Below are 70586 nucleotides of genomic sequence, written 5' to 3' on the forward strand. Positions count from 1 at the left end.
AATTACTTTTATATTCACCGTTCGTAAATTACTTTTTATATTCACCGTACGTAAAATAATTTTACAAAATTTACTGTTTTGAAAATCATTGTTCACGCGCCGCCGCACGTGGCGGCGCGTGGGGTTCATGCGCCACCTCCGGCGACCGTGCCTCTCCACAGTGGCAGCGGATGGAGCTCACGCGTCGCTCGAACCGGCGCGCGTGGCTTGCCCACCGCCGCCCAAAACTCCTCATTTCCTTCCCCTCTTCCCCTCCACGGCCCAAGACCGCCTCCTATCCTCCTCACGCTCTTTCACGCGCCGCCTAAGGCGGCGGTACTCACTATCCTCCTCCTCCTACGATTCCTCCACAAATCCACTACACCACACGCAATCACACAATATAATAATCTAAATGCGTTTACATACCTATGCGAAGCCCTAGAACGGCCGGAGGAGCTCGAACAAGGCGGCGATTCGAGCTTGAGCAGAGGGTGGGACGGCGAAGCGATTTGGCTCTGATCGCCTCGGGTTATCGTGCGAGTGCTCACAGTAGCGAGGGGAGGTGTGTCGAGCTCGGGGTCGGATGCGGAGGGCCTTGCGAAGCTTTTGGGCGAGGCGGTGACGCCCACGGTGGTCTGGTCGGCGAGATCACCGGAAACTTTTTTGAGGGAGGGAGAGATCGGGAAGAGAGAGAGAGAGAGAAGAGAGCGAAGAGGGAGGCGGGTGAGAGGGGTTTCTGATAAAATGGAGACCCTAATCTCTAAAATTCTCGTTTTATACCCACTTCTAAAATCGGAAACTAACTTACGCCGTTAATAACTTCCACGTACGACGTCCGATTAGAACGCGTGACGTGTCGACGAACTCGTATCGACGAGCTCTACAACTCTCGTGAAGGAAGTTTTCGGAAACGAGCGACGGAGTAAAAGTCGATTCTCGCGTCGCGGAAACGTAACGTTTTTCCAATTTAGTTTTCCGAATACGGTTCCGTTTTCGATTTCGACACGTCGCGAAGCGAAACAAATGCGGTTTATGAATTTTACAAAATTTATTTATTCCTAAGAACTCATATAATTGATTCCGAAAAATCGGGTCATTACAAATATATTACACCAATGGGAAATAAACCTTGACTTAAATTTCAATAGGATAAAATGAATGAAACAAAGGGTATTTCATTATATACTCAATTTTGAAACCCTATTTTAAACTAAACCCACTTCAAAATTTTTGGCAATTAGGCTAAACTATTAAGTTTTGTTTTAAGAAAAACACACAAATTGCCACAATTTATATGTACTGAACATAAGTCAACTAGCAAAATTAACGTCATCATTCATACCTTAATTGTAGATTTTCTTATTGATCCATTTTTAATTGTAATTTTCATCAATTTTTTCATGATTGTCAAAATGATGAAATTTTCCTAATTAAAATATTTTATTTTTCGATAATCTAAACTTTATATTTTAAAGGTAAGTTTCATCTTATTTGCCTAATCAAAAGATGATTTAATTTATACTCTTACTTTACCTATATTTTATGATTATTTTTCATATGAACCTATTTCTTAGGTATATATATTCTATCATTCCGAGTTAACTATGCACATTAGCTTGAAAGTTTTTATACAATGATTATTCAGTAAGGCACCTGATCATTAGACTCTTTTCTTTATATGATACCTGAATAATAATAATAAAAATTGGAAAGATTTCTTTGTTCTCTAGGTTAGGTTACTTACTATACCATATCTATAATTGAAGAAAATAGCACCTTACATTTAGGTAAATTCGATCGTCACTTACATATTAGTTATTTTGTAGGTAAAGCTAGTATGTGGTAGTTAAGATGGTTTTATCATGAGATTACTATGAATCATATGACAATAGACTCAACAAGAGAAAAAAGAAATCAAAGCACAAAAAGACATACCTTTCAAGTAGAATTTTTTGGCATACATAGACAAACATCACATGTGAGTTTAGAAAGTGAAAATATAAACTAGGGTGTTACAGCAAGATGAAAGAAGAATGTTATTCTGATCGATCAAGATGAAGGCAGTGGTGTTCCATTAATGAAAGCTGAGAACAAGGTGAGTGATCGCTCTGGTTGGTAGCTTGGAACCTCATGGCCTGCTCCCCTTACTGTTGCAAATACCAACCCCTCGAACTCAATCACATATCCCCCAACCTCATCTGTGCTAGAGTACCATGCCCGAAATGGAGTCTCAGTCTTTAATTTCATCGTGTTTATGGCGTATCTCGTACTTGTCACTGATACTACTGAATCAACATCTCCACTGCACACAAAAACAAACACAATCCATACGCCAAAACAGCGCTATGTATGAGTATACTGTATCCATATGTAACCCCGAGTTTAAGCATTAACGAAGAGAACATCATAAATAAAAAGATGACTAATTGATTATTTATGCTGACCTATATACCCATAATCTGATTCCATTAGCTATGAGCTCTTGCATTATGGGGAGGACGGTCATTGGGCTGTCCGTCCAGCCAACAGCACTACACACCAATTAAGTTAATTAGTTAGATAATTAAACAAAGTTATTAACATTCTATCTCATATTTCTTCTCATGAATCAAGTTTTTATGATTTTTGTGAATGTATACCCGCAAGCTGACCATTGTGTGGGTCTAGCATGAAGAGCTGCTTGAACTGCGGGAAGATTTAGGTAGGTGTTCACATAGATGTCAGAGCATGGATCAAATTCATATACCTGATGATCATATATAACATCCATCAATCTTAAACTGAAAACACTTCGATCTGAACGTCATTAATTTGTTAGAATAAATCAGGTCAGTTAATTAGTTGGAGACTACTTACTGCACCAGTTTTGCCTGCAGGTTTCGATTCTGAATCGCAAAGTGGAGCGTAGATGTTGTAAGGATCAATATCTCCAGCCTCCTGATCTGATTGATTCTTAAACTTTTCACATGCATCTGAGTAATTATACGTAACAAAATCGCAATATTTGATGATTCCTGCATTGGTTTCGTCAGAGTTCAGAGCATGTGTCCACAAGTAATAAAAATTACCCTGATCACCGGTACTGTCATCAATCCAGGCATTCCCAATCTGCATATAGAGAAGCCATAGGTGAACAAAATCTCGTAGTGCGTATATATGCATGCTCGCACTTCCATTATTAATTAAATTACACGAACACGTTCGAGAAATCAACTCACTGCAATTCCTTTGAGGTTAATTTTTGTTTCATTGGTGATTTTGTTCTCAGATACGATTGTGTAAGCAAGCTGAGGTACGTAGTGACCGGCGTAACTCTCTCCGGTGATGTAGAAGTCTCTGGTTTTGTATTCAGGAAATTTTTCTAGCCAGTTTATAAGAAACTTGTATGAGTCTGAGGCAGTTTTGTTATCGCCCACGTTTTGGTAGTCAGATGTTGTGTTTGAGTATGAGAACCCAACTCCTGCTGGTGACTCCAAGAACAGGACATTTGCCTCTGCAATGATCATACATTCAGAGCTTCAAATTTGTTAAGATAGATTGAAGCATATATAAAACGAATAGGCCGATCGAATACGTTTGGAAGCATTCTCTTCTGTTGGTACAAAATTGATTAAACTGATTATAAACCATAGGGACCATACCATTGTTCCATGCATAATAATTCTTGTATAGTGAAACTCCATCACCATTGACTCTGAACGGTCCCAGTTCTTCCATGGCTCCATATCCAAGAGATGAGCATCCTGGTCCTGTAACGTACATTAACAAATACAACACTGTTAACTTTTTAATATGACTTACAATAACTAAATAAGCAAAAATAAATTACAAAAAAAATACAGTATAAATTCATATTTGATACACATACACATCAGTATAATACATGCGCACGCACATATACACACATATTGGCGATTCATGAAGACTTTCTTGTCATAAGTACCCCGTATTCAGTTCAAATTTTTTCTCATTGAATGCATATACACAGGGGTTCGTCTGGGGTACATCATTATATACCATACAACAGGGGCTGAACGGCTGGCAGGAACTGTCAGTTTATGCACGCAGTGGTGGTTGTGGGATTGTGCGGTCGGATGTGTCTATGATAGATTTTTCCTATACATAGTGCTATAATGAACAGTAGTTGTTTATGAAAACTTTGGTCATATTTACCTAGCTCTAAAATCCTCTAATGAAAAACAAATCGATTCAAACTAGCTAGCTAAAAACTATTCGAAATAGGCATTAGATTTATTAAATATCAAATGATTTTTTAACGTGCTCTATTCATGCATTAAAATAACTAATCTAACACTTGAGGACATGATGCAGGAATGTTGTCAATTGTAATAACCCTAAATTTTTCAAACAATATTTTGGTTGAGATAATTCTATAAAGCTGTGAAATTTAATTAGAGTGAATGTGATCGGTTGCGACGTTGTGAAACGAGAAACGGAAACGTTCTCGGAACGTTTAATTAGAAAAACGCTACGTTTCCGCAACGTATATATCGACTTTTATTCCGTTGCTCGGTTGCGAAAACTTCCTTCACAAAAGTTGTAGAGATCGTCGATACGAGTTCGTGGGTATGTGACGCGTTCTAATCGGACGACGTACGTAAAAGTTATTAACGTCGGAAGTTAGTTTCCGATTTAGAAACTAGTATAAATAGAGTATTTATGATTAGGGTTTCCCATAATTGGAAACTCTCTCTCTCTCTCCTTTCGGCCGCCTCCCTCCTTCTCTCTTTCCTCTCTTTCTTTTCTTCCCCGACACAGAGAGCAGAGCTCTTCCTTGTCTGCCTTCTCCTCACGTTGCACCACCGTCTGGCCGTTTCTCGACGGAGCGCCCCCACCAAAACCTCCCTCCCTTTCTAGTTCTTCAAACCCAGTTTGTGGATTCGACATGCAGTCACAGATAGGGTAGATCGGTGGGTGATTTGATGAAACCAAATCGTTCAAATCCGATCGGTTCTTCATTCTCCGACGACGCTACAACTAGCATATGGTACTTTCTTACTCCTCCATCGAGGATGCTTAAATTCCAGTCTTTGATCAGATTGTAACGATATTCTCAATTTCTGTGAATCCCTCTTTTCTGCGTGATTGCTCCACCGTGCCCTTCGTCGTCTCTATGTTATTCTTCGTCTTTTCCGATGTCGTGGAAGCTAATGAGAGGCTTAGGTGAGGTCGGGGAGCCCAGTTGAGCAGCTGTTGCAATTTGGGTGAAGTTCAGAACCTATATTTCTGGCGTTGGTAGCTACAGAGGAAAAAGAGGAGTTGTTGCTTTGGTTTTCAGCTTATGGAACCGAATTAGAGGTAAAAGCTTTACTGTTTGGTCTGAATTGTTAATTTGGACTGCTTCCAAATTGTGGTGGTTTGAATGGGAAACTCGTTGGTATTCTGTATTTTAGTTCAGTTCACAAGAGTGGAATACATTGTTGTTCTATGAATTTAGTTTCCCCATATTTGGACGATTACGAAATCAGTGATCAGTTTGGTTGTTGTTCTCGTTAAATTGCTTGAAATGGATTTGAACTAAAGTTATGATTATATAATGGCACATGATTACAAGCTTGGTGTTTGACATTTGAACGGGTGGATTTAACTTGAAGGAATTCCATATATAGCTGAAAGCAAGCTATGTACCGGGAAGTGATGAAAATTGTGTTCTCTTGATTGAAGTAATTGTGGGTGCCCATAGCAATTTATGGGTGCAAAACGAATTAGTTATTACCAAAGTATGTCATGAGAAGTGAGAAATGCTGGATTGTAATGTATGTTTTGGTTGGAGAAATTGCTGATGTTGGTGCTTGTATTGTTACTGGTTCAGTGAACAACCGCTTTAGATTTTGTTGAACTTATTTTGGAACAGGGCCATGCTTGAGTTTTTGGTCTTTTAAAAATGGATTGAAGCTATATTAAATCATGTTGTGATATCAAAGTATAGAATCAAGTATCATAGAACTATCATGTCCCAAATTAAGTTAAGATGGAAAGTTAATATTTGGGGAATGGTAGTGACATTTTGGATTATTTAGGAATGTGAGTACATGAACAGTACCGTGAATAGTACCGTGAATGGTAACAGTGAATAGTAACCGTGAACAGTAATTTTGTAAAACCGGAAATTGCTGAACAGTAACCGATTATTGCTGTTACGGCATTTAAAGGTTTACGAAACGTTTCTAAATTCTTTTCTTGTCTTTTCAAGGTGATCAATAAATCAAGAAAAGGAATTAGCTGCGGATTTTGGAGTTTCGCTCGAGTTGATAAGGTGAGTAAAATCTCACATATTTACGAATCTACCCTTGCGGTGATTCCAAGATTTTGCAAGAGTTTTAAATGTTGAAATACGACAAGTATACAATATAGTGGATTATATATATATATATATATATATTATATAAATGGTAATAAGTACATATATATATTTTTTGCTATATTATATACTGTTATGAATTCATTTGAAATAGGTCATTTCAATGACAAGCATGTGAGTTTAATATTGAGATTGTTAAACGTTTTGTCTTCGGACGTGTTTATAAATTATGACATGTATAAGATATAATGAATTATTTATATATATATCGTACAAATGGTAAATAAATACGTATATATATATAGTTTGTTATATAATATACTGTTATGATTTTATTGTGATTTTGATTTGTACAATATGATGTGAGATTATTGTACGTGATTTTTAACATTGAGATTGTTAAAATGTGAATTGTCTTCGGACCTGATGTTTGGTACAATATGATGTGAGATTATTGTACGTGTTTGGCAAGTCGAAACCTAGCCTTTGGCCGGGCGAAAGTTACGATACAGTTAGAGCTCTAGTATGTCCGCCATAGTACTACATGGGAGGTAACGGGTGGTTATCTGCTCATGAGTACTCAGATTGTTTTGGATGTTGGGTAGCGGGTGGTTACCCAATATCACCGTAGTACTGCATGTGAGGTAACGGGTGGTTATCTGCTCATGGGTACTCAGATTGTTTTGGATGTTGGGTAGCGGGTGGCTATCCAATATCGGCGGTGTATTACGAGAGGGGTAACAGATGTGTACCAGCGTTCTTGGTACCCGTATTATAAATGAATTTGGGTAACCAGAAGGGTTACTTAATTTCTCATGAGCGCTTCTTTTCATATTTCTTTGGGACAACCAGATGGGCCGTCCATTAACTCATGAGTGCATTTATATTTGTTTGATTTGTGGATTTTCGTATATATATTAATATGCGAGTTATATTTTCATTTTACTCATACGAGCTGTAAAGCTTACCGGGTTTGTGTTTATAATCCCGGTGCACCAATTCGATGGTGTAGTGGATAACTCCGCAGGTGTGGATTAGCGGGAATTGACGGACCGCTCAGAGGACTTGAAATTATTTATCTCTAGCTTGTGTGAGGATTTTTTTTGTGACTATCTTGTGAGTTTGTTGTGAGGATTACGTAATTCCATTTGTTATAATATTGAATTATAATTTGGGTTGTAATAATCGGTTTAACTGAGTTGTATTTTAAACTCAGAGATGATCCACTGTGGCATTTTAAATGATTTCGATTCGTTGAAATTGTTTGGTGTTTAACAACTTTGAAATTTTGAATTTTTAAACTTTAAATTTTGGGGTCGTCACATCAATCTAGATATTTACAACTTCCATGAAATATTTACCTCCATTCAACCATAGCACCAGAGGTTTGGTTGAAGAGTCCTGAGGCGACTCTACAAAATAGTAGAACAATGCTCTCCCAGCAGTAGCGTCAACCGTAACATATCCTGCATACTGATCAAAATTCACTCCTTCGGTTGGTTGTCCCGGCAGAGCGTCGATCTTATCAGCTTCCTTTGATCCAAAATCATGGCTCACAGGAGAACCGGAGTTATTTCCGACCTGATCTAAGCCATTCTGCAACTGAGACTGAAGAGGCTTTTGATGTTTTTTAGACTTGATCAACGTTTTGAGGTTGCTAACTTGGTTAGCGCTGTTGCATGATACCCAGAGAAGCAGCAAACATGAGAGGAACAAAAGCTTCATGTTCATGCTTGCTTCTTACAAGATATAAACTTTGATAGCTAGGCTATATATCAATGACGCTTTTGATAGAGAACTGAGAACCGGCCAGTGCTGAACAAATGTTCATTGGTTTACGACAGTACTTAGGCTTCTTTGTTGTGTTTAACGAACATGTCTCACAACAATGACAACATATGAGCAATTATGGATATATACAAAGTAACATGCATCTTAATTACAGCATCTGGTGTTTGTCATCGCATCACTGTCTAGATCAAGATCGACATCGAATTGTTTTTTATTCGTTGACCTGATGTCCTGATTAGACATGCACAAGAGCTAGCCTAGCTAGAATTGAAAAATTATCTCCAGCCTTTATCTTTGGAGAGGAGCTCGTTGATATTCTCGCAGAAATAAGAAGATCCCGACGTCTATGTACTGTATGTATATTAAAACCTATACACTGGAATTAGCTAAGAAACTCAAGTATATGGGTCGAGCTATAGTATCTTACTCGATCGGCCAACATCGTTTGACTTCCTATTGGAGCTTGTTCTTTTGTTTTGAGCGAGCATAATACTGTAGAAACTATATATATATATATATATATATAAGGCTTTTTACATAAGGAGGTTCTTATCTTAACTTAAGGTACGGATTTTCATTTTTAACCAATTTTTCGATCGAGTTTTCACATCTCCACCGTCTAATATCTAGGTTATAACGTATATATCATCTCCACAAAATTTCAGCCGATGTCATGACCGTTAAGGTATCGAACGAATCAAAACCAATGGACGTATTGAATTTGCCGAACCTGAACCGTTCATATTTTGAGTAGAAAATCAAAGTTATGAGTACCTTAACGGTTATGGAATCGGCTGCAATTTTGTGGAGATGATCTATACGTTATTACCTAGATATTTAACGGTGGAGATGTGAAAACTCGATCGAAAAGTTGGTCAAAAATAAAAATCCGTACCTTAAGCTAAGATAAGGACCTCCTTACCTGAAAAGCCCCGTATATATATATATATACAGACCGCTTCATGTGCGGACGTTCGCGTGTGGATTCGCCGATTCCTGCGGCGGCAGGCCGCAACGGCGCGCGGACCAGCACAGCTGCCCTGCCCACCTCCCGGCGATCCCATCTGTGCCGGCCAGAGCTCAATCGGTGACCCACGACGACCGAAATCTGCAAAAATCAAGTTTCTGGGCAGATTCCGGCGATTTCGCGATTCCGGCATTCGTAGATCGCCGATGGAGCTCCGACCGGCACAGACGGGACCGCCGAGAGGTGGGGAGTGCGGCTATCGTGGTCTGCCCCGCCGTTGCAGCCTGCCGTCGCCGGAATCGGCAAATCCGTACCTTACGTAAGGTACGGACGTCCGCACCTGAAAATTCTCATATATATATATATATATATATATTCGTTGTACGTACGTGTATTTGTTTGACGGTATAACCCATCTAATTTTTTACACATTTCAACTGTTAAAACTTGATGACCGATTATATGATGGTAGAGTCAAGGACTCGGTTCAAGCTCTCCCTAGACGTGATCGATTGCCCCTAGCTAGTCGTCAGTCATCACCAATGTATTCGAACTATTTCAACCTATGCTATGTTAGTCATATAAGGGTAGTATATGTATTTGCTTGTTATCCCTTTTGCCTTATATAGACTTGTACTGTTCTCCTTAATTGAATTGAATCACAATGTAGTCCTATAACTCGTTTCTGCGTTTCATCAACAGTTTCAGCATTTTAACTTTCAATAATCCATGAATCCTATCATGCTAGCTATTCGATTGCCAATTATCAGCTGTAACTGGTTACTTGTGATATGTTGGCTTAACAAATCTTGTTAATTGATTGATGTTACAATTCATGCATATTTCATTTCTATCACATTATACATATGTTGTATATAAAAATTTAAGGAGTTGTTGATGTCCTTTTTTATGTTTCTTTCACTTAGTCAATTATGCCTTCAGGCGACATATGTGTTGTGTCACTGGAGAAAATTCAAATATGTTGGCTAGTAGTCTGTCGCCATTATAGTTATCAGGCGACATATAAAATATCTGTATCAGCCGACATATAAGAAAAAAAGTCTTATGTCGCCAGATATACTTTCCAGCGACATATATTATATGTCACCTGATAGCTATAACAACAACATGCTACTAGGCGACATATTTGAATTTTCAATATGAAGCGACATAAGAGCATAAGTTGCTTGAAACCCTCTTTTGGCTGTTTAATTAGGTCTTCTAGTGACATAAAAGTCGTTGTAATTCTTTTGAAAAAACATATTAGTCATGAGATTTGATAAAGTGACATATAACCCTCCCATATAACACTTTTTTTTCCATATATGTCGGCTGAGTGTTAGTACATCATTTAACAACTTATTTGTTTTCATGTGTTGTTGCACTCTTCAAACGTTATATGCTATTATGTTTTGCTCTTCTATTGTTGTTTTAGCAATTATAGCACTCATTTGTGTTATCTTAGTATAAAAAAGCCAATAAATATCAAAAGGTTTATATTGCTTCTTTCTAATAGTTTACATTCCATGATATATATTATCCTTGCAACACAAAAGTGCCATAAAGTACTACAAGCAGCAGTTGTACACGGGCGCAAGCATGGGAGGACACCACATGGGAGGAGCAGACTTCAAGCATCCGCACAAATAGCACAAGGCACTATGTGAGTCACATTGCAGTGTCAAACACAATGGTTATTCAATGTTACTGAGCATTTGAATCCACATTACAGTTCGAGAGTAATTTGAATCATGACCTTTAACCATGATCTAGACAATGTAGCATAACTCGACTCTAATTGATAAGAGATGAAGAGATGTAATTTGTACCTTCAGTATCTTCATCTACATCTTCAATCATGTAATTTTTCATGTCTACAAGAAAAAACAGTAACGAGTACAGTTAATTTTAAGCAAAATAATTATGTACTAGCACACCCATACTAAATTAATTATATTACAATCTAAGTATGTCAAGTAACTTCTTTGAAAACAATCAGAGGCAAAAGTCATAGCCTGGCAATAATGAGACAAGTAAGGCATGTAGATAAACATTCATGTATCATGCCTTTCCATCTCATATAATCCATATATACAAGTTGAAATACCAAGCTGAGATGACCAAATATTAGTTTTCCAAGTAAAGCATAAAACAATCAGGAACTTGACTTCAATTGCAATAAGAAATCAACACAAATACACTCCTCTCATTTCTATTATTAGTCCTTTTTTTATGTCATATCTATTATTAATTAGTCTATCAACTTATTACCAGCAATATATCTACGTGAGACAGCTTGGCGTCTATTTCAAACCTAACAAGAAAGATGAGGAAAACAAAATATTAGAGTAGAAACAAAAGTTTAACCCATCATTTACATATTGTGCTTTCTTTACTTGCCCCCATGAATTTCACCCAAACAGAATAGATGAAAGCCATAAAGAGAGAGAGAGAGAGAGAGAGAGAGAGAGAGACCTACTGCAAATATAGAGGGTGCTAGGAGACCATTCTGCACATCGTTGGTGAACACCATCTCCCTCAAAGATTGCACTGAACTCTCTAAACCCTTCCACCATATTGCTTGCCAACTTTTTACCAAAAAAGAGAAATCAGGGACATAAAACGATCCATTAAAATTCCTCAAGACATTGTAATACACAAATGTGTGGTTGTGTGTGCATGTTTATCTTATTCATGTCCACAAAATTCAACTTTCCGCAATGGGTAGCTATTACTCATCAAAGAAATCTAGTATTCATCATGTGAATGCAGAGAGCCAAGCTTTAGCATTAATAAAGTTTAACTTAAATCTCTAACCAGAGGGGACATAGCTGATAGGGGTCAAATCAGCAATACAAGTAACTTCTTAGTTCTTACACAGCAGGGCTTCAAAAAGGCTTAGTAACTAGAATATAAAAAAAAGCAGAAAATCTAACAACTTTCTCTATTACAAATCACAATAGTTACTCAACTAGATTCATCCAATAAAATTTCGAAAACTTGAGTATAATGCATATACCATGAACAAGAGTTCAAATAAGACATGAGGAAAGCTAGAATTCAAAAACACATATAGGTTCATGGAGGTTCATGCAAGCCATATCTGAAGCTACAAATCTATATATTTTAGCAAACTAAACTGAGTTCTTGGCTAAGAAAGTATATATTTATCGGCAACCTAGCTAAAACCTCAAAATTCCAATCAATTTAGCTTAGCTAAAAAATCAATCTACACTAGAGAATAGAAAACTGAGCTAGGTTACCTCTTAAAGAGCAGCCAAAAGATGAAGATGTGAATCAATGAGTCTCTGATAAGAGTCAAGTCCTGCACGTCATTCATCTTCCAACAAAATATATACAACATCAATCATGTTCAAACCAAGTAGTCCATGTGTAATCTATTACCCTAAGGTGGTAAGGTTTCTCAGATATATATGAGGAAGAATAACCAACAAAGAAAGTAAGACTGAAAACACAAATGGAAGAGATAATTGTAGGAAATTAGGAACGCCACCATTAATTTTCTTTATAGAATATTTATATGTACCAATATCTTGACCAATTGGACAATGGTGAGAAGAACTTACTAGTAACAAATATACCAACAACAGAGCACAAACACGCCATATATGTACAGAGCAACAAATATATCCACAACACAGCACTGCATGCATATACCAACAAATATACCAACAAATTGATCTTATATACCAACAATTAGAACATTGCAGTTAGAACATGAAGACTCACCAGTGAACCAGCAAATCAGTGAATTTCCAATAGTAGCTCTCTGGCTTGGTTCTCGGGTTACCTTTCCACCCTTAGCTTTTACAAGTTCCACAGTCTTAGCAACCTAACAACACAAACATATATACTATGTCCTAGAAGGTCATTCACTAAGAAGAATCCAAAACAATGCAAAGACAGTAACAACAAGACTCTATATAAGAATCGGATATGGCTCACATCCTCAACAAAAATGCCAAAATGGCCAATTGCAGTTCCAATATCATACTTGTCCACCCCATAATCTGAAAGTTTTAAAAATTGAAAATCGACGTAAAAACACTGTATCAGGACAAGTGCTTGTCAAAGAAATTCACAAGCAGATCTTCTTAAGTTCTAATGCCCCAGAATTCAGAATTCCAGTAAAGTTAGTGGAAATGGTTAAAGATTGCTTACTGTAAGTGAGTTCAATGGCGAAATGGGAATTATCTGGCCCATATCCAAGAAAAGCATTCGTATATCCAAAATAAAAATCCGAATCAAATTCTCATGAAGTCTAAATGTGATCATTATAATCCAATCTCACTGACACCAATTAGGGAAAAACAATGCACAAATTTGAGAAATTGTATATAAGAAACTTGGCTAACTACCTTTGCAGAACCCATGTCATTTCTCTTGGCAGCATCTTTAATTGCTTTCTGAACACTTTTCTCTTCTCTTTGTATATCTGAAGCAACAAAAAACCCAATACAAACTAAACCAAAATTAATCAAGATTTTCATGATCGATGAATCCGGAACAACCTAGGAATCAACCAAAGTTTCGATTTTGGATGGAAAAAGAGTGGAACTTGAGATGGGGGAAATTGCGAATCATGTACCTCGAATTTGGCGTTCGATGATGCGGCAGTCTTTGCGAAGTTTACGCTGCCTATCTCGCAGTTGCTGACACACTCTTGGGTACCTAGAATCTCCTCCTTTCACAAACACACATACAAGCCGACGCACGAAACTCCATGCTGCATTGAAGATATCAGAAACACATACTTTATAGTCATGTCCAAATCCTCGACGCGGTATGCGACATGGAGAAGCCTTCATTTATCCTCTTTGACCCACTCTAGCACATTCTCCGACGATGCAGTTGTACTCGCTTGTGCTGCATTCCCACAAGCAACCACTCCCATGGCTTTACCTTCCAGCAAATTCTTCCTTGCAAAAGAAACTGGATCAAAATTTAGAAGATAACCCAATCGAAAATCCCCAAATTAATTTTAAGCAATGAAACTGCAAAACCCATTGAAATTTCAAACCGAATCCTCAAAATCCCCAAATTCCGATTTGAAATTGCTTACCCAGAGCCGACAGGCAGTGAGATTGAGAGCAAAGAGAACATAGAGATCGAGAGCCGAGAGAAGAGAGAGAGAGAGAGAGAGAGAGAGAGAGAATGAGAGAGAGCTGAGTTTTGTTTTTGCGAATTGAAAGCGGCAGATTTTAGGGGAAACTAAATTAACGCCGCGTAAGTTTTGTTCAAATTTTAAGTCAAATTTTAGGACATTAGGCGACATATTTATGTCTTCCTATTTAGGACAACTTTATTCACATACGTTATGAATTTTAGGAGAGATTCCACATCTAAGAAGTGACAAAAAAAAATAAAGCTTATAAGTGGGTGGATAATAACTAATTGAACCGAGACCTTTTGTGATTAAAACCCAATACCTGTGAGGTGGCTAAGTTGGGACAATATCAGTACAGTTGGTCCACGGGCCACAATGATTAAAACCCAATACCTGTGAGGTGGCTAAGTTGGGACAATATTAGTACAGTTGGTCCACGGGCCACGCTTGTCGCTGTTTAACATGAGTCATTAAAATTAGCCCTCCAAAACCTCGGCCAATTTTAACACAGACTAGGCGACATATAAATGTCGTCCCCTCTAGCAAAAAAATATGTATATATACTTGGTTCTAGGGCAATATATAAATGTCGTCAAACTAACAACATTCATTTAGTCAACTATGTGTCTTTGCCTCCAAATTAAGCTCCAAACTCAGAGGACATAAATCTATCGTTTTATTGTTGCTTCATTTTTTGGTCAACTTTAGAATCCTTCTAGAATTAAGACAAAATACACGACATATATAAGTCGCTTAAATATTACCATTTTTCAACCTAAATAATTTTGAATTTATGACTATTCAGACGACATATATAGATATATGTCACTCCAAACTTTCGAACAACACTTAACCTGACATATGTCGCCTGATATGTGTCGTATATAGACAATATTGGCATAGTGTTTCTTCCTTTATTTTTGGGTGAACCTTCACAATTTGAGGAAAATATATTGCACCAAGGTCCAAGGGGGAATAGACCTTGACTTTAAATTTCAATAGGATAACTTGAATGAAACAACCCAGCACAACAAAAAGAAAACTTGCAGTAGAGATGCATAATATGCACATCAGCACATATCTAATATATTAATATATGTAGTCTATCAGTCACGTTGTTCTTCTTGACCAGCTAGCTTCAATTATTTCAAGCAATCTCTTATTATTGTGCAGGAACTTTAACTAGCTAGGGTGTTACAGCAAGATGAAAGAGAATATTATCCTGATCGATCAAGATGAAGGAAGTGGTGTTCCATTAATGAAAGCTGAGAACAAGGTGAGTGATCGCTCTGGTTGGTAGCTTGGAACCTCATGGCCTGCTCCCCTTACTGTTGCAAATACCAACCCCTCGTACTCAATCACATATCCACCAACCTCATCGGTGCTAGAGTACCATGCTTGAAATGGAGTCTCAGTCTTTGATTTCAGCGTGTTTATGGCGTATCTCGTAGTTGTCACTGCTACTACCGAATCAACATCTCCACTGCACACAAAAACAAACACAATCCATACGCCAAAAAATAGCTAGTTATGAGTATACATATGTAATCCTGAGTTTAGGCCTTAACGATGAGAACATCATATAGAAAAAAAAATGACTGATCGATATATTTGCTGACCTATATATCCATAATCTGATTCCATTAGCTATGAGCTCTTGTATTATGGGGAGGACGGTTATTGGGCTGTCCGTCCAGACAACATCACTAGACGTACACCAATTAAGTTTAATTAGTTTAATAAAAAGTAATTAACATTTTATCCTATATCATCTTTTCTTCTCATGAATGAAGAGTTTTGTGGATGTATACCCGCAAGCTGACCATTGTGTGGGTCTAACATGAAGAGCTACTTGAACTGCCAGAAGATTTAGGTAGGTTTGCACATAGTTGTCAGAGCATGGATCAAATTCATATGCCTGCAGATGATCATGTACAATCAACATTCTTCAGCTCAAATTGACACACTTCGATCCGAACGTTTATAAATCAGGTCAATCAATTAGTTGGAGACTTACTGAACGTATTGCCTGCAGGTTTTGATTCTGAATTGCAAAAAGGAGCGTAGATATTGTAATCTCAATATTTCCAACCTCCTCATGTGATTTATTCAGATACTTTTCACATGCATCTGAGTAATTAAACGTAACGAAATCGCAATATTTGTTGATTCCTGCATTGGTTTCGTCAGAATTCAAAGCATGTGCCCACAGATAATCATATTTACCCATGTGACCGGTAGTGGCATCAATCCAGGCATTCCCAATCTGCATATATGTATAAGCCATAAGTAAGCAAAATTTTGTACGTCGTGTGTGTGTGTGTGTATGCATGCTTGCACTGCCATTAATAATTAATTATATGAACGCGAGATCAAAATCAACTCACGGCAATTCCTTTCAGATACGATTGTGTAAGCAGGCTGAGGTACGTAGTGACCGGCGTAACTCTCTCCGGTGATGTAGAAGTCTCTGGTTTTGTATTCAGGAAATTTTTCTAGCCAGTTTATAAGAAATTTGTACGAGTCTGAGGCAGTTTTGTTGTCACCCACGTTTTTGTAGTCAGATGTTGTGTTTGAGTATGAGAACCCAACTCCTGCTGGTGACTCCAAGAACAGGACATTTGCCTCTGCAATGATCATACATTCAGAGCTTCCAATTTGTCTAGATAGATTGAAGTATATATAATATGAACAGGCCGATCGAATACGTGTGGAAGCATGCTTTATTTCTGTTGGTACAAAATTGATTAAACTGATTATAAACCATAGGGACCATACCATTGTACCATGAATAATCATTCTTGTATAGTGAAACTCCATCACCATTGACTCTGAAAGGTCCCAGTTCTTCCATGACTCCATATCCAAGAGATGAGCATCCTGGTCCTGTAACGTACATTCAGAAATACAACAGTGTTAACTTTTTTATATGACGCACAATAAGCAAACATAATCCACAAAACAAACATAAATGAATTCATACATGATACACATACACACCAGTATAATACATGCGCGCGCACATATGAACGCATTATTTAAATCGCCCTTCATGAAGACCTTCTTGTCATAAGTAGTACCCCCTATTCGATTCGAATTTTTTCATCATAGAATGCACATACATAATTACATAGTGCAATTCTGATCAGTAGCTACTTAATTATGAAATTTTTGGTCACATATATTTAGCTAGATCTAATGGAAAACAATTCAATTACTAGTAATTTTAAGCTAAACACTATTTGAAATAGGCATTAGATTTATTAAATATCAAATGATATCTTAACGTGCTCTATTCGTGCATTAAAATAACTAATCTAACACATTTTGGCAATATAGATATTTACAACTTCCATGAAATATTTACGGAGTATTTAGTTTTATACCCAAATTTGGTACATGTTTTTAAAATAAACCCACATATCATTTACTTATATTTTTTACTCAAATATTGTTAAATAAAATACTAGATTGTCTTTCGTTTTAACAAAAATTACATAATGCCACTATTTAATTTAATTAGTAAAAAATGTCCGATTTTTCCTCCACGACGATAGGAGCTAGAATATCTACAACTTTAATTCATGTTTTTAGTATTAATAAACCTTAATTATAGATTGCATGTGATTTTACAAGTTTCCTTTTAACTCATCATATTGCTAATATATTATATTTGGATAATGAATATAAAACTTATATTGGTGATTTAAGATTTCCATCTTGAAGGTGAATTTTTGGGAAACATGAAAAATGTTAGTTGTTAACTTGTTATAATTATAGTCTTTTGCATTGATTTTTTTTTTTAAGTTTCATTCATATGTTTATATCATAAATTAAAGCGACGTAAGAGTTTAAGAATTTAACCTTGTAATACCCCGAAAATTCATATCTAATTTCCAATGAGTTCCCTGATATTATTAAGTTGGTCATTGTCCAATTTTATTTCACAAGGATGAAAATGAAAGAGTTTGAAAGATTAATTGTTCGAGAACGTTTAATTTAACGAGTCTAAGAATTGACTTTTGACTCATTGGATTTCTTATAAACTTTGTACATGAAAGTCGTAAAGCTCCTCGATACAAATTCGTGGCGCAGTACGCCTAAATCGGAGTTCGTATGAAGAAGTTACAAATCAAATGGTATTTGGACATTTTTGAAAAATAGTATAAATAGGGGAATTAAAGAGAAAAAAAGGGAGAAAAATCAGATATTCGGATCAGTTCTGTTCACGGGTACTGTTCACCCCGAAAAAAAAAAACCAGAAATTATCTCTCCGAGAGGCTGACTTTGGGCTGCCGGATCTCCGCCGTCCGGACACCATAGAGCGGTGCACCGGTTACATTTGAAAGGTTGTTGTGTCCCGTGTCAATTGGTGGTAGCGCCACTCGCCATCTCGCCGCCGTTTGGGAGCGGTGAAGCCCGGAAGTTCCCCTGAAAATGCATATTTCGCCGAACTTCAACTCATCGGATCTCCCTCCTCCGGCAACCAATCGGTAAGATTCTTATCCCATTTTCAAGGTCTGCTTCCATACTACAAACCCTCTAAAATATTTAACTCAAATCGTTGTGTGCTAGGAGAATTGAAGAAAAGAAATCCTATGTTTTAAATTGGGGCTTTTCGGTTTTTGTTAAATTGAAGTGTTTAGGCTCAGAATTAGACTTTGTAGTGAACTAGGTAGTTGTTAGGAATGTCATTTAAATTGTGGTGGTGAAATTTGGTGGTCATTGGTGGCAATCGGTGAACAGTGGCTCCGCATGAACAGTATTGTGAACATTGTTCATGAACAATGTTTAGTAAAAACAGTAAAACATGAACAGTGTTTTATGAACAACATTTAGCTGTACTAAAATCGTCACCTGATATTTTACGTATCTTTTTCTAAACATTTTATCAAGCTATTAGGTGATCGATGAAACGAGTGAGGAAATCGCTTTCGGAGTCGTGGAAGTTGCACGTGGAAATTAAGGTGAGTAAACCTCACAATAATCATCATGATCGAAGTAGTATTATAATTATTAAATTTAGTTTGAGTTGTCACCATAGTCGTTGCATCACTAGTTTATAAAAATATATTTTGGTTTAAATTACGTGAACTTGATCGTTTACGGTTCATGGGTAAATGAACCGCTATTTTAACAAATGATTTTAAAAAGGTTTTAGTGATTATTAACTATGGTGAATGTGAGTAAATCTCACTATGACGAGTTTACCTTTGACGGTGACTCATATTTACGTTTTCTTAAAAAGATCGAACTATGACATGTATATAATATAGTGGATTGTGTATGTGTATAAATGGTAAATAATATACATATATATGGGTTGCTATATTATATATTGTTATGTTCTTATTTTCAAATGAATTATATTGTGGCAACTATATTTATTTTATTTGAGCAAGAGTCGCTTGTTGTAGTATAATAATATGGGTGGAAATTGCACATGATTTTAACATTGAGTTTTGTTAAAACGTTTTCCGTCTTCGGACGTGTTTTTCTGTTTTCGGACGTGTTTTTCTGTTTTCGGACGTGTTGGCAGTATCAGAACCAAGCCTTGGCCGGGTGACAGTTACGATTCAGTTAGAGCTCTAGTCAGTCTGCTGGTGTACTGCATACGGGTAACAGATGGGTTACATGCTTATGAGTACCCATATTTTTGTGATATTAGATAACAGATGGGTTGTCTAGTGTCTGGCGGCGTATTGCATGAGGGGTAACAGATGAGTACCTGGGTCTCATGAGTACCCGTATTATAAATGTAATTTGGGTAAACAGATGGGTTGCCCAATGTCTCATGAGCATTTATATTTTCAGATATTTTTGGACATTCAGATGGGCCGTCCTATGACTTATGAGTGCATTTATAATTAAATGTTTTACGAGTACATTTATTTTTCTATGCGATGTGTGTTATACTATTGGTTTACTCATACGAGCTGCAAAGCTTACCGGGTTTGTGCTTACAATCCCAGTACACCTATTTGATGGTGTATGAGATAGTTTTACAAGTGCGGATTAGCAGAATTGGAGGGTTTCCTCTGAAGATTGTCAAAGTTTATTTATTCTATTTGTGGTAAGAATTGAGAGGATTTTACATTTTCAGTTGTTATAATACTTGAATTATAAATTTGTTTTGTAATAATCAAATCGAATGAGTCATACTTTGAACTCAGTTTCGATACACTGTGACTATAAGATGTATTCAATATATTTGAGATTGTTTTAGAGTTTTTCGTGACTTCGATTTCAAGTTTTATCACTCGAATTTCGGGGTTGTGACAAATTTAGCCTACTCTTGGTTCTTTGTTTATTTCGCTTGTAGATTATATTATTATTATTATTTTAATTTCTAGATACTCCCATATGCAGGGTGAAATTTCTTAGTCTTCATTTCATTTTTGATTGTATTGTGAGAATTAATGCAAGCAGTAGATTTCAACTCATGTAACATGGCGATGAAGGGTTAGAAAGATTTGGCCCAAAGGCTAAAGGAGAAATAGAAGCTGGTGATTTAAATTTCAAAGTTAGTGTAATTGTTTCTGCTAAATTATTTTCCAGGTTTTGAACTTAGTTGTACAAATGATGGGATGAGGTATTTGAAAAGCGTTATGATTGCTGACCAGTGTTGGAACTTTGTTTTCTTTCTCTGTAAGCCAAAGAAGAGAAAAGTGAGCAAATGGCATGTTTGCCTAGTTTATTTATCGAAACAAAGCAGTACAAAGGTACAAACCAACCTGCATAATGCAGATGAGGGAAAACAAAACATCAACAGGTCCTTGCTCAAGTATATGAAAAAGGAGCTAGAAATTTCCTGATTGAATTATAACCAATAGAGACAACAAAACCCTACTTAACCAAAATCACAGATCAAATTAAGCATAGTTCATAGAACATATTAAGTAATTTCTCTATGATTACCAATACTGACACTATTCGACCCTTTTTCATCAGGAAATTTTAATAGTTATCACTTCTTCCTTTTCCTCATTTTTCTTTGTATTGATTTGAGATTTTATGGCAAAAAAGATTATTTTTATTTGAATTTTGACAGAAGACAACCAGCTAACACTTCCATATATATATATATATAATAGTGATATGAATTTGCTTGAAGTCTTAAATAAACCCCAACAGAAAAAAAAAATCACCAAACTTTAGCTAGTTTTCTACATATTGCTTACTACTTAAAGCAGCATGCATGCTTTAACATTCTTGCCTTCTAGGATATCCAGAATTCAGACCCAAGACATGGGAAACCCTATAACATTTACACCAAGGATTTACCAGAAGCAACTAGAGAAAATCACAAGGAGTCCTTTCAAGTTGTTATGACATATTGGATTATACTGCAAGCATTCCAATTCCTTGTAATTATTATGTTCTAAGATTGTGACCTATGAAGCACGAACACGTGCTATGGGCAGTGTAGTGCGTGTCCGACACGAACACGGACACGCGAACTGACTTTGGATACAGCCCGGACACGCGAGTATCCGAATTAGACACGCGGACACGCACCAACTCATAATAAAAGTGAAAGTGCTTATGGTGAGATTCGAACCTTAATCATCCAATGCACTCAACAACTCCTCAACCATTCCAAGATATTCAGTTTTTGTTATATTTATGCACACTTTAATATATATTGGATAGAAACTCGTGATAAAAATAAGAATGCTTGTGGTGAGATTCGAACCTTGGTTATCCAAGGTACTTACCAAGTCCTTAGTCATTCTAACAAGTTATGTTTTCATCATTTTAATGCACACATATATATACATCTAAAATACTAAATACTTTTAAATTTATAAATTAATTTTTTTAATATTAAATTAACGTGTTCACCACGTGTTCGTGTCTAAAAAAATTTCTATATACCGTATCTACGTATTTGTAATAAGAGTTTTTTTCACCAACAGTCCCTCAACTCTGGTGTACCTACCAATGTGATACCTCAACTCTTAATCGTACCAATGTGATACCCAGACTCTAGTATTGCTATCATTGAAGTACTTCCGTTAGTTTTTTTTAACTTTTCCGTTATCTTGGTGACGTGGCAGTTACGTGAGGCCCACAAAGAGGGTTAAAAGACAAAATTAACCTCATCTGAGATGAGCAATGTTTTTCCCGCCCTTTACCTTGAGAAAGACACCCAACAATTCCAATTTTGGCGCCAATTTTCCCTCCCTACTCCTTAATTTGTGTCTCTTATCTAAACTAAAGAACTACCGCCAACCAGTCGACCACAATCTGATAAAACCTAGATCAATCTCATTTTCTATTTTTACCCTAGCACTTGTTAAACTAACAGAATAAATATAGAAATTTATATGGAACATCTCATTTCCACAATCTCATAAGAATAAAAACACATAACTTAACGAAATTCAAATACATGTTTAAGTACCATTAGTTGCCACCTTTTATGTTGATCTGCCATGATTTTTACTTGTAAGAACTAATGGTACATGTAGTTGAATTTCGTTAAGCCAGAGGGAATAATACCAGCAGATAAAGCATTGTACTAATGGTACTTAAAAGTTCTTACAAGCAAAAATCATGGCAGATCAACATAAAATGTGGCAACTAATGGTACTTAAACATGTATTTGAATTTCGTTAAGTTATGTGTTTTTATATTTCTTATGAGATTGTGGAAATGAGATGTTCCATATAAATTTTTATATTTATTCTGTTAGTTTAACAAGTGCTAGGGTAAAAATAGAAAATGAGATTGATCTAGGTTTTATCAGATTGTGGTCGACTGGTTGGCGGTAGTTCTTTAGTTTAGATAAGAGATACAAATTAAGGAGTAGGGAGGGAAAATTGGCGCCAAAATTGGAATTGTTGGGTGTCTTTCTCAAGGTAAAGGGCGGGAAAAACATTGCTCCTCTTAGATGAGGTTAATTTTGTCTTTTAACCCTCTTTGTGGGCCTCACGTAACTGCCACGTCACCAAGATAACGGAAAAGTTAAAAAAAACTAACGGAAGTACTTCAATGATAGCAATACTAGAGTCTGGGTATCACATTGGTACGATTAAGAGTTGAGGTATCACATTGGTAGGTACACCAGAGTTGAGGGACTGTTGGTGAAAAAAACTCTTGTAATAACCCTAAAATTTCAAACAATATTAGTTTGATTTGGAATTCTATAAAATTGCGAATTTTAATTAGAATGAATGTGATTGGTTGTGACGTTATGAAACGAGAAACGGAAACGTTCTCGGAACGTTTAATTAGAAAAACGTTACGTTCCCGGAACGTATATATCGATGTTTATTCCGTCGCTCGTTTGCGAAAACTTCCTTCACGAAAGTTGTAGGGCTCGTCGATACGAGTTCGTGGATATGTGACGCATTCTAATCGGACGATGTATGTAAAAGTTATTAAGGATAGAAGTTAGTTTCTGATTTGGAAAGGGGTATAAAAGGAAATTAATCAGAATATGGTTTCCATTTTCAGAAACCCTATTCTCTCTCCCTCACCCCCGCGCCTCCCTCCTTCTCTCTCTCCCCCTCACGACTCTCTCTCCCCGACCCTCTCCTTCCAAGCCGACGATCCCCCCTCCACCCGCCTCCGTGCTTGACACCGCCGGTGTCACTGAGACCGCACGACCACGACGCAGCGACCGGTGGTAGCGGCGACACACCCCGAGCGGGGATCGAGAAGCGCCGACGGAGCTTGACCTCGGGTTCGTCGATTTCGACGTGGCCGGCATCGCAGGAGCTAGGCGCCACCACCACGACCTCGCCCTCTTCCTCCACGACACGAATCAACCCACGGGAGACTCACCTCGAGCAGCGACGCCATCGATCATCTTCCCTCGAACCCGAGCCCTCACAGCGACTTTTGGAGCTCCTCCGAGGGAATCTGACGGTCCAAAACATCGATAGAGGTAACGAATAGCTTCGTTTAATTGTTGTGATGGTTGTTGATGATTTTTAGAGCATTTTGTTTGGATTTGTGGAGATCGGTGGATTGATGAACACCGCCGCCTTAGGCGGCGCGTGTGGGTGTATTGAAGGAGTAGGAGGTGGTGCGAGGCCATAGGAAGATAGAAGAGAAGGAAAGGAAGGGATTGGGCACGGCGGTGGCGTGATACGCGCCGTGGTGGGTGTCGGCGCGTGAGCAGTGTTGCCGGACCGCCACGTGCGGCGGCGTGAACAGTGTTGCCGGAAGGGTAATTTTGTAATTTATTTACGTACGGTAAATGTGAATGTAAATTTTATTTACGTACGGTAAATGTAAATTTTATTTACGTACGGTAATTGTAAATGTAAATTACTTTTAGTAAAGGTAAAAAATAATTTTGGAAGGGTAATTCGGTAATTATTATTTACTGAGACAGTACGCACATTTGAATAGTATTTATACGTACATAATACGTAAACAGTATGTACTCGTACAGAGATACGTATTGGATGTGCATTTGTACAGTAATACACAAATAGTAAATACGTGAACAGTGAACAGTGAACAGTGAATTCGTAAAACCGAAAATTGCTGAACAGTAACCGATTATTACTGTTTCGGCATTTAAAGATTTACGGAACGTTTCTAAATTCTTTTCTTATCTTTTCAAGGTGATTGATAAATCAAAGAAAGGAATTATCTTCGGAAATTGTGGAATTACGTTCGAGTCGATAAGGTGAGTAAAATCACATATTTACGAATCTACCCTTGCGGTGATTCCAAGATTTTTGCAAGAGTTTTAAATATTGAAATACGACATGTATACAATATAGTGGATTATATATATATATTGTATAAATGGTAATAAGTACATATATATATAGTTTGCTATAATATTGTTATGAATTCATTTGAAATAGGTCATTTCGATGACGAGCATGTGATTTTAATATAGAGTTTGTTAAACGTTTTGTCTTCGGACGTGTTTATAAATTATGACATGTATATGATATAGTGGATTATATACATGTATTGTATAAATGGTAAATAAATACATATATATATATAGTTTGCTATATAATATACTGTTATGATTTTATTGTGATGATGTCATTTTGTTGACAAGATTTTATCGAGCATGTGATTTTTGGTACAATATGATGTGTGATTATTGTACGTGATTTTAACATGGAGATTGTTAAAATGTGATTTGTCTTCGGACTTGATTTTTTGTACAATATGATGTGAGATTATTGTACGTGTTTGGCAAGTCGGAACCTAGCCTTTGGCCGAGTGAAAGTTACGATATAGTTAGAGCTCTAGTCTGTCTGCCAGAGTCCTGCATGTGAGGTAACAGGTGGTTATCTGCTTATGAGTACTCATATTTTTGGATATTGGGTAGCGGGTGGTTGCCCAATATCGGCGGTGTATTACGAGAGGGGTAACAGATGTGTACCAGCGTTCTTGGTACCCGTATTATAAATGGATTTGGGTAACCAGAAGGGTTACTTTATTTCTCATGAGCGTTTCATTTCATATTTTTTTGGGACAACCAGATGGGTCGTCCATTGACTCATGAGTGCATTTATATTTGTTTGATTTCTGGATTTTCGTATATATATATATATCGATATGCGAGTTATATTTTCATTTTACTCATACGAGCTGTAAAGCTTACCGGGTTTGTGTTTACAATCCCGGTGCACCAATTCAATGGTGTAGGGGATACTTCCGCAGGTGTTGACTAGTGGGGATTGAGAGACGACTCCGGTGACTCGAAGTTGTTCGTTACCCTGCTTGTGGTGAGATTTCTAGAGTGGATTTGTGAGTGAGAATTTGTGAGGTTTTATTTGTGAGTTTTGTGAGAGATTGTGAGGATTATTACATTTCCAGTTTTATGTATGGATTATAAATTTGGGTTGTAATAATTGGTTTGTCTGAGTTGTATTGAGAACTCAGTAATGATCCGCTGTGACATTTTAAATGATTTCGATTTCATTGAGATTATTTTGTGTTTAACGACTTTAAAATTTTGAGTTTTTTAGCTCAAAATTTTAGGGTCGTTACAGTATCGAATCGTGTTAAATACAGACATTCATGTCTGTATCCGTGCTACTTAGATTGTGACAAGACATGTGGCATTTTACGGTATACGGTATTAGGTGATAGCATTGACAACAAGCCTCTTTTACCATCATTTCTAAGTTCAAATGCAACATCATTGATGTGGTCCCCGAAACCCAGTTCACAATGACCAATACCATTAAATTTTTTGTTGTAATATCTATGCATTATGGCTATTGTACTTCAAATTAGGTCCCCCTCCCGCTTTATCTTTCCAATCCCAAAAGAAAGCACAACATCATACTATTTATTTAGCATTGCATTCTATTCAGCTTTGTGTCAACTTTTGCTTTTGCCCACAACTTGCACCTAAATTGACATGGGGGATGTTCTTCATATTTTTGTATGGGATGATGCTCCTTCTTTTCTGATATTTCACACCCCCCTTTTTTTGTCAAACTTTGGTACACTAATTTTGAAGAATATTAAGAACATTGTTATTGTGACTTCAAGCACTTGGTCAGAACTTCTGCAATTTTTGGTAAGTTGGTTGTGCCATGGTTCATAGGCCCTGTCATTTAACTTGCTAATTGGGTCATCACAACTTTCTAGATTGTTGACCAACCACACGCACAATCGGTGCATGTTCCTGTATCTGGTTTCTCAGTGGAAATATCTCATGTTTAAATCTTGTACTTAATCAGTAATTGCTTTAGTTTTTCACTAATTGATTCAGGTAAAAGGTAGTCATCCTAGATTCGTTGTGTGGTCCACAATTCACGCACTAGCGAAACGCCGAAACAATACACAAGTTTTGTTTGGTTCGTGGACTTTTAAAGAAGTTAACATGTCATAATTTTAACCTGATCCCATAGACAACTTTTCCACCCATATATGCACTTATTTAGTATACTTGGTTCTTAATTAAGAAAATTACGGACATAGTTAATCTGCCACACATGATAATACATACAAGGTGCTTTACTTCTGTACATTATCTACTGTGCTTTACTAGGTTTCTCACATTAGAAACCTTAATTTGTCTCGAATTCATATAAAAAGGATTTAAAACATCCTTTGAGTTTGAATGGAATGAGGTCGGTTTGGAGATAGTCTGTTTTTGACGATATTTATATGCTCTTGTTGTTAAGTGTCAATCTCAGAATAGCATAACAATATTAGCAGAAATTGCATGATCCAAGATAAATTTCCAATAAAACCAGATATGTGCTAACAATTAGGAATCAAATAAAAAATGATTGTGAAAGGAAATCGATATGTTCAACGTCTCCATTATCGTGATTCCTCTTTTGGATAATCATAGCCTAAAGTAGCTATTTTGTATAGAAAGTTAGGATTGCCTAACCAATTACTTGTTTATCAAAAGCTTTCTTCTTTCGTCCTTGTGCATAATGACCTATCTAGGTTTACATATATAGCTAGGCTCAATTTTGATAATGGCAAAATATTCAATTTTTTTTTAGAATGATTCACCAATTAAGTTATTCTAGCTGGCACTGATCGGACTAGTGCTTATGATCTATCAGTGACTACAAACTTGTGAAAGGGAAAATTTTCCTCTAATTGGTTTGAGTTTATGAACGTGTATTATGACGTACGGGTTGATAGAATATAACCAGCTCATAGCACAATTCAATTTTCCCTCATCCTCTTCCCTCTTCCATTTCCGCTGGTCACATCCTTTAGTTAGAAGATAAAAGTCGACATATATCAGGAAAATTCTAATATACATCAATGTATGTTATACATCACATATCCGACGGTCGATATTGTTTTTTGAGTGGGGTTAGAAAAATAATATATGTTGCTAACCGTCAGATGTGGGATGTATAACATACATTGATGTATAATAGCAACACTAATTAATAATATCCCATGCATGATCATCAGTGTACGTGAGTGGTAAGAAATCAACAAGAAGTCTCATACATAAGCGAAAATGAACAAGAACACATTTCATTTTGGATTCCATTATATACATGCCTTTTCTTTTCTCGTCTTTTATTGCATGCATTCATTGTTCTGACATCTGCAAAGGGTCCAAATTAAGGACTTCTTATGTATATATTGGTCAATCAAATCATGAGAAGAGATCCATCTAAGTTTTGACATATCACTTCTCTTTGAGGGGCTAAAGCTACAAAAGGGGAACATCAAATTTATGTCTGTTATCATATTGGAGTGCCTACTCAGTCGATCAAATCAAAGTTCGGCATAATATCCTATGGAAGTTCGGCATCGTAGAGATCGATGGATAGTTGCATGCTGGCTATATAATAGAGACGAGACATTTCAACCTAAGTTTAAGCTGTTAGGTAAGCGTACACAGTTACACACACACACACAAGTCCGTTAAGAAATTTACCAACCGAATGATCAATAATGTCGACAGATCTTCTGGTGTTCGTGATTAAGATCATTTACGTACTCTCGTGGTCAAAATTTCGAGTTTGAATTTCCTACCTTCATTGTCTAGATCTCTTACGAAGAAAACTAATAGTCGTTGTTCGATCAGGAATAGCGATCCAAGTTTTCAATACTCACCTTACCTTATGCGACATATATGCAATCGAATAAGCAACTCAATTTTCCTTTTCTGGGAAGTTTTTGTGTGTGGTCTCTCTTTTGGCTATCTATCCGTTTCTACTCATCTTAAATGAGTTTTGTTAAAGATTAATTAAAATGTTACTTGTGAATTGAAATTGATCGCAACTCCAAATTTCTTTTAATTTGTATGCACATGCATTAACATATTTTCGCGAACAAAAACGTGCATGCCCTTGTTAAACCATCAATCGAAGTACTAGTTAAAATTATTTTGATCAAGTAATGACAGATAACATCAGAGTGAAGGATAAATGGACTTAACATAATGAAGCAAATGTTCCTCATCAAATGAAGTGTAACGGACGTAACACAAGCAGATGGGTTTATTCCATTCTTACCCAAAATGAGCTCAAGACCAAGTACTTAACAGGAGTGCATCACATGGGATTCTCCTTCACTTGCGTCAATACTCTACCAAGTAACTATCTGTTGTAATGTGTGTGTGTGTGTGTGTGTGTGTGAGAGAGAGAGAGAGAGAGAGAGAGAGAGAGAAACCTGCAGTTGTGATGAGGTCAGAAAGAAATCTAGAATGAAAGCCAAGCCAAATCCAACAAGCAACTAACATGGGAGAGGTCCTCTCATTTTGTATTTTTATCTCATGTATTATCATCATGATCTCGTGTTGATCCTTTGGTGATCTCTCCAATTTCTTTCCTTCGAAATGCATTGATCGAAGCTCTAGAGAATGATCGAGTTCTGTTGAAACACTTGGCTATTGGCTAATTGATCAACTTGGGTCCCATTTTAAACTCTCATTCAATTCGATCATCATAATAAGTCACTGTCTTAAAACTTAAAAGACCTATTTTTCATTTTTTTTCAATATCAATATCCCTTTTCGCCATACATGAAGAAATGGATGGTTAATGGAGCATGAAAGTAATAAACTCTTCAAGCTATACCATATAGCGAGCTCCATATCATAATTATATTCCTCCTTCTATATAGTTCTACTCGTCTACATTACTAACCTAGCTAGAGAGACATATATAGTATTCTAAACCCAACCAAAAGCAAAACCATAGTGTGTGTTGGGTCATGGTTGAGAGGTCTATTTTCTGTCCATAAATACCCATTTGCTGAACCAAACTCTTTCCACTTCTGCAAACTCTAGTTCAACTCAACCAAAACAAAGAACCAGAAGAGAGACTCAACTCTACAAGTAATTTCTTCTTTCGATCATTCCTCTACAATTCATTTCTACTCCTACTTTTGGCTAGTGGGTTTAAAAAACTCACACGCAAAGGATCAACTTAATCCTTCTGTTCCTTTATTGTTATATTGGTATGATCACATTGAGGCCTTTTCTTTTTTCAACAGATATGAACTAAGTCATTCAATTTGGGGCAGTTTTTACCATTTTGATCATCTTCGCAAATTATCATGGAGTTCCCAAAACAACTTACACCAGCTGATGATCCTGAGAGCTCTTCCCAAAAGAAACTGGGAAGAGGGAAAATTGAGATCAAGAGGATCGAAAACACTACGAATCGACAAGTCACATTCTGCAAGCGCCGCAACGGTTTGCTTAAGAAAGCTTATGAGCTATCTGTCCTTTGTGATGCTGAAGTTGCTCTTATTGTGTTCTCCACCAGGGGCCGCCTCTATGAATATGCTAACAACAGGTTAAGTCTTTTCTTTTGATTTTGTGCTTTGTTTTCAATCCCTTTCCTTTTTCCTTTTGCTCCGATTCAGACTACCCTCCAAAGGTTGTTCCTGTTTGACTTAATGAAAAGATATGGAGATAATGAACCTATGAGTACATGAGAGTTAAAATTGTCTTGCTTATTCTGGGTCTAGGGTCATGAAGCTTGAGTACTAAAGTGTGGCCCTAAGGAAGATTTATATCATAAAGACTTTATTTTCTTCTTTTTGTTTGCTTTGCTTTATGAGCTTTGAGGTATATTTCACTTATCAACCTATCAAGAATAGATCTTTAGGCTATGTTTTTGTTTATGATTTCTTTATACTGCTTCTTCTCTTCTAGTTCTTGTTTGACTGGGATATATTGCAGATCTGATGAGGGTGAGAAATAGAAAGAGAAGTGGCTATTGTGTAGTAGAAGAAATAAGAGTAGCTGTTGTCTGAAAGCAAACTCAGCTTAGGTTTCCAAAGATCTGCAGGTCTGCTAGATTAGCTTGCTTGTATCTCCATTGCTGCAGAACTTGCCATTTTCCTCTCTCTCTCTCTCTCTCTCTCTTCAGATGTCATGTATCAGTCAATGAAAAGTATGACTCTGCATAAAGCTGTCCAGTTCCCTTATCATCTCTTGACGCTTCCTTATAGTTATGTCAGCTAAGATAAACAGTACAAGCAAAATCTAATACAAGCTCATTACTACTAATCATGTTCATAACCCGAACTGATTCCTTTTATAAAAAAATACAGTACTAATTTAATTAAAAATATGGGGGTCTACAAAATCTGCCATCTTTACCCTTTTCCTGGAGCATAAGGGGGAAGAATTAGGTCCTGTTAGCTAGGGCTTCGAAAGTCAAGCTAGGTGCTTTCACCCAGATTCATACAACTTCTTCAATGAGTATATATATATATATATATATGCAGATCTGAGACATAGGTTCATAGCCTAATAGATGCTAAAGTTTTGTCTTTACTAAACTACTCAAATCTCAACAGATCATAAGAAAAGAACTACCATACTGGTGATTATGACCTCCAAACCCCAATACGTGGGAGTTCTGTAAAATTTTCGGAAATCTGTGTATAGTCTCCAGGCACCAAAGCTGAGATCTTTGTTTAATTAGGGTTTAGTACAGTTGGGGTTTCTTGACCAATTTACCCCTAATGAACTCATAGAATCATGTGCTTAGGTCTTCTTGATTAGCTAGCTAGCTGTGTTTGTTTCTTTTCTTGAGCAACAACATACGAATCTTTGGTCACGTCATTGTGATATGATGTTTCTGTTCTTCAGTCTGGACAAAAGAAGCTGGTGTCATGATTCCTTCCTGTGCTTTAATCTTAGGCAATCTCATGGAGTGATCATTTACCTAAAAACTTAGATGAGTTTATGAATACTTGCATATACTCCAAGAAGTCTTCGATTAAAGTCGAAAGGACTGAAGAATGGGCACTCGGGTACGAGCCAATGAGAGCTGAGGGTTTCTTTCACAGTTCAGGCTCTTTTCGGTGAATGGAGAGGGCAAGTGTGGGATGAAATTATCCCAGAATGGAAGCCAGTGCTTCAGAGACACAATGGAAATAAATTCCTCGCAGAACCTTTTGATTATAAAATGGGAGCTGGGAAATGATTAAAGGTTTTACGTGGGTTTTAGACCATCGAGGTGGGTATGAGGGTGTAACTGTAGGTTATTACACACTGTGTAGTGGGTTTTGGACACGTGTCAGTGATTTAGAGACTGGAAAAGGGCAGCCAATCATAGATCGGAGTTTCTGCCAGCATGGCAGAGGTAGCCAATCAGTGGCTCGACAGATTTAAGGTTGTGAATGCTTTGTTTGGTTCAGTTCTATGTGATAGAACATCAGACTATACCATATATTAACTCTGGTGGAGCCAAGTCTAGGGCATCGGCAAAAAAAAAACCCCTCGAACCTTTTTTTCATCATGTCATAACTCACACACTATTCTTCAAAAAATTTAATTCTGATTAATTACATGAAATGATCTTCACTTCAGGCTTATATCCTAATTATTAGCTTTGTACATCTAGAGTTACCATTGTTATTCAGAAATTTCATACAGCTGTTATGCATAGAATGTTCCATACCTAATTGTTTTTGTAACTTTCTTAATTCTAAATTTCAACTGTGTTTTTGGATTAGGTATTTAAATCGTATCACAAAGTTTTGAGCTTTAATTTCGTACGTTTTGGTGTCGCAGTGTTAGAGCAACAATCGACAGGTACAAGAAAGCCTGTGATTCTTCAAACACTGGATCTGTTACTGAGGCTAATGTTCAGGTAATTCCTTTTACTTTTTAGATCATAATTGGGAAAAAGGTACTCATATTTATTTTGAGTATATATATGCTTCACAAGGGAGATTTTAATTCATATATGTAGAGTACAAACCCTAAGGCTGGTCTGACATAGTTTTGTAACTACACAGAAACCGTGACGTCATTTATTCCTGTTATAAGATCGAAACAGTAATACTGAACCCATTTTGGACTCTTGAACCAAAAGTATTCAAATCAAAGGTTTGCATATATAATTGATCTGTTTAATACTAATATGTTCAACTATGGCCTTGCTGAGTAGTGTACACTATGCACAACTTACATTGGTTTTGGTTCCTGGGACTCCATATAGAAATTCAAAAGGCTTTATACATATAGTCCAATTGATTAACACCAAGCACATACATATTCATAGTGCTAAGAGTTTCCGTTGATAAACCCTATGATACACAGTTATTCACAGTGTTTTGGACAGCCTAGGTTATGTAGTTTGAGTCTGAATAGAGCTTAAAACCTCTGAACTGTCATTTTGTTTTGCAAGAGATGAAGAGATTTATAATCTTTTAAGCTTGTTAACCCAATGCCAAACATTTCCATTTCTATTAGTTACCTTCTTTTAGAGTTAATTAATGGATACAAAGTTGAAGGATAGTAGAGAGCTAGAGTTACGTTACATGTTGGTTCAGCTGGAGAAGTTTGTTGATCTTATACAAAAAGATCTATGACTCACAACTCGCTTATACATGTACCATTTTAGCATTTACATGTTTTTTCCTTCATAATATGCGATAGTTCTGATTATATTGGCTTGAAAAAGTGTTCATTGAATTGTTTTTTTAGAACATTGCATTATTCCAAAACATTATGCATGCATCTGCCCAAGTCTCATCAATAACACTCATATTCTGACAAAACTAAATTGTAGCTAGTGATCAGGCACACCTCTTGTGTTCTTGTAATTCCAAATGATTCATTAATCTAAAGTGAATTAAAATCTTTCAGCGCATTACAATCTATGATCTGTTCCATTTATATGATTTGATAGATTGAGTCTTACCTCTTTCTGAAGTCTAGATATAGATACTTTAGGAAAGGCTTGAACGTTGGAAGCTAATGGCTTGACACCTATGTTGCATGGATACGGCAAGAGGAGGCGTGTCGCCGTGTCCGACACGCTCCGACACGCCGATACGACACGATACGCATTTTTAACGTATCAGACACGCCACGTGGCGTATCGCAAAATGTTGACTTTCGGATACGTTGACCGACACGCCACGTCAGCATGGATACGCCACGTCAGCAATTTGACAATTTAAAAAAAAAAAAAAAAAAAACCTAAAACCTAAAACTGAAATCTCGTTTCAGAAACATCATTTTCTGCCTCTCACTCAGTTCCAAGCCTCAAATCTCAAATCGCAGGCAATACTGCTCTTGATCGGGATCTCTCAAGCAAAGGCACAACTGCACAAGTATATGATCTTTCAATAAAGGCACAGGTATGTGATCTTTCCTAATCATTGAGGTTCTATCATATATACTTCAAATGTTCTTCTATATATCTTGACGGGTAATATGGTTTTCAAATTCAACAAAGTGTTTTGATAACCTTGGCATCAAATCCCAGTCTTCATGTCATGTTTGTATCTGGGTCTTTCAATTTGTGCTCAAAGTCTTCAACTTTATACTGTGTGGGGTGTTTGTTTTATCTTTTTTTCATTTCAGGGTAGGGAGGAGGGCCTCTGTGTCAGGGTGTGCTCCTGTTTGTGTGAGAGTAATTTTTTTCATCCTTGCTTGTTGTATGCCCATCCTCTGCAGGTTTTCTTTGCACAGCTCTTGCTTGCAGACCTGAATAAAGATTTCAAAGGAATAAGGTGCCTACTTGATTTTGAGATTTAAATGCCAATAATAATATTACTACTTTACTAGAATAGGTTGAAACACAAAATGGTAGTTGCTTCTGTTTAAGTATCCTTATGGAGGCCCCAGTTCTTAATTTCATTACATCGTACTCTAATGTTGCTGCCCCCATTTTGTGAATAATTTATACTAGTTATATGAAGGTTACCTGGAAAATAACAATTGTAGCTAAACCCAGTTTGATAGAATCATTGGATAGTCTATAGTTGAACACATCAAGTAAAACCGTTGATTAAAATTAGAACGAGGAGAGTATTATTATATGTCACTTAAGCATACATCACATCCAGGGACCATATAATTAGACAAAGACAAACAAGGATCAAGCCAGCATGATGTATTACAAATTTGTACATAAGATGCTACTGAATCCAAAATCAAAACATCAATAGATAAAGCAGGAATTTGAATATCAGAACATTGCAACTCATACAAAAGTGATTCTCCATTCTGCAATGATTGATTACACTATATTTCTAGCACAGCTTTTTAGAGTTATTCAACAATCCACTTGAGCAACTTAATTCGTCCATAATCATCATCAACAATCTCATCTGGGACTGCTGAGGATGATGATTTACCTTTCATCTTTAAAAGCTAAATTCATTTTAAGTTATTAGTTAAACAAAACTGGAGAGATATAAAAGACTCACCTTGTAGATTTCCAGGTGTCGCAATGAATTTGAGGCACACTGCTTTCAACTGGAAACAGTGATGTTGTTCTGCCAAAGCTAATGTCGTTGCCACAGTGTTAATTGCTACATCCTTGCACAGACTCTCCTCGCACAGCAATTTTAACCTTTCTAAGCCATACCGATCTGCTGCAGCAAGCAGATGCTGAGCCATCAGAGTGGCAGCTCCATGAGAATTGATGCCAGTAAGATCCTCAATGTCAGGCAGTGAATCCCAATACATGAAATGAAGTAGAGCCTACACATGGAAAAGGGATAAATGCATTGTCAATCCTAGTATCCCATCTTGGTAGAAACATACAATAAGCATTAGTTGAATAATGACTTATACACATAATAACCAGAGAAAGAGATAGGCATCATACCTTAAAGACTGGAGCCTCTATGTCCTCAACATTTATGCAATGAAAGTTCTGGTCTTTCATAGGACCAAATAGTTTCTGATTATAATGTTTTACTTTTTCTGATTATAATGTTTTTCTTTCATAAATGGTCGACTATGACATCTGTTTCTATGTCGCTGTGCAATTGCATTAGTATGCGCATAAAGAAACTGAAGTGTGTTCGTAATTTACAGTTTTCAAGACTGGTGCTGTCAATGCTGCTGCAGGATCTGCATATGCAGAATTTGGAAATACCAAGGTCATTGTTTCAGTGTGAGTATATCTCTAAGAAATTCATACTCTTATTGAATGATGTCAGTCTGTTATAGTGGTGAATTAATTTGATAATTTGTGGAGTTTTTTTTTCCACTGTTCTTACTTTTTTGTTTTAAACTTTACTTCACTTGGCTTGTTTAGATTTGGACTGAGAAAGAGTAAAAAGGAAATGTTGTACAGTGATATAGGACTGAAACTGTGTAGGTAATTGTAGAATGATATTGGCTATTGTAGAGGTAGTGCTGTAGTGTTTGTCTAGATTGTTGATGTTGAGTATTGATTATTGAAGTAGAAGTAATTAGATGTGATGATTTAATTGTTGAATACTTTAATAGGATGAGTTCAAGTGTAGCATCAACCGAACGCAGTGTTAACACAACTGATGTGGGAAATTTAAGTGCTCCTCTTTGGAAATATGTTATTAAGCATACAGTGCTTGATGATGATGGAAACGTTGTCAAAACCGCAGGAGGAAATGTTAGCTGGGAATGTAAGTTCTGCCATGTGAGCTTCAATGGGTCACATTCTAGAGTTAGGTCTCATTTGCTTAAAGAAAAGGGCACAGGGGTCAGGATTTGTAGCAAAATCAATGATGATCAGAGTCAAGAAGTACATCATCTTCTATCCTTTTGTGAGCAAAAGTTGCGGGAGAAAGCTCCTAAGAAAGTTTCTTTGCCTCCTTCAAATTTCTCTATGTCAGGAAGTGGAACTTACTTTCCCTTGGAGGAGAGGGATGATGCAAGCAAAAAGAGAAGGGTGGTGAGTCCACATCTTACCAAAGCTTTCAAGATTGAAGAGAGGCAACAATGTGATGCTGAAGTTGCAAGATTGTTTTACACTAGTGGATTACCGTTCAATGTTGCAAGAAATCCTTATTACCGAGACTCCTACCTTCGTGCTTCACACATTCCGGGTTATACTCCCCCGGGGTACAATGCATTGAGGACCACTCTTCTTGATGATGAGAGGCGCCACATTGAACGGGTGCTACAACCCGTTAAGAAGACATGGAAGGAGACCGGTGTAAGCTTGTGTTCCGACGGGTGGACCGATGATCAACGAAGGCCATTGATCAATATGATGGCTGCTTCCACCAATGGGGCTATTATGTTAAAGGCAATAAATTGTGAAGGGCAATATAAAGACAAGCATGAAATTAGTAGATTGCTTTTGGAATCCATCAATGAGATAGGTGCCGAACATGTGGTTCAAGTGGTGACTGATAATGCCCCTGTGTGCGCTGCTGCCGGTGCAATAGTTGAGACTACACATCCACGTATCTTTTGGACACCGTGTGTGGTTCATACTCTCAATCTTGTTTTGAAGGATATATTGAAGGCAAAGTCACATGACCCGGGTGAGAGTGTAGAGAAAGAGTTGGGGTGGCTTACTGAAAGTGTTGTCAATGATGTGTGGTTTGTCAAGAACTTTATCATGAACCATGGCATGCGTTTGTCTATGTATAATGATCATTGTGCCTTGAAGTTGCTCACTATTGCGGAGACAAGATTTGCCTCTCATTTTGTAATGCTTAAAAGGTTTAAGGAGATGAAGAGTGGCTTGCAAGCTATGGTTATTAGTCTAAGATGGGACATGTATAAGGAAGATGATGTCAATAAGGCAAAAGCGGTGAAGAAGATGCTTATTGAAGAAAGGCTATGGGACCAAATTGATTTCATAGTTGCATTCATGGGTCCTATATATGAGATGATAAGGATGACAGATTTGGATAGACCTTGTCTTCACTTAGTTTATGAGTGGTGGGATGTGATGATTGAGAAAGTGAGGAATGCAATTTATAAGCCGGAATTTGCAAGTGTCTTAGCGGAGAAGGATGTAGAGGTAGATAGATTCTATAATGTGGTGTACTCCATCTTAATACATAGGTGGACTAGGAGTTCTACATCTCTTCATTGCTTAGCACACTCCTTGAATCCAAGGTATTATAGTTCCCAATGGCTTGAGGAGGTTCCTAATCGGGTTCCTCCACATAGAGATCCCGAGCTCAACAATGAAAGGAGGAAATGTCTTCAAAAGCTCTTTCCGGATTCCCAAGTTCGCAACAAAGTGATGGAGGAATTTGCCTATTTTTCATTGAACATGAGGGATTATTCAACACCCGAAGCTTTGGAGAATAAGTTTCATTTTGAGCCTATAATTTGGTGGGCAAGTTATGGAGCTTCTACACCACTTCTTCAAACTTTAGCTCTCAAGTTGCTCAATCAACCTTGTTCATCTTCTTGTTGTGAACGCAATTGGAGCACATATAGTTTCATATATGGTTTGAAGAGGAACAAGTTGGAGCCAAAAAGAGCTCAAGACTTGGTTTATATTCATACCAATCTTAGACTTTTGGCTAGGAGGGATCCTAACTACTACAAAAACAAGGACACAATGTGGGATCTTGCGGGGGATGGCCATGAGTCATTGGTGGAGGAGAATGTGGATATGCTAGAGCTTGCAACTTTGTCCCTTGATGAACCGGCATTAGAGAGGGTGATTTTCAATGATGAGATGGAGTCTTGAGGCCTAACTATATGGAGGTAAATTATATTTGAATATTTGTTCAATATGAGAAGATTTACTAGGTCCATATATAATTGGCTAACTTTGTAATTGTTGTGGTTTAAATATGTAGGTAATAAAGGTCATGGAGATAGTGCGGATTTCCTAAGCTATCGAGGCATTTTTATGACTTTTTGAGAAGTTTAATTTAACTACATTTTGAATACTTTGTAGTATGATGTAAAACTATGCACTTTGTCACTTGCATTTTTTGACTATTTGATGTTATTTCTTAAACATTGTTATGAAATTGATAAATTTTACAACTTTATAATAGTATTGTTAATTTATTTTATGTATTAAAAATATATATAAATATTTTTTATTTGCCGTGTCGGAGCCGTGTCGAAAGAGAAGCTTTTCAGATTTGCCGTGTCGCCGTGTCGCGCCGTGTCGTGTCGCCGTGTCCGTGTCCGTGTCCGTGCAACATAGCTTGACACAGTTTATTTTGTGATCACTATCCACCTTCTGAAACTTTTAAGCTGTTACGAGTTTGACTAATGCTACACCTACATTCATGACCTCAGTTTTATCAGCAAGAAGCATCCAAACTAAGAAGACAGATCAGAGAAATTCAGAATTCCAACAGGTGAAGCACCAAGTGTATACTGTGGAATTAATCTATCTTATATCTATGTATGCATAGAATACGCTTCTGATATGTATATATGGTGTCTGCAGGCATATACTTGGTGAAGCTCTTAGCACTTTGAACGTCAAGGAGCTCAAGAACCTAGAAGGAAGATTGGAGAAAGGAATCAGCAGAATTAGATCCAAAAAGGTATTGAGTAAACTATCCTTTTGTAACTGGAACATATTCACGTAAGTATTTCACATCTCATTGATATCAGAATATCAACTAACATTTTTCAATATATATGCGACCAGAATGAAATGCTGTTTGCTGAAATCGAGTATATGCAAAAGAGGGTAACTAATATCTTCTTTCTCTATTATTTCCTATTCTCTAGCTAGCTATATTCAATTCTCGTGTGGTTCATTGAGCTCTGACTTACTTTAGTGCTTACTATGATTAGCATACATCCCCCTTAAGGTTCTTATTGTAGAAGAATGTTTACTCTTATTCATTACATAATAATACTAGAAATTCATTTAGAGAGGGATCATATGTGATATGCTTGTTATATAGATAATTTTCTCTTACCAAATAGTCTAGTATATTATTGATATTAGACAGTTTAGTCTAGTGCCGCAAATTACATGTCAAAGTAATTAGGGAAAACCATAGTTTTAAAAAGCGTGCTTAAGCCTCAAGGTGTAAAAGGCGGAAGGCGTAGGCTAAAAGGCCTTAGCCTTAGTTGCCGAGGCGCAAAAGGCGCACACCAAGGCGCGAAAGGCGTTTCATGGAGCGTTTTAAAGCGCGAAAGGCGAAGGCCTCAAAAAAAATTAGTTCAAGATTTGTTTTTGAATAGACAATTGTTTTATTTAAAAAACTATTTTTTTGGACAGGGTCTTTTAGGTTTTGAGATTGAGACTTTAAAAAAACCACCTCTACCGATCCCCTCTACCAAACCTATGTTGGTGTTGGAGATGATGTTGTTGGAGGTGATGGTGATGATGTCATTTGGTTGATGATTTAAATAGTGATATTCTAATTGATGATGATGACGATTTTGAAGTTTGAAGTTAGTCCAAACATTGTTCTTGTTTTTTTATTTTTTTATTTCAAGACTAGTTAGTACTTTAATATATGGATTTATGTTATGCAAAGTTATTTGGTTAATTGCATGGTTTTGATATGTATTTGTTATGAAAGAATAACCATTTATCATGTCTATCTTGGTTACAAATCATGTTATATGTAAGACTACATATAATACTAATTAATGCATAAGTATAGGAATTCATACATAAGGCTTACGTTTTTTGCCTCAAGGCTTACGCCTTGGTGAGACTCTTCCGAAAATGCCTCGGCTACGCCTTAGCCTTTTATAATATTGGGAAAAACCACTATGGGGTAGATGTCTTTTCCAGATATTGTATATAGATAGTCTTTTTTTTTCTTTTTTCTTTTTGAGAAAGAATATAGATAGTCTTCGTTGAATCATATGTTACATATGAATATGATCCTCACTCCTCAGTAGCCTGACATTATGCCATGCATACTGGTCACTTCAAGTGGCTGCATAGCTATCTCTGAAATTATTTGGCACGCAGCAGCATGTGATGACTGCAAATTGTCCCAAGCTAGTTTCTAGGTTGTTGTTTTTTTACCTGTGTGGTGATCGCACACTAGTTGTTGGTTGTCATTTTCAAGCCTTTGCAGCATATGACTGATAATTCAATCAAGTTGCACTAGGGATGGACAGCAATCGAATTTCACTCAAAAAAAATTTCATTGCATTATTCCCTTTTTTTTTCCTCAAACTGACCTCTCTTTAGTTATCCAACTGATGAATCAACTTAACTGAAGACTGTGTGCACATTGTGCAGGAGATCGAGCTGCAAAACCATAACAATTTTCTGAGAGCAAAGGTCTCTCCTGCATCTAGGATTATACCCTAAATTTTGACTTAATTAAGATTCCCTCTACATTACAAATTTGATTGTTAATGTTACATTACATGGTACAGATTGCTGAAAATGACAGGGCACAACAGCAGCAAGCAAATATGCTGCCAGGAACATCGTCTGCATATGAGCAATCAATGCCTCCTCCTCAATCATATGATAGGAGTTTCCTTCCTGTTATTCTTGAGTCCAACCACCATTATAATCGCCAAGGGCAGAACCAGACACCTCTCCAACTTGTGTAAGAATTTCATAACATTCGACATTTGCATGCATATATATATATATATATATATATATATATATGCAACTAATAATGCTTAAACTCTTTTTTGGAAACTAAATAAACTCACATAACAAAAAGTTTTCATCTCCTTATTTTGATTTCTTTGGATGCAGTTGAAATGCTAAAGGGCAGTCTGATGAAATATTCCCGCCTCTTCTCCTAATTAAATAATAGTACAGATGAGCAATGCTACAAGGCAATATGGTGATTTATATTACCTCTTCTGTTTATCAGATTGTCTCTAGATTATAAGTACATATATGTAAGAGTAATCAGTTAATTTGTAAAATACTCATGTCTACCCGAAGTCTATCCATATATAATTTCTGTATTGACTAGCTAGGTACGTACTTCTTGTAACTCTGAACTACTACTCTTTTGTGATGTGTACTCAGATTCTATGACACCGTAGTAGTTTATTCAATTTCCTACCCAAATTCTACGCTTATTTGCTAGATATGCTCATCTCTACTACTATAAAGCGAGCACCAAAAACAATTATCAAAATATGAATTTCCGAATATACCCCTTTGTAGTCTTATACTCACATACAAGACAGTAGTATAATTACGTAAAACCACAAATGCTTACCAATGTTTTTTGTCAAAAATATCCCTTGGGGTAAATAGAATTACGTAAAAACTTAAATAAAATTATGCAAAACCATGCAATGAAAACACGTGCATCGCACATGTACGAGACTAGTTTCTTCGAAGATAGTGAAAAGGTAAAAATAGACTCATAGTTTCAATCTAGAGTGTGATAACAATCTTTCAGCGGCAGCGACAGTTGGTAATTCCAGCAAAATGTTATGTTTTCATTTTTTGGACACACACACACAATGATTTAATCAAACACTGTTACACAGATCATAAGCATTTTCCAGTTTGTGGCAAATGGGATTTGTATGATTGCCTGATGCTCAGGGAACCGAGGGCGGTGGATATGTTGCATGGTAGGGCTTATATGTTTAACATCATAAAAAATGATCCAATTTTGGCCATTCAATCTCAATCATCTTAAATGAGCTGTTCTTCTGAGCTTTTTCTTCTCACATGTTCATCAACAAAAATAGTATGAAAGTGGATATAAATTTTTCTCTAAGAAAATGATATAAATCTGTGTATAATTGTGTGAGCAAAACTCAGATGCTTTATCGAGAAGACGAACATTTTGGCGATCAAACAGTGTCTTTTTTTCAACCACATTGACAAACATGCATCTTTTTTTCTCCATCTCTCTAATCTCCGGTGAGAAAAACCGCTGCAAAAGGGGCACCTGTGTGCCCTATTATTTGTTCAGTACAAAAATAAGCAATTATTGGGTTGATACAAAAGTGAAGTTGCGCGAAGACAACCCGAGCTTACATTATCGAGTAAAAGAGCTTTGGACACAACCAACCCATTCCCACACTTGAAAAGTTCATGTGTAAAAGTTCTGCCGGAGAGTTTGTAAGGTTGTTTCCTTAAAATGGTTAAAGCAAATTGAGGAGCAGGAATAATCTTAGTCTCCCATGGAGGGCAAAATTTACCATTGATGGCATCCATCCTTGTGTCTTTCTTTAATGTTTTATGCAAGAATTTTACCAATGATTAAAATCTTAACAGCTGCAACATGATATTACTTTCTTCTACTTGATTAAAATCTGAAAATAACCCTTCATAAACATAAAAAAAATAAAATAACGGAAATATCTGTCGGCATAAGAAAGAAGCAAACGTTATTGCGCATTCCCTACGTCTCATTCTCAGACAAAGCATTCATCATACCCGTGATTGTGCCCCTTATAATTCTCTGATGAATTTGGTAACAAGATAACAAGATATGACTGATACCACACCTTGCCTAACCCATTTATCCACAAACAAGGAAAAAAACAACCAGAGTGCTCCAAAATTGAGCAATGCAGACATTCCCATATGATTTCTGTTTTAGTGGAAGAGACTAATCCCAAACAGAATGTATTATGCCTATGAGGCTATGACCAACAGACATGAATAGCCTTATTAACCAGTTCCATGGATTTGAGCTAAGCAATTTGAATAACCTGAGTAAATTTACAGCATTAACTGTTAGTTACATTTCCATGAAACTTACATATATCACTTATATGCAATAATGAAGGTTGAATGTCCTGATTCTATGGTATTATATCTCCTGCGTACCTTCGTCTATCGTCTACTATGAACATGAAATAACCATGTCAGGTGTCTGAAGCTTAGTGTGATAAGCAGAGGCTGAAGCCTAACCTTCTTCCCTCTGGTCCCAAACTATGTGCTCATCTGGCTATTGTCCCAAAATGAATATGTGAGAGCAAAAAGAACTTCGTCCTCCTCACTCCATGATTTTACATCTCCTAATGAACTTGTTTGAACAATTTACATGTCTCTTCCACAAGCCTCGTACCTCTGGAGACCCGATCTCAAGCCATGGCTTTGCTGGGCCACTGAAATGTATAACTGCAGCAGCTTCCACTATCTCTAAAGGAACTTGTGGGAAGCGATGACCTAGCCCGGCCACATGCCACAACGGATCAATAGGATGCACATGACCCTCAAATGCAATCAAGCCAGGTGGTTTTACACCTGGAGACCACAAACTCAACCCAGATTGCTGGCTCTGAATCACAAACAAGATTTTAGCATCATGACAACAGACAAGGATAAAATGCATACATACATGATAGAGAAATTCAATTGTATCAAGAATCAATGTTCCAGAATAGAACATTCATTTCAGAGATGCTACCCTAATTAGTACTATCACATGCAATCACGAGATGCTACTAAAACATTTGTCTACCAGTGTACTAACTCTTATCACGTCCAAAAAAAAAGTGTACTAACTCTTAAAGACATAAAGCGAATCCAAATAGAAAACCTCAGGTTATATCATTTTGAATAAGATCAGTTCCTTATGATGACCATATGAATAAAATTCCTGCTCCTGATAGTTACAAAACTTCCGATTTTTTTAATAATATTAATAATATGTGGCCATATGCCTCTTTAACAAATGAGAACTTAGAAGCTAATAATTACCAAGATACATGAAGATGAAACCATCTAGCAAATCCTTGAAAAGAGCATGTGACTAACTTCCAAGCAGTTTCCATATTACTGGATCATATTAGAAAGTACTTACAAGTTTAAGCCATTGATGGTAAGTCTCTGTTATATTGGTCCTTCTCCAAGCTTCAAGGTCAAATACATTCACACCATACAGCCACACACAACGATCATGAACAAAGTTGGATGAAATGATAGGGTGTGAAAAATTGAAGTAATCCTTGTATTTTCTTCCTGGGCAGCAGTTTTCACCACACCATGAATTGACAACAGCACCAACAACATTTCCACTGAGATCCAATTTCCATAAAGACGATATGTCATGCTGTACTACAACATCATCCTCCAAGAACACTATCTTGTTGAGATCTGGAAACAGCTGTGTGGTCAATGAAATTAGATAATATCATTACAAACTTACATACAACACCATCCATCCCATCAGGGAAATATCTGAAGGCAATAAAGGATTACCTCAGGGATATAAACTCGAAGAAGGTTCATGAGGGAAAGGCTGCTGGGACTCAAAGCTTCTAGGTATCTTTTATGTTCTTCATCAAATTCAAAGTCATGCTCTTTCAAACTTTTGTAATAATGTCTCCAGATAGAGCGGTGGATCTCTAACATATCTTTGACCGCAACATTTACTTCCCGAGACCAGTCGTACTGGTGTAACCCTTTAACTTCCACCACTGCTGATTTAATAGAATTAGTTGCAAACCACGCATGCATTGGGGTGTAAGTCTTCTTGTCAGTGACTATGTGGAAAATTAATTTTTCAGGATTGGCTGAATTTTGGACTGTAGAAGAGACAACAACAGAAGCTGCGAGGACGTTATCTGTTAGGAGAACAAGATGGTGAAAGGAGGGATCAGAGAGCTGAGAAACATATTCAGGTGATGGTAAACGAGATCGAGCCATTGCATTTACTGCATATTCTTCAGCTAACTTGAGGCAAAGACAATGTACGCCCCTGGGCACACCATGTGAAGCTAAATGCCAATAAATCGACTCCCGCTGCCTGGCTGACTGAACCTTGTGTTCCATCTTTGATAGCTACACATTACCCAAAGATATAAGAATATGTACAAAAGGGTATACACACAGAAGTGTCTGTATTGTGTAAAAATAGATTCTTTAAATAGTTTCAACACAAAATCTCAGTCTTATTCCTAAGGCTTGGTTCTACTAAATTCTAGCTTGGGCCTAATGAAGTAAAGAACTGGCATCATTTCCGACTAGATAGCAAACCAAAACAACAATCTACTTGGATTTGACAACGAATCTCATTAACCGAATACTCATGATACCTCAGTTCGTTTACCTTCGATTTCGCTATATATCAGTCTCACACTGTCTGTGATGATTTTCTGAAGAGCACGTAATGATATTTTTTTACCACAGAATGCAAGTTCTCAACTTTTCATTTGAATTTAACTCTGAGTCAAATTTCGACCATGGACAAATTCTATTTACCTAACTGATTGAAGCTAGAAACAAGTGGACAAAAATTGGCCAGCAACTCAGTCAAGTCACTTTACCAGCTTTAATAGTCCAGTGGTCCAAAAATTCGGCAATCCCAAGTAAAGGTAGCCTCTTCCATATCAGGAGCGAGGAAGTGAAGTTCCTCTAAAAAGGTTGCTCAGCTAATTTTCAGATTCTGGAATATAAACAATACCACACCGAATAAATTGGCCATAGATAATGATGGCACAGCTCCATGCACTGCCTGCAGAAAATGACCCCTTGGTGGGAATGCATAGTATGACTACAAATGTCTTAATATGGCCATTTGGTTGTATATAAGCTAAGAATTTTGAGCGATTGTTAACATAAGCAGATGAAGCTCATAATGGTCAGGAGAGCTGAGCATACTAAATAAAACCAAGATGGGTAGTTGGAATTGATTTAAGTCCATGACCAAAACTTGCCGACTCCATGTGGTTGGACTAGACCATGGCATCAGCCTACCAAGTAATAATGATGGAAAATGAAGCAAAACAAACCGCTACAAGTAAAAAAAAATGAAATGTATAGACTAGTGAGAGTGAGTGCAATGTACCATAGCTTTTGTTCGGAATGCGAATGCCTTGATGTCTTGCTGTTTTAACGTCATTTCCTGGACAAGCTGGTTGAACGACTCTATCCCACCTCCTCCCTCATTATCATCAATGTTACCATCCTTTGCTTCTAGTAGTGCTCTTGTCAATTCCTCCCTGAGCTTTTAATCCATCACCCACGTTAAAAAAACAAAACACATTAGGCTGATTCCTCCCATCATTTATAAGGTCATGTAGATAAACCCAAAAGAGTATTTCCCATTGTGTGCATATTCTGAGTGCTTCTCCCACTCCCAGCTAAAGGAAGCTTTCCATAACACAAATACAATTGTGGAAATAGAATTTTGCTGGCAAAAATTATTTTGTATTTATTATTTTTCATTTTTCTACATAATTCAAAGGATCAAGTGGCTGAAAATGGGCAACTGGCCACGTGTCCACGAAAGCAACTGGGGAGTAGTGATGGTGATACACTATAAATATAAATACAAACCGACAGTTCCCAAAATGCGTTTATCCATTGACTCCACTATGGAGTTTTCCTACTACTATGCAACAACTCTATAATCATCCAGCATTACGATGATTATTTGTTCCAGAAAATAAGTTAATATAATTTGGTGTTATAGTCCCTAATTATGCTATTTTATGGCTTCAATAAAGGTGGCCAAAAATGGCGTTATGCATTTTCACAAGTAAAAGGAACACTTACAAGAGATGCATCACTGCCGCCGAAGAACCTCCATCCTGTACAATCTGCACTCACCAAAACCAAAACTAAATATTAAAAAAATTGAGATATTTTCAAGTTATTCAAAGAGAAATTTAAAAAGCTAATTCTGAAATGAACGCCGGTTTCAATTTCCGATTGTTCCAGAAATCAAGGTAAAAAATTCGAGACGAAGCAACAACGTAAAAAATGAAATGTACAGCTCCGCCAATCGCGGCATTACCAAATCTCACTAATTACCGGATTCAGGTAAAAAAACATTTACCAGGCGACGAAGAACAGGCGGAGGAGGATTCGAGAACAATGAAGGCGATCCTGACGAAAAGAAACGGCAAAAGGAGCGCGAGGAAGAGGACGAGCGGCAAAAGCGACCTGCCGGAGAATCTCCTCGCCGGCGCCGGAGATCCTTTCCCGTTGCCGGCGCCGGCGTTGGATATCGTTAACCTCTTTATCCCCGTGGTGGAGATGTAGAACCTCATCATGCGCCGGAACGCGACGAACTCATCACCGGCGGCTTCATCATCGATCAATGCTATGAGTTTCCGGCGATCGACGATCGGAGAGGGAGTAATGGACGGCGAGATCGAAAGAAAGAGCGAGATCGGAAATGGAGATAGGGGAGAGGTCACGGGCTCGATGAAGAAGAAGAAGAAGAGAGCAGAGTAGTACTAGAGTAGAAGAGTAGCCTCAACTCTCTCTTTTTATTCGGTTTTAATAATTATTTTATTTTATTTTAAATAAATAATTTGGGGGAATAAAAATAAAAATAATGATTAGGGAGAAAAAGCCAAAACCAAAGCCGCGTTGAAAGCCGCGGGAAATAGATGGGGGAATTTTTATGAGGAGGTGTGACGCAATAAAATAGAAAGGTAAAAGGTAATTCTGCCCTTGGATTAGGGGTTAAATAACGGATCTGGCCACTAATCTCACCGACAAATTAAGAGGGAGAGTCACACCACCTACACACGCGCCTTTTCTTTGGGTTTTCCCTCGCTTTCTTTCTTGTCGGGGCCCACCCGGGGTGGTGATCTGTCGCTGATGACTTTCTATTTGTGCCGACAATGGGTATGCTTACGCCAAATTTTTTTATTATTCTCTCCGATTTTTTTTATATAGGTTGTTTTAAGAGTTTTTACAAAAATTAAGAAACAATTATAATGTCAATTCCACGTAGTATTAGAGAAAGTGGTTCATTTCCACGTGGAGAGTACAGTGTGGCGGAAGTATCTATAGGATTGGTAGCTATACAGTTATTATTAGTTCGTTGAGTGGTTACGTATGGATGGATCGAGACACAAAATCAAGATGTAAAATTCCGGGGTGCTAAATATACTATTTTGGAGGGTATTGATTGGGAATAATAATAACGTATCCGGGCTTGGTAAAGATCTCGTCATTTATTAGGATGTTCACCTATATAAATTCTTGTTAAAATTGATGAGACTTGTGACAATACATTTCTGATGACGATGATGTGGGTACTCGATACTGTAGGTGAAAGCGCGCCGGAAGATTACATCGATCCCTTTCGGTTCTTCCTTCTCTGCTTGAAGGGGCAATACATGCAGGAGTTCTGAGTAGACAGCTTTGACTGCATTGGTTAGCTAGTTAGGTCTGATCCAATAAATCAAACCTCTTCAATTACCACCCCTGATCGAGTCACCGTACTTATTACAAATTATGGTTGCGAAGAAAAAGACGACGTCATGTGCTGTCACAATTCCGAAATTATCACTCGAAATTAAAGTCATTAAAATTTTTTTAAAACAATCTCAAATATATTAAAATCATCTTATAGTCACAGTGTATCGTAATTGAGTTCATAATACATCTCAGTCGATTTGATTATTACAAAACCAGTTTATAATTCAAGTATTATAACAAATAGCAATGTAAAATCCTCTCAATCCTCACCACAAATAGAAATAATAAACTTCGAAAATCTTCAGAGTACTCTTTCAATTCTGCTAATCCACACATGCATAACTATCTCATACACCATCGAAGTGCACCAGGATTGTAAACACAAACCCGGTAAGCTTTGCAGCTTGCAGCTCGTATGAGTAAACCAACAATATAACACACATAGTATACAAAAGAAAATACATATGACATTTAAATATAAATGCACTCATAAGACACAGGATGAACCATCTGAATGTCTAATAATATCTGAAAATATGTGTACACATGAGACATTAAGTAACCCATCTATTTACCCAAATTACATTCATAATACGGGTATTCATGAGACCCATGTACTCATATGTTAACCCTCATGCAGTACGCCGTCAGATACTAGGCAACCCATATGTTACCCAATATCACAAAAATATGGGTACTCATGAGACCCATGCAACCCATCTTTTACCCCTCATGTAGTACTCCGGAAGACAGACTAGAGCTCTAACTGAATCGTAACTGTCACCCGGCCAAGGCTTGGTTCTGATACTGCCAACACGTCTGAAGATAGAAAAACGTTTTAATAAGATTCAAAGTTAAAACCACGTACAATAACAATCCACACATGTTATTGTACAACAACTAAACGACTCTTGCTTAAATAAAACAAATATAGTTGCCATAGTAAAACTCATTTGGAAATAAGAACGTGACAGTTTATAATATAGCAACTCATATATATGTATCATATTTACCATTTATACACATACACAACCCACTATATCATATACATGTCATAGTTCGATATTTTAAATAAAACGTAAATGTGAGTCACCGCCAAGGGTAGACTCGTCATAGTGAGATTTACTCACCCTTATTTTCCTGAGCGTAATTTCCACAATACCGAAAGCAAATACATGTCATAGTTGTATAATAAACTAGTTAGGAACGTTACGTAAAACCTCAGATGCCGAAACATCACAACTGTTTACTGTTCAGCAAAATACGATTTTTGCGCAATCATTGTTCATGTAATTACTATTCATCAAATTACTATTCATAAATTACTTTTACAATTACTGCTCATAAATTACTTTTACATTTTACTATGCAGAAATTACTTTTACAGTTTACTGTACATAAATTACTTTTTACAAAATTACTGTTCACGCGCCGCCGCACGTGACGGCACATGGGGCTCACGCGCCCCCTCCGGCAGTCGCACGTGGCGCTCACACGCCACCCACAATAGCAGCGCGTCGGGCTACGCTCCGACTAAACCGGCGCGCGTGACCTCACACGCAGCCCTCAAAACTCCCACATTTCACTTTCTACGCCGGCCCTGGTCGTTAACCGGTCCCCCGCTACCATCTGCTACTCCCACGCGCCGCCACAGACGGCGGCACGCGCTCCACCACCACCTCCGACCAAAACTCCACAAAACAACAAACATCAAACATGAAAAGTGAAGAGCATGAGGAGGAGGTCACAACCATACCTTCAATTCGCCCTACACCGACTGGAAACCGCTGGAATCGCCGCCGCAAGATTTCGGATTGAGATTTGAAGATCAGAGCAGTTGCAGCTCGATTCGAGCCTCACCGCCGGTGGAATCGTGTCGAGGAGGAGGAGGGAGGACTCGCAGTCGTGACACTGAGCTCCTGCGACGCTGGCGACGTCAAAATTGACGGAGCCGACGCTGTGCTTCATCGGCGCTACTAGAGTTTCGCTTGGGGTGCGTCACCGTCACCACTGATCGACGCGCCGTGGCCGTGCGATTCCAACGACACCGGCGGTGTCTTGCACGGTGGCTTGTAGAGGGAATTTTCTAGAGAGAGAGGAGAGGCGATGGGAGAGAACCGGGGGAGAGGAGAGAGAGAGAGAGAGAATGAGCCGGTTTCCAATTTTGGAAACTAGAGTTTCCCAAAACTTCTCTTTTATACATTTTTCAAATTCAGAAATCAACTTCCGTCGATAATAACTTCCACATACGACGTTCGATTAGGACGCATGATGTGTCCACGAATTTGTATCGACGAGCTCTACAACTTTCGTTTAGGAAGTTTTCGGAGACAAGCGACGAATAAAAGTCAATTCTCAAGTCACATAAAATGTAACGTTTTTCAATTTAAATTTCCGAAACCGGTTTCATTTCGTTTGTCATCGACGAGGAAACGAAAATGTAATTTTTATTCAATTTCCAAATTTAATAACTTACCTGAATTGATAGAAAGCTAACCCGAGAAATTCGCGGTATTATATGTGCTGTAGCTTCCGATATAGGATTGTGACTATCAAATTAATGCATCTCTATTATTGATCTGCTCTCTCAGAATGGATCGCAATGCAGAAAACGTATCAGCAAATGTTTGGGACAGACCCGACTTCACAAGTATATGTTGACATGATGTGATGTTTTGCTGTATATGAAAATGAGGGTTATGTTTCAATAATGGATTAAGCCGTTTGGGAGGGATCTTCATTAATTTAGGTCATATAGGTATCGCTCAAGAAGAGAAACACACAAGTCCTTGAACTGTAGAAGGTCTTGGTTTACTGTAATAGTAAACCAGTTGTGATTTCTTTCCATCTCTGCAACTCCACGTATGTGGCACTAAAATGGTTTGGATTGTTTTGATGTTTGATAATTCATAAACAATAACTGTTATAGAATTTAAATATAAATATGAAAAATGGTTAATGAGAGGTAGTTGATCGAACTGTCGGTGTTTATTAGCTTGAGATGACATTTACGTGATAGTGATATAAGAAACTATAAAAGGTAATCCTGTTCTAATTTCTTTTGTAATTTTCACCCTCATGATGTATATATATATATATATATATATATTCACAAAAAATTGGAGTCAAGTGACAAAGTGCCGTTGATTATATGATTGTTGATCAGTTTCTATAACATTGGATTTTCATCCATGATCGATCGATGTAAATGCGGCTCTCAGATCTCGATCGAGACAGATCTTAATTATAAAAGCCGATATCTGACTTGCCGTGAAAAACTGGGATGTGGTCGTCATTCTTCAATTACTTCTTTGTTCTTGAGACAGTTGGCCGGTGCAAGATGAAATCATGCATCTATAGATCGAATTCAAAGCCTAGCTAGCTTGTTCTAAGGTGTAACAGTATTAGGTTGTCCACTAGCTAGTAAATAGATGATGACCACATAGATCGAATGCATGCATGCATGTGGTTATACAACTAGAGGATAAACCATAAGATCCATTTCTTTCACCGTATTGTATACAAGTTTATGTGATATGATATTTAATACAGATTACTTACGGTGACGTCTATGTCAATCAAAATAAGTCATCGAGCATGACCAAGCTAGCTGTCCAAGCAAGTGTACGTTGATGATCGAAACACACTTATATCTGTAATTAATTCATATCAGATAAGCTAGTAGTATACGGTGTATACCTGGAATACTTCGTCGAATTGTAGAAGAACTCTTAATGATTTACTGATGTAGTTATTGTGTCATCCTGATGTATGAAATTTTCTAACTATATAAACACACAAGTGCGATAGTTCAGGTGGCCGGCATCATATTCGTATCTAATTTGAGGTTGAAGGTTTTGGTCCAACGTTTCCATGCACATGTATTGGTTTTGGCTTTCCGGCAAAATCTTATTAGTCGGTCCATTTAATTATTAGTCCCCATGCTGCGCCAGTAATCAAGCTTTTACTTCCATGTGGTTTTTCATTGCGCTGGACGAAAACGTCGATCAAAGTTGCAGATCAATCAGTTTAATTTATACGTACATTACGACACTTAATTAATTGCTAGCTTAAACATTGAAACCTAACCTGAGGAATGCAAGTCTCTTAGTTTCTCCAAATGGAACCACCCATAACGATCTGCCTGCATGAAGTAGTTTCAACTTTTAACCTTATGCATGATACTGAATCAATACTTCAATTCAGAGTTTCAGACCCGGTCTCTCTTTTGTCAAACAGATCGACAGACTAATTAATTAAGGCCCCCAGTGGTTAATTTTCGATTACAATATGGAATAGTCCTAATTAGAATCCTAAATAGCTAGATCTCCGGATCCTCATGAATCACGGTGTAGATAGTAGGTCAAAAAGACGAGCAACCTTTTCACTCGCACTATAATTTTCTACTGTACCTCAATAACGATTTCACCATGCACATATATGTTTCTACTTCTTCATTCCCATGCAGCCATGCTTGTGTGCTAAAGTTTTGATTGTGACTAGCTTGAACAGTTTTGATTGTGTGCTAAAGTTGAAAAGCTCAGTACCGTTAATTGATTGAACACTACTTTATTCTCTGGTTGAATTATATTCATCAAAGTGTTCAACCATTTTCTAGCTAGTCAAACATAAGATTCAGGATGGCCCAAATTCTATCACAATTTGTCGGTAAGCATATGTACCTGATAAGTTTACTGGTCGATTAACATAAATTGGCAACAATATTACTATACAACTCTTCCATTTTTCTTTGAATAATTAGTAGTAGAACGATTGAAAAGATCTACGTGCTAAAGAGGCATCGCTGAAGTCCATATATATCAAAAATGTCTGTAGGTTCGTAAACATGTATTACGTACGTACCATCGAATGCGCTCTTAATTCGATCATTGGGCCTCTGGTGAATCAATTAGATGGACGAACGAGTAGTACTCTAGCATATGTACAAGGCATAAGATACTGTACGTTAGATGGGGGACTAGATGAAAGGTATATTGATTGAATTGATATCTTACACTTGATTTGTTCTATATATATAATCAACTTAGATTACTATTACTCCCACAAATCACGGAGGAAATCACGCCCTAATCACGTTAACACTCCCCATCAAGTTGGCGCATACACATCAAACATGTCCAACCTGCTAAGTGAGTCATAAAAAGCATTCGTAGACACTCATTTTGTGAGTATATCGGCAAGTTGCTCTTCTGTAAGAATAAAAGGAAAACTGATGATCTTCGCATCTAACTTCTCTTTTATAAAGTGACGATCAACCTCCACATGTTTTGTACGATCATGTTGCACAAGATTATGTGAAATATCAATAGCCGTCTTGTTATCATAGTACAGCTGCATAGCACACTCAGTCTTAATGCCCAAATCTTGTAGCAAATTTCTAAGTCATAACAATTCGCACACTCCCTGAGCCATACCTCTGTATTCTGCCTCAGCACTAGATCGAGCTAGCACTTTTTGTTTCTTACTCTTCCATGTAACAAGATTACCCCAAACAAAGGTAAAGTACCCTGATATGGATCTCTAATCTGTAATATTTCCAGCCCAGTCTGCATTTGTGAAGCCACAAACCGCAAAGATATTATTGTGATTAGAGAACAGTATTCCTCTCTTTGGAGCTAACTTTAAGTACCTCAAAATCCTTACAACAGCATCCATGTGGTCCACACTGGGATTATGCATGAATTGACTCACTACACTTACTGCATACGCAACATCTGGTATGGTATGTGATAAATAAATCAGGCGTCCAACTAGCCTTTGATAACGAGGTTTTTCAGCAGGCATTTGATCTGGATACTGTGCTAACCGATGGTTCTGCTCAATAGGAGTATCAATGGGAGTGCAATCCAACATACATGTCTCTGTTAGTAGATCAATGATGTACTTCATCTGACACAGATATATACCATCACTTCCCCGGACTACCTCAATGCCCAAGAAGCACTTGAGTGTACCTAGGTTCTTCATCTCAAACTATGTGGTTAGCTGTTTCTGTAATCTATTCACCTCAACAGTATTATTCCCAGTAACTACCATATCATCAACATATATAATTAGAGCTGTTACCTTCCTTTGTTGATGTCTGATAAATAATGTGTGATCTGAATTACTCTGTCTGTATCCAATTTTCCTTATGAATTGTGAGAATCTTCCAAACCAAGCACGAGGTGACTGTTTAAGACCATATAAATACTTTCTCAATCTGCATACAAAGTTACTTGGAGAAGCGGCCACATATCCAAGCAGAAGATCCATGTACACTTCCTCTGTAAGTTCTCCATAAAGGAATGCATTCTTAACATCAATCTGTCTGAGTTGCCAGTTTAAGCTAGCAGCAAAAGAGAGCAATACCCGAATATTGTTTATTTTTACAATAGGTGCAAATGTCTCATCATAGTCTATGCCATATGTCTATGTTAACCCTTTTGCTACTAGACGTGCTTTATACCGGCTTACTGACCCATATGGATTATGCTTCACTGTAAACACCCAATGACATCCCACAATCTTCTTGCCATGAGGTGGAGATAAAAACTCCCAAGTATTATTCTTTTGTAATGCTTCCATATCTTCCTCTATTGCTTTCCTCCATTTTGGATCTCCCAATGCATCATGCAGTTTGTTAGGTACTGAAACAGTAGATATTTGATTCACAAATGATTCATATGACTTAGACAACCTTTTGGTAGACATAAAATTTGCCACATGATACTTAGCTTTAGCCTGAAGGGTAGGTTCATACTTTTTTGTGGAATGACCCCGAATAGACCTATTTGGCAAGACATATTGTCTACTATTAGCCTCACTAGTATTAGCCCTAATAGGATGACTAACCTCATATGAGTGATCTTCCGTACCAAGGGAGCATTGGTCATGTGTAGAAACAGTAGTACAGGAGACATGAGGGGCAGTTGTGTTTTCATCTTCTAGTACGTGAATCTCTGGAGTGACTCCATCGCCGGAATCATCTGGTGGTGCCTGTGTAGCTGACACATTGGTAATCTCAATTGAGTCTGTCACCATATCTACTGGCTTACTTGTCTCCCCCTCTCCATGATACATCTCTTCAAAATATGAATTCTCCCCCTGAAGAGAAGTAGCGGAAAAGGCAAAATAGCTCATGTCCATAGTGACATAGTACTTCCTGGTATGTGGATGATAGCACCGGTACCCCTTTTGATGTTCTCTACACCCAACAAACACATATTTAACTGTCCGGGCATCCAATTTAGACCGATGATGTTTGGGAAGATGGACAAAATCAACACAACCGAAAACACGGGCAAGAAGATTATGAAAAGAGGGTAATGAGACATGAGATGCAAGCACCTCATAGGGATTTTTTCCCTGAAGGACACCAGAGGGAAGACGATTAATGAGGTGGGCGGAAGTGATGACAACATCACCCCAAAGGTACTTAGGCATATGGGCACTAAAAAGAATACACCGAGTCATATCACGTAAATGACGATTTTTCTTTTCAAAAACTCCATTCTGCTCAGGTGTGTAAGGACACGTTGTTTGATGAACAATTCTGTGCGTGTTAAAGAACTCCTGAAAGACATGATTCACATACTCCCCCCCATTATCAGAACGAAGAACTCTAATTGTGGCATTATATTGGGTTTGAACAGTGGTATATAAGGTTTGAAAAGCCGGAAAAACCTCATCTTTAGTTTTGAGGAGAACAATCCATGAAAGACGGGTGAAATCATCAATAAATGACACGTAATACCGCATCTCTGACACAGTAGACTCTTTGGAGGGTCCTCAAACATCAGAATGAATTAATTCAAAATGAAGAAGACGTTTATTAGAATTACTAGGGGAATAGGTAAATCGATGACTTTTGCCCAAAACACATGTCTCACAACGTAAAAGTGACTCATCCACATTAATAAACAAAGTAGGCATAGATTTTTTCATAACACTAAAAGATGGATACCCTAACCGACGATGCCATAACCAAACTTCACTTAGCTTGTCAAAAGTGTAGATTAAAGCGGTCCGAGACTGTGCTCCTGGTTTCTCCCCCGCATATGTCTGATCCAGATTAAACAACCGGCCCCTCAGATACCCCCGACCAATTAACTCCCCGGTGAGAAGATCTTGAAATATCACATACATAGGAAAAAATGTCACATAACACTTAGCGTCAGTGTTTAATTGGGGAACATATATCAAATGATGAGATAAAGCAGGTAAATAGAGCACATTGTGAAGCTCTATTTGGGAGTAATACGAACTGACCCTTTCCCTAATACGGGGAAGGCCTCATCATTAGCATTAGTAACATAGTGTACTGGTAGAGGAGACAATACGGTAAAATAAGATTTGTCATAAGTCATATGATCAGACGCACCAGAATCAATAATCCATGTATCAAAACCAATAAAGTTAGAAATATTTAAAGACATACCAATTTTACCACGAACAGCTATGGATGCGGTAGGTATTGCTCCTCATGCTGTGTGATGATCATGTCCAACCAGACCATAAATATCTGGTTCGTGGACGAATTGAATGGCTGATTTTGCCTTAGGACGATAATTAGGCCGCTTAGGCCTAAGGTGTGGATACAGCTTCCAACAGGTTGCCCGAGCATGGTTAGTATCATGACAATAAGAGCAAGGAGTGCGGGGCTGATTCTCAAAGCCTGGTGGTGGTCCTCGCTGATGAAGTGGAGCTGGAGTGGCCTGCTGAAGGGGTGGTGCCAGAGAGCTAGCATGAACAGTAAGGCTGGAAACTTCAACTCGTGTCTGATGAAGACTCTCCTGTTGAGATTCATCATTTTCGGATATATGTGAAAGCTGTAATTAGGCTAGGGGTTTGGTCTTTCTGAGCAATTCCATTTACCAAACCTGTCAGTATTTCTCTCTGTCCAATTTTCCCGCAGCTTTGAGTAAGGAGCTCAAAATCCGATCCGGACTAGCTCCGACCTGACCCGGACCAGCTCCGACCCGACCCGATCCGGACCATCTCCGACCTGACCCGGACCAGCTTCGCCCCAACCCGGACCAGATTTGGTTGTCTTGGTTGTCAGTGCAGGTTCACCGACAGTGCACGTGCACCAAAGACAGGTTCATATATGTTTTTTTTTGTGTTTCCGCTGTATAATTCCTGATTTGTCCATTGTTTTTCAATGGGTTCTGGCGACGACATTGAGAGTTCTCAGATCAATGATGTTTCGACATTTAAAGTATATGTCAAAGGTTCTGACAGTAGTTCCTTTGGGGGAACCAAACTCAATGAGACTAATTTTCGTAAATGGAAAAGAATTATGACAGCTCATCTTCGAGGCATGCACAAAATGGGGCATGTAACCGGAGTCACTAAGGCTCCTAGTGCCGATAATATTGTTGCCTACACTAAGTGGGACGACGATGATAGTCTTGTAATGTCAGTCTTGTGGAAAGCTATGAATGAAGAGATAGTTGATCTGATGGAGGCATGTGACACTGCGCATGCAATATGGGCGACACTGGAAGGCTTATATACTAATGACTCTAATTTCATACAGATTCATGAGTTAATGTGCACAGCTTTGACGATGTAACAAGATGGGCAACCGGTGGTGCAATATTTCACCAAACTAAAGAATATTTGGGCTGAGATTGATGTGAAACGTCCTTGCCTGATCAAGAATCATGAGGATATTGTTTGGTACCAAAAAAAAAAGGAGCTTGAGCGGGTTCACCATTTCCTTGGTGGAGGATAGGTCCTCCGGTGAGTTATGATCACCCGAAGGCGGTTCCGATCAACGTCGACAAAAATCCAGGGGTGGTGGTGGTCGAACAGGTGGATTCCAACGTCAGAGGTGGATGTTTATGGCGGTGGTCAAATCACGGAGGTCCAGCCAGTGACATTTTCGAAGAAGCTGAAGTCGACGGTGTCCCCTACTTTTGTGATTGCGTTCGATCGGAGCAGCGAGGACGACACTACCAAGGAGATGGAGGGGTTGGAGTCGGCGACTGTTTCACCGATGTCGGTGAGTGGATTTGAGGAGAGAGCAGTAGAGAGCGGCGCCGGGGGTAGAGAAGGCAGCCGGCAGGAAAGAAAGGAGCAGCAGGAGCTCCAAAAAACGTCTGCCGAAAAAAAAAGGAAACCTAGAAAAACAGAGCCGTTTTTTCTTGCTCTGATACCAAGATGAAAGTATATTAATTGAATTGATATCTTACACTTGATTTGTTCTATATATATAATCAACTTAGATACTATACAAATCACGGAGCCCGTGATTTCCTCCTCTAATCACGCTAACAGGACTAAGATTCAAGGCGAAGTTGATTGAGTTGGGTGATCGATGTGATTGAAATTTTTTACTTAACCAGGTTCTTCTGCAAAAATTTGGAGCCAAATTATGAGATGCCACGATATTAAAGAAAAGATGGTGCTATGTTGGCCTGTCATTGGTTTGCCACCCCCACAAGTAAGGTTTTATTTAACATCATAATTTGTCGACCTAAGTTTAAGCCTGGTAACATGCAATTTGGGTTTTTTTGTATATCCAGAAAATACATGTGGCACAATTCTAATTTCCTTGCGGTTTGGAGTTGAGACAGATAATTATAAGGAAAAGTCTCATCGGATAGAGATGGAAGATGGAGTCGAAGATTCTTGATGATGTTATTGTCTCATTGATATTATAAATTTATTTGCAAAAGGAACCAACATGAGATCGATCGTACTCAGCATTTTAGAGCCAATCTACATGAGATTATTTGGCAGTGAAGCCATGCATTCCCAGTCAGTACAGTCCAGTCCCAGTATGAGAAAAGGATCATATATAATCGATCTCCTGCAACAAACCAAAGCAGTAGTAAATTAAGCATTATTCTTCGTATTAAGTCAAGAAAGCAATTAAGCTTCGTACACTTTCATATGATTATTTGTCTATATATTTTATACAGCAGCATATCATCCTCGTTTTTAGGACTGAAATATAGTTTGCAGCCTAGTTTAGAATTCAAGCATCATACTTCGTGAGCGAACTGCTGCAAGGTATATAAAGTAGATCGAGGACAAACTTAATTACATGATACACTTGAATCATCTAATTGCGTCTTTTCCCAATTCCAGTACGTACTCTCAGTATTCTCTTAGATGACTAATAATGAGATATTGTTATATATGTACGTGTACGTATCAGAAAAGACCGTACCAAACCGTTATATATACAACAGTGTACTAGAAATTTCTAATATATTGTAATCCATGCAAACAGATTACGTACTATGCATATATATATATATATATATATATATATATATATATACATACACACAAACTATTAACAAATACAAATACATAAGTACATATGCAGTAATCAAGGTTAATTATTTTGTAATATGCAGTAACATTTCTTGATAATTGATCTTCAGGTACGGTGTTTCCTTACTTGTGTCGACGACGAGGTGTTTTTCTTTTTCCTAGTTAGCCATTTGAGTTTAGGAACAGGTGTCGGCCGATGGCCACCTTGGGAGAACAAATGGGAAGACAGGTCTCCCGAAACGAACTACACTATTGTATGGATTATGGAATGGTTAATTCAAGGAGACTATACTTCCTTTCACGAATGTTGCAAGCCACAATCCGGCCAAACGATTGTAGATATAATATATCGTCATTAGTTGGGTCGAAAGCTAAAACATGAGTACACCAAGTAGCTTCCCCATTCAAGATCTGGTGGAATTCTGATCTGTAAAGCTAATGGCTCAGAGAAACTTTTCCTGTTAAGCTTCACCATTGATGACCTCCCTCGACATCATTCAACTCCCTTATAGTGCTGGAAATGGGAACGTCAAACATGAAATCAAACATGAAATGACAGAATCGCATACGTCCTCCATGTTGAGAATATATATATCATATTTTGAATTATAACTTAACACAGGGGTTTATAAGGATTTGAAGGATTTGAGACACTTCATCCATTTTCAATTGTTTTTGAATATGAACCCCAAATCACTTTATCATGGTATCAAAACGGGTTATCCACATCCACGTGTGAAGCCTAAATAACCACACGGACTCCGCGTCACCCAAAATATTGTCCACGTGTATGGCTTGAAAATCCGCCACACATGCGGGGGCGTATTGAGAATATACATCTTACATTGAGAATTATGACTTAGCTTATGAGTTTATAAGGATTTGGTCACTCAATCTATTGCCAATTGGTTTTGGATATGAACTCTAGATCACTTTATTAGACTACTATGTCATAATTCTAAACGTGAGATGTTGGTTTTAGCTAGCTAGTCTTCTTATATATAGCAGTGAGATTACCTGATAAGTGATACAGTTTACCATGTTGATCTGGTAACCACTGAGCAAGCCTAGCAACCATACGTAGACTAGACTCATACAATCTTTACTAATATACTCAGCTACTCATATACCTGATAAATATACAAATATACCGTGCTGATCTAGTTACCAGCTGCTCCGCACCTTTGTTCTTTTCTGTCGATGACCGTTTATAATAGAATATAATTTTATTTTGTCCTTTTGGTCTCAATATTTACTGTCATTAGATAGAAAATATCAAGCATAAATGAAGAATATAAATAACTAAATTTCGTGATATGATAGGGTCATGAGATTAATAGAACGCCCCTTAACTTAAGTCATGCACTATAATGACTATATGCAGCACGCAAAAGTAGCTTTTATTAGAAACCAATCCAAAATAGCAGCCACCAAAGTCCAAAGAGGTCGATTCCCCTGTCTTGAGGCCAAATATAGATACCAGCAAAAGACCTCTCGTCTGAGGCCATGACAGAGACACAACATGCCTGAGTGCAAAAATAAGAGAAAACCTAACTAGCTTCAGCATTCGAACTATGATAGGAGAGACCAACATTTCCCGTTGGCCTTCATAAACAAAACTGTGAAAGGTGATCAGCTAATCAAGCTATTAGTGCTGTCATATACATACAGAAACTCAATATTACATTCAGGTGAATCTACAACTCAAACAGAAGCTAGGAGTGATATTATTGAGTTACATATATGCATTGTGTGAATTAATGTACAACTGAATGACCAACTGTACATATATACATGTATTCAAAAGTAAGTATGATAAATGAACTTGTGTCTAAACCTGTAACTATATGACAAGTGGAAAACAGAAGTTTGATACATTTTCATCTCAAGCCTTGACAAAATGCATGACAAGTCACAAGAAATGGCATTAGCATTTGACCATTTACTTAATTTTTCCACTGACATAAACCAAGTTTTTGCTTTTCTAATCCATGTCGGAAGATATGAACCAAATGAAATAGAAACCAAAACAACTAAGAGGCAACGATAGCGGGCTTGGATTGCAAAGTCATGAAAAAACAAGGATTGTGAACCTTAATTACAACAAATTACGAATTTCAGTATACTGTACGTGAATATGACAAATGTAAATAATCTTAGCGCCCCTCATTTAGAAACAACTACATACATGCTATCGCGCTTCTGTTTGTATGTTGTAGATATAGCTTGATCACCTTTCACAGTTTAGTTAAAAAAGGCTAACGGGCAATGTTGTTCTCTCCTATCATGGTTCGAATGCTGAAGCTAGCTAGGTTTTCTTATTATCCTTGCATTTGTCTGAGGGAGAGGTCCTTTGCTGTTATCTATATTTGGCCTTAAGACAGGGCAATCGATCTCTTAATTTGGACTTTGGTGGCTGCTATATTTGGATTAGTGTTTTATCAAAGCTACTTCACTTGCTGCATATAGTGCATGACTTAAGTTAAGGGGCGTTCAACTAAATCTCATGACCCTATCATATCATGAAATTTAGTCCTCTACCTTCTATATTTATACTACACATTTACTTCGTAATGACAGTAAATATTGAGACCTAAGGGGCAAAATAAAATTAGATTCTATTACAAACGTAACCACCGCCTTGATAGATTTTAGATAACTTAGTTTATCAATATTTATTGAGATAGTGGAGAAAACTAACGAATGGTTGTTGGGGCATGGGGTTCTCCTCCTTTGACTATCCCTTTGCTTGTTGAGTTTTTTTTTAGGTCATTTCAAGCGAGGTGAGCGACACATGGTCTTTTGGAGTTGGTGGTGTCTTCGTGGCGATCGTTGTGGTGGCGTGGTGCAGTGGTGGTTCGCAACTCTTAAGAGGTGGAGATGGTAATTTGGTTGGGTTGGCGTTTGGGCTTAGGGTTTGGTTTTTAGTGGGCCGTAATATGTTAGGCTAGTGTTAGGCTTGTCCTGGTTTTAGTTTGTTTAGTTTTGGTCATTAATTTTTCTTTTGGTTCGTTTCTGTTTCACCTAATTCATGCTTGTCATGGTTTTAGTTTTTCTTTTTCTTGCATGGTGTGGAAGTAGATTTAATTGTTGGTTTATTCTATGTATCACTATGGTACGTGTACCATGAAGCCTTGCATATCCTTGGTAGCGTGCGGATATGTAATGACCTCACTGGTTTGAGTTTGCCATCTATGAATGAATTCTATCTTTAAAAAAAAAACTAACGAATGTGGATATACATAATAGAAAACTAGGTTGTACCAAAATAACTTCACTTTTGGGTTATAAGAAAGAAAACAACGTGTCATTGGTTAGGGGTTCGATCATTGGCGAATGCATTACACACCTCTTTGTTTTTAACTGGGCCACAATATGGGCCTGAGTTGGGACATTGAAGACATTATTGTGGCTAGGGCACACAGTGAAATTCCGGGTTGGAACAATTTCACATGGGCTCCGTCAGGGATTAATCTCATGTCGGAGGTATTACCTTCGGTCGTGGGGATACCCTGATGTCCGGTTTCTAAACTGACCTCTTCACTTTGGTATGCAACGGTGTACCACCGTGGAGCATTAGGGGGTTGTCATCAGATAGGTTGCCTTCAGGCCTTACATAGAAAATGTCTTGGAACTGAAAAAAAAAAAAACAACAACGTTTACAGTTGGAAACAGATGAACTAAGAAAACTCACCCATAATTTGTTGATGGTACATGGCGAATTAACTTGTATCCCAAACTTCAGTCTTGAGGAGTCTTGGACAGTGTTGGAGGGAGAGAAGTTTCATTTGAATATCAATAATAATAAAAAGACAAGAATAGTGTCTTTCCTTTACGGTGATAACTTATAGTAATGATCATAGCAGTTTCAAGAATATTGGTTGCATCATTTGCCCGATAAGTTAATGAGAATGTAAAATCTTTCCTTTTATGGCAATAAGTTATAGTTGTGAACTCGCGATCATTCTAACATTGATTATATTGTCTGCTCGATCTATGGATGCCCAATTAGTTAAACAATTCACGACAATTTGTATTACAATCCGTATCAATCATAATATTTGCGTCATAGTTGTAAAGTTTGATTTATATTAGCTCAAACTTTGAAAATCTTGGTCTTCCCTGGATATCGTTAGCATTAGGGCACTTCCTGTATATTTGTTACTGCACATATTGTTGGAGAGGGGAGACGACAATACTCATAATTGTTAACTGGTCTTGTTAACGTACTTCAACTAGCTCCATTTGTTACTTCAACTAGCTCCTTTTTTTAACAACTCAGTAAGAAATGGTGACAAATCACAGTAAACTTATATCATATGCCAAACATAGATAATAACAACTTGAATAATGAATATAGGAAATTACATGTTTTTATTGCATATAAAAATTACAATACTTAGTAGAGTATAGACCATCTAAATATACGAATCTCTAATCTCATAGTAGCAGGATTAAAACCATTATTCCGAACTCAACTATGTGATCAGAAATATGAATTTCACCAGGACATCGACTTAGATGAGAGAACATGCAGTAATTTATGCCCCAATAAACAGGGAAAAGAATAAAGATATGCATAAATTATGAAATGGTAATGAGGTGTAGATATTCGTCAAAACAGTCTTAATTTGCTGCTCCACCAGCAGATGTTTTCTTGTTGGGCTCAAAGACGTATTTAATCAACGACTCCTTAATTGTCAATAGTTCAGGGAACTCTTTCTTCAACTTGGATGCATCCATCTCATTGTTACTTCTTGGTGCCACAATAACCTTGGCTTGTTCTTCCAATGTAAAATTACACCACTTGAAACTGGGGTCTATGTACTTCTTGTACATCTCCAGGATCTCATTGTGACTCACAACGCCAGGGTTTGTGAAGTTCCAGATACCCTTCAAGTTCCTCTTGGCCATCTCCACTGAAATTGGTAGAAGCTCATCCAAGATAGTCATGCTGTTGGGAATATCAACCACTTTGTTGTACTTTGAGATCTTCGTGATGAAGTTACGCGGATTGTTGAGATCAGATGATATAGGCATTCGAACTCTAAGAGTACATACACTGTCATATTCTTTCAAAAGCTCTTCGACCTGCAACAAAAAATGGAGTCAGATATAAGTTTGTAGCTATGCTGAAAACTTACCAAAAGATAACGATATATAGATACATACCATGGCTTTAGTTTTGGAATAGAATGAGCCAGTGAAATTTGGCGTATCTTCCTCCTTGAACCCAATTCCTGATTTTAATGGATGAGCAGCATCGTACTCAAAGATACATCCAGTCGCATAATTCATCATGAGGAGGTTGTGCTCTCTGCAGACATCAGCCAAGGTCAATGTACCCGCCACATTGGTCCGAATTGTTTCTGGTTTATGAGATTCACACCAATCCACATTGGGTCTGCCAGTCACTCCAGCAGCATTGAAAACATGGGTTGGCTTAACCCTCAGAATATCAGCCAAGATCTGTGAACGTTCCTGGAGTCGCCCTCGTCCATACTCATACGGTATCCCTTGCTTCTCACATATTTTCCCAAGAAGGCCCCCAATCCACCCAGTTCTCCCATAGATCAGGAACTTCAGAGATGACTTCTGAGTAGAAAGAATGCTCCTAGGAACTGGAACAACCACTTTGCTCTGACTAGAATCAGCTGCTGACAAAGGGGAATCGGAATTGCTTGTATCAGACCCATCAAAGTTTCCTTCAATTCCAGGAACCATCAGCATTCTGGGATGAGGGAGCAGTGCCCCAGAAACATCTCCCCACCAATGAGGATTCTTGACGTACCATTCCATTGTCTTCCTCAGACCTTCCTCCCATGCAGTACTTTCAGACCATCCCAAGTTTTTCAACTTTTGGTCATCCAAGAAATATCTTTGGTCATTAAAAGGTCTATTCTCAACAAACTTTATATATGTATCAGGGTTCAACGAGAAGAGTTGGCAAATTTCCCTAGCAACATCAATCACCCTCCTCTCTTTCTTTGTCCCAATGTTGTAGACATGGCCTACCTCACCCTTATGAAGAATGGTTTCAAAAGCCTCGGCTACATCCTCACAGTAAAGATAACTCCTGACATTTGATCCATCCCCGTGAATCGGAAGAGTCTTCCCTTTCATAGCCAAAAGAATAAACTTTGGAATCATCTTTTCAGGGAACTGATTGGGGCCATATACATTGTTTCCCCTGGTAGTTATCACAGGTAGCCCATATGAACGCCCATATGCCATAACAAGCATCTCAGCCCCAGCTTTAGTCGCAGAGTAAGGGTTTGTGGGAAGAAGCTGAGAAGCCTCATGATTTCCCACCACAGCATCCTCATCAGTCTCCCCATAAACTTCATCTGTGCTAACATGGATGAACCTTTTGATTTGGCCAGTGACTTTGCATGCTTCTAGAAGAACATGTGTGCCATAGATGTTGTTTTTAGTGAACTCAAAGCTGTTACCAAATGAGTTGTCAACATGGGTCTGGGCTGCAAAGTGCATTATTGTATCAATGGATTCGGTGATAAGGATGAAGTTTACAAGGTCAGCGCTTCCAATGTCTCCCTTGATAAATTTGAAGTTTGGGGATGACCTCGAGGGAAGAAGGTTCTTCAGATTTGAACAATAATCAAGCTTGTCAAGGACGACGATCTTGTATTCAGGGTAGTTCCTGATGAGCCGATTGCAAACATGGGATGCAATGAAGCCAGCAGCTCCGGTAATGAGGATATTTTTTGGTTTATACATAGTAGACATATCTGAATGCGTTCTGCAGAATACAACATGCAAATTCTGACAATAAGTCTCCAAATTTCAACTACAGGGAATAATTATAAATATGCGTGAGAAGGGTAATGTGTACATCATAATATGATTAAACAATACAAATGATCAAAAGGAACTGAAATGAAATACAAACAATATCATAGGAAAAGTAAACATATGTTACTATGAGTTTCAAGCATCAAGCATTGCAAGCTTCCAACTAATAGATCAGAGCAGACATACAAGTATAGGTAATATGTAGCTCATTAAATCACCAAACTATAGAAATAATAAAGAGAAGAACTGGAATTTAACGAGAAGAAAATATACCACAAAAAAAAGTTCATGTGCTGCAAGTTCTAACATGCTCAAGACTTAAAATTTAGAAGGAACAAAAATGTGACTAATTGTCTTAATTGGTGTTTGTAAATCATCTATTGATTAGACGAAACACACGGTCAATAGAAATTATTGAATGTCGAAATTAAGAAAACTGAAATTCATGGGAAAACCGAACCTTATACTGAACGTTGTAACTAATGGTAGAGATGTACAAGACCTTTTTCAAAGATATATCATTTTCTAATCAAAGCTAAGATATATTCCCACGAGTTTACTTTGTGATCGTCAATCTAAACTTTAATCTAAAAAGTCTAGCTTAACATTCACTACTCCGTTGAACCAGAATTTTCAAGATTCGAAGAAACAAGATCTATCCCACCAAATATTCATCCTGGTTTTCATGTACAATGTGACATTGTGACACAGAAGAAGCTGTAAAGATATCCAATAATGATAGACAGCGAAATTGACAGAGCGATTTGGTAAGATAACGGCACAGAATACGCAATACGCAACTTTATGAATTTACATCCACACCAGTTTTTACTACATGAGCACCACTTGTCCTGACTCCCATTTTCACAAAGAAACCAAACAATTCACATTTTCTCAACTTCAAACTTCCAAAAACAACAAGAACCCAAAAAGGAAAGCACCCAAATTTACCGGATCTAATTCAAATGCAGCACAGAACTAACTCAGATCTTACTCCCTCTACCCAAAAATTGAAACAAGTTCAAACTTTCCACAGAACTAAAACCATTAAGCATAAAGCCATAAACAGCAAAACCCACATTGATGATTGACTACAAAAACAAAAGCTTTAATGGGTGATTAGGAGATCTGGGTCTACAAATGAGGGACCAATTCCTTGATACACAACTGAGATCATTGAAATTACACCACTTTAACTCCAAAAATCACATAAAGACAGAAACTTTACCAGTTAAAAGTTCAGGGTTGGAGTGGATCTTGGTGCCCAAATTGCTTAAAGCGTTAAAAGTTCAGGGTTGGAGTGGATCTTGGTGCCCAAATTGCTTAAAGCCTTTTCTGGTTTTTATGGTGGTAAAAAATTTAGGACAATGAAGAAGAGAAGAAGAGAAAAGACTAGAAAAGAAGAGAGGGGTTTTGAGTGTGAGGAGGGAAGGTAGTTGGAGTTGGGTATTTATAAATATCAGAGAGAGAGAGAGAGAGAGAGAGAATTGAAATTTGGGTTTATGAAAATGCTTGGGAATATTTGATTGGACGCCTGGACCAATCAGAGCTCGCGGCGTACTGATTGTGTTTCCTGACACGATTATATACTAAACACAGATCCAAACACGATTAGTGAATTTTTTGAAAGGTGATGTTACCTTAAAGAGAGAGAGAGCAATTACTATGGTGAATTGTCTTGATTTACCATAGGATTCACCTCCCCTATATCGATTCCCAAATGGCTTGAATTTAGGGGTTTATAATGCAAATCAGTTAGTAATAAAGAGATTAGAAATAGGGCTGTCAATTTCGACACGACTCAAAACCTGTATGAAATAAAACGGGTTGAACCCCCATGATTAAAAAACGGGTCAGCGGCGGGTCAACCCGCCATGACCTATTTAATAAATGGGTCAACGACGGGTTAACCCGCTAACACGAAATGAATCCGCATGACACGTTTAATAAAATAGTCGAACTAAATTATATATAAAATACGCGTACACAAGCTATTTAAAATTGTAATATTATATGTATATAAAAGTTTAGTAAGTTTTTTCTCATTTTGAACTAGAATTTTAGATAATACAATGAATTTTTTTATTTGATTATTGTTTTAGTTAGTTATCTTATCTAAAATGATAAATATATTTATTAAATAGGTTAAACGGGTTGGAAACGGGTAACCCGTTTAATAAATAGGTTGAGTTTGGGTTTAAATTTTTGACACGATTATTAAATGGGTTGAGTTTAGGTTTACATTTTATAACACGCGAGATACCTTGATCCGACACGACCCATTGACAGCCCTAATTAGAAACAGACCCTAACATGAATTCACATACGGTGTAATAGTATTAGAGAATGTACGTTAAAATATGCATAAATGGTCTTGCATTTCTTGTGAAAGAAACTACCACAAAAAAATAACGTCTCAATTGGGAATTAGTAAAGTGACAAATTCAGAAATTGGTCCACTTTCATGAATATCATTACAAGGATGAAGATGATTGTTGGGAAGAAAATTAGGTTAGAAATTGGTACTATGCTCTATCTTTCATCGATCAAATATGTTATATCGCAATAGTCTGAAATGTCACGAAAGTTAAATGATACAAAACAAATTTACATAAATTTGATCTATCGCTACTTTTGCTAATCCGAGAGAGTTAAAATTTTAATCCCAAAAAAGAAAGACTGACTTCCAAATGGGATTAATTACACGTACATATAGCATGTTGTTAGTTTAAGGACCCTTAAATTAGTTTAATTATTAGTGTTTATATATGAATAAAATTATCAAATTAACTAACCAGATTCCTTTGGGATCTTAAACAAGAAGTCAAGGACTAACCACAATTAACATATTTTTCTTCCCCGTTTGCGAAAGAGTAAAGCTCTAGAACTATATACGTACGTCACTCGCGATCGATATATGATAAATTCCCCATTTTCCCTTTTTTAGGGCAAACTGCTAGCTTCCTCTAGGTATTGCCAAACGTGAAGGAATTATTAGGAGTTTGGGAGAACGTACGCTTTCACCACCAATCTTTCTGTTGGAAAATTCCGTGGTAATATAGCACTGCACGTTCTATACACATCAAAGCCATATCTTAAAGACACCTAACAAGAGCATCTATTAGCTCTGCATTTCTTTTCGCTGATTAAATCAATCAAGATCTGCCTTTATCAGCTGGGCATGTAGTTTTCTTGTGTACGTGATTCATATAATGACAGGTTCTTGTCGATCACATGGAATATGCAGGGATGTGCGTACGTATATGTTCTGCTCATGAATGCTGTTCTTTTCATTTAGCTGAGAGAAAGAAAGGAATTAAACAGCTGAAAAGGACCCAGGTCCATATGAATCATTTGTTTGATGATCAAAGAAACAAAACAAACACAAAAAATATTGATTGAAGGAACTCTTTGTAATATCTCATATATTTAAAGGGTAAAGTAATATATATATATTATTTGCATTTTGAATAAAATGTTATTGATCAGACGACTTGTTAATAAAATGTGTATTAAGTTAAGTAAAGTTTGTTTTGAAACATATTTGAACGTGGTGGATATCAGTAATAACCGAATATTCGAAAAACATGAAAT

General features: G+C 37.5%; 7 protein-coding genes across 17 annotated transcripts; 1 reads left to right on the forward strand and 6 right to left on the reverse strand.

The window, feature by feature from the left end:
- Window positions 1–1990: 1990 nt before the first annotated feature.
- Window positions 1991–8031, reverse strand: LOC126801238 (serine carboxypeptidase 1-like). Its single transcript, XM_050528727.1, has 7 exons — window positions 7666–8031; window positions 3624–3731; window positions 3201–3475; window positions 2839–3090; window positions 2622–2728; window positions 2427–2513; window positions 1991–2284 (listed from the first exon to the last, which is right to left on the reverse strand). Exons 1-7 carry the CDS (start codon window positions 8027–8029, stop codon window positions 2032–2034), a joined length of 1446 nt encoding a protein of 481 aa, XP_050384684.1. The 5' UTR covers window positions 8030–8031; the 3' UTR covers window positions 1991–2031.
- Window positions 8032–10543: 2512 nt separating this feature from the next.
- LOC126801239 (uncharacterized) lies at window positions 10544–13310 on the reverse strand. 10 transcript variants are annotated; one of them, XR_007672771.1, is made up of 7 exons: window positions 13245–13304; window positions 13029–13093; window positions 12813–12915; window positions 12326–12402; window positions 11538–11650; window positions 10892–10936; window positions 10544–10721 (listed from the first exon to the last, which is right to left on the reverse strand). XR_007672771.1 is itself a non-coding variant. In XM_050528728.1 (4 exons), the coding sequence occupies exons 1-4, from the start codon at window positions 12424–12426 to the stop codon at window positions 10599–10601; spliced, it is 351 nt and encodes a 116-aa protein (XP_050384685.1). In that variant the 5' UTR covers window positions 12427–12785; the 3' UTR covers window positions 10544–10598. The 10 variants fall into 10 exon arrangements, 2 of the variants coding, with proteins under 2 accessions (XP_050384685.1, XP_050384686.1); XR_007672772.1 differs by having other exon boundaries at window positions 12813–12936; XR_007672774.1 differs by adding an exon at window positions 11334–11376 and having other exon boundaries at window positions 12813–13093.
- Window positions 13311–15407: 2097 nt separating this feature from the next.
- LOC126797235 (serine carboxypeptidase 1-like) lies at window positions 15408–17203 on the reverse strand. Its single transcript, XM_050523896.1, is given in 8 exon segments — window positions 15408–15673; window positions 15810–15896; window positions 16002–16136; window positions 16213–16267; window positions 16270–16466; window positions 16553–16817; window positions 16969–17076; window positions 17191–17203. Coding segments are annotated over 8 exon segments (1113 nt in total). The 3' UTR covers window positions 15408–15420.
- A 12710-nt stretch (window positions 17204–29913) lies between these two features.
- On the forward strand, window positions 29914–41601 carry LOC126801127 (agamous-like MADS-box protein MADS1). Of its 2 annotated transcripts, XM_050528593.1 has the most exons (9): window positions 29914–29956; window positions 30115–30419; window positions 32654–32732; window positions 39095–39156; window positions 39249–39348; window positions 39456–39497; window positions 41022–41063; window positions 41162–41340; window positions 41499–41601. In XM_050528593.1, exons 2-9 carry the CDS (start codon window positions 30178–30180, stop codon window positions 41500–41502), a joined length of 750 nt encoding a protein of 249 aa, XP_050384550.1. In that variant the 5' UTR covers window positions 29914–29956; window positions 30115–30177; the 3' UTR covers window positions 41503–41601. The 2 variants fall into 2 exon arrangements, with proteins under 2 accessions (XP_050384550.1, XP_050384551.1); XM_050528594.1 differs by lacking the exon at window positions 41499–41601 and having other exon boundaries at window positions 41162–41344.
- Window positions 35012–35802, reverse strand: LOC126801128 (BTB/POZ and MATH domain-containing protein 1-like). The gene is made up of 2 exons (XM_050528595.1): window positions 35709–35802; window positions 35012–35581 (listed from the first exon to the last, which is right to left on the reverse strand). The coding sequence occupies exons 1-2, from the start codon at window positions 35766–35768 to the stop codon at window positions 35255–35257; spliced, it is 387 nt and encodes a 128-aa protein (XP_050384552.1). The 5' UTR covers window positions 35769–35802; the 3' UTR covers window positions 35012–35254.
- Window positions 41602–43303: 1702 nt separating the features above from the next.
- LOC126801126 (probable galacturonosyltransferase 15) lies at window positions 43304–47871 on the reverse strand. The gene is made up of 6 exons (XM_050528592.1): window positions 47509–47871; window positions 47226–47269; window positions 46516–46674; window positions 44928–45509; window positions 44530–44832; window positions 43304–44004 (listed from the first exon to the last, which is right to left on the reverse strand). Exons 1-6 carry the CDS (start codon window positions 47723–47725, stop codon window positions 43720–43722), a joined length of 1590 nt encoding a protein of 529 aa, XP_050384549.1. The 5' UTR covers window positions 47726–47871; the 3' UTR covers window positions 43304–43719.
- A 16658-nt stretch (window positions 47872–64529) lies between these two features.
- Window positions 64530–68387, reverse strand: LOC126797368 (trifunctional UDP-glucose 4,6-dehydratase/UDP-4-keto-6-deoxy-D-glucose 3,5-epimerase/UDP-4-keto-L-rhamnose-reductase RHM1-like). Its single transcript, XM_050524007.1, has 3 exons — window positions 68221–68387; window positions 65352–66939; window positions 64530–65270 (listed from the first exon to the last, which is right to left on the reverse strand). Exons 2-3 carry the CDS (start codon window positions 66924–66926, stop codon window positions 64806–64808), a joined length of 2040 nt encoding a protein of 679 aa, XP_050379964.1. The 5' UTR covers window positions 66927–66939; window positions 68221–68387; the 3' UTR covers window positions 64530–64805.
- Window positions 68388–70586: the final 2199 nt, after the last annotated feature.

This window comes from Argentina anserina, chromosome 6 (assembly GCF_933775445.1).
Source record: "Argentina anserina chromosome 6, drPotAnse1.1, whole genome shotgun sequence".
Classification (NCBI taxonomy): Eukaryota; Viridiplantae; Streptophyta; class Magnoliopsida; order Rosales; family Rosaceae; genus Argentina; species Argentina anserina.

Coding starts and splice junctions, on each gene's coding strand:
- LOC126801238 (XM_050528727.1), bottom strand. CDS start 8,029: ATGAAGCTTTTGTTCCTCTCATGTTTGCTGCTTCTCTGGGTATCATGC. Junction 2,729..2,838: donor CTGCAGGCAAAACTGGTGCA/GTAAGTAGTCTC, acceptor TATGATCATCAG/GTATATGAATTTGATCCATG. Junction 2,514..2,621: donor ACACAATGGTCAGCTTGCGG/GTATACATTCAC, acceptor ATTGGTGTGTAG/TGCTGTTGGCTGGACGGACA.
- LOC126801239 (XM_050528728.1), bottom strand. CDS start 12,426: ATGTTGTATATATTTTGTTGGAAGATGAATGACGTGCAGGACTTGACT. Junction 10,937..11,537: donor ACCCTCTATATTTGCAGTAG/GTCTCTCTCTCT, acceptor TTTTTCTTGTAG/ACATGAAAAATTACATGATT. Junction 10,691..10,891: donor TGTAGATGAAGATACTGAAG/GTACAAATTACA, acceptor GGATGCTTGAAG/TCTGCTCCTCCCATGTGGTG.
- LOC126801127 (XM_050528593.1), top strand. CDS start 30,178: ATGGAGTTCCCAAAACAACTTACACCAGCTGATGATCCTGAGAGCTCT. Junction 39,157..39,248: donor GAAATTCAGAATTCCAACAG/GTGAAGCACCAA, acceptor TGGTGTCTGCAG/GCATATACTTGGTGAAGCTC. Junction 39,349..39,455: donor GCAGAATTAGATCCAAAAAG/GTATTGAGTAAA, acceptor ATATGCGACCAG/AATGAAATGCTGTTTGCTGA.
- LOC126801128 (XM_050528595.1), bottom strand. CDS start 35,768: ATGAAAGACCAGAACTTTCATTGCATAAATGTTGAGGACATAGAGGCT. Junction 35,582..35,708: donor TAGAGGCTCCAGTCTTTAAG/GTATGATGCCTA, acceptor TTCCATGTGTAG/GCTCTACTTCATTTCATGTA.
- LOC126801126 (XM_050528592.1), bottom strand. CDS start 47,725: ATGATGAGGTTCTACATCTCCACCACGGGGATAAAGAGGTTAACGATA. Junction 47,270..47,508: donor CGCCTGTTCTTCGTCGCCTG/GTAAATGTTTTT, acceptor TGGTGAGTGCAG/ATTGTACAGGATGGAGGTTC. Junction 46,675..47,225: donor GCGGCAGTGATGCATCTCTT/GTAAGTGTTCCT, acceptor ATGGATTAAAAG/CTCAGGGAGGAATTGACAAG.
- LOC126797368 (XM_050524007.1), bottom strand. CDS start 66,926: ATGTCTACTATGTATAAACCAAAAAATATCCTCATTACCGGAGCTGCT. Junction 65,271..65,351: donor ATTCCAAAACTAAAGCCATG/GTATGTATCTAT, acceptor TTTTTGTTGCAG/GTCGAAGAGCTTTTGAAAGA.